This window comes from Puma concolor, chromosome B2 (genome assembly GCF_028749965.1).
Source record: "Puma concolor isolate L17-30 chromosome B2, mPumCon1.1.hap2, whole genome shotgun sequence".
NCBI classification, from domain to species: Eukaryota; Metazoa; Chordata; class Mammalia; order Carnivora; family Felidae; genus Puma; species Puma concolor.
Genome location: NC_141671.1, coordinates 21305166 through 21367291, shown reverse-complemented (window position 1 = coordinate 21367291; position 62126 = coordinate 21305166). Strand labels below are relative to the sequence as shown.

General features: G+C 41.4%; 1 protein-coding gene, 1 long non-coding RNA gene and 1 pseudogene across 7 annotated transcripts; all 3 read left to right on the top strand.

The window, feature by feature from the left end:
* Positions 1-1442: 1442 nt before the first annotated feature.
* SNRNP48 (small nuclear ribonucleoprotein U11/U12 subunit 48) lies at positions 1443-34379 on the top strand. Of its 6 annotated transcripts, XM_086706331.1 has the most exons (11): positions 1443-1660; positions 5481-5594; positions 5846-5906; positions 7180-7254; positions 12335-12523; positions 12969-13090; positions 16539-16627; positions 17463-17627; positions 20111-20164; positions 21481-21521; positions 22252-25169. In XM_086706331.1, exons 1-9 carry the CDS (start codon positions 1505-1507, stop codon positions 20157-20159), a joined length of 1020 nt encoding a protein of 339 aa, XP_086562457.1. In that variant the 5' UTR covers positions 1443-1504; the 3' UTR covers positions 20160-20164; positions 21481-21521; positions 22252-25169. The 6 variants fall into 6 exon arrangements, with proteins under 6 accessions (XP_086562457.1, XP_086562458.1, XP_086562456.1 ...); XM_086706332.1 differs by lacking the exons at positions 21481-21521; positions 22252-25169 and adding an exon at positions 34005-34379; XM_086706330.1 differs by lacking the exons at positions 21481-21521; positions 22252-25169 and adding an exon at positions 33725-34379.
* LOC112853817 (U6 spliceosomal RNA) lies at positions 22014-22137 on the top strand (annotated as a pseudogene).
* A 24433-nt stretch (positions 34380-58812) lies between the features above and the next one.
* Positions 58813-59587, top strand: LOC147580784 (uncharacterized). Its single transcript, XR_015250781.1, has 2 exons — positions 58813-59026; positions 59333-59587. It is a non-coding gene; the product is annotated as an uncharacterized LOC147580784 (long non-coding RNA).
* Positions 59588-62126: the final 2539 nt, after the last annotated feature.

Below are 62126 nucleotides of genomic sequence, written 5' to 3'. Positions count from 1 at the left end.
TGTGCTGACAGCTTAGAGCCTGGAGCCTGCTTCAGATTCTCCCCCTCTCCCCTCCTCTCACTCTCAAAAATAAATATATGTTAAAAAATTTTTAAAAAGGAGGGTGGGGAGACATTCCAGGTTAAAAGAGACAAGAGCCGATTACAGTTCATGGGTTGAAAAAACTAATCAAATGGCTGTGAAAGGAATTTTGGAGACAATTGGGGAAATTTGAATATAAACTGAACATTAGATGGTTTTACGAAATTATTATTTTTAAAAAAAAATTTTTTTTCAACGTTTATTTATTTTTGGGACAGAGAGAGACAGAGCATGAACGGGGGAGGGGCAGAGAGAGAGGGAGACACAGAATTGGAAACAGGCTCCAGGCTCTGAGCCATCAGCCCAGAGCCTGACGCGGGGCTCGAACTCACGGACCGCGAGATCGTGACCTGGCTGAAGTCGGAGGCTCAACCGACTGCGCCACCCAGGCGCCCCACGAAATTATTATTTATCTGAGGTTTAATCATGTATGGTGGTTATGCAGGACAATATCCTTATTCTTAGGAGATGCATACAGACCTATTTGGGGGTTGAAACAGCTGCACCTGACCCTTAAATAATTCTGCAAAATAAGTATGTGAGGTTGTGTGTGTCTGGAGAGAGCGAGAGAAAGCAAACGTGGGCAAATGTTAACCAGCTGGAGGACGGCTTTGCAAATTCTCCTTGTACTACTCTTTAAACTTTCTGTAGTTATAAGCCATTAAAAAAAAAAGTTCAGTTTTTTATTGAACATGTTGAAAGAGGTTTAGTGAAAAAGACCCAAAGCTCATGCATGCCATCATCAGACTCCTCTGATTCTTTTATTTGCTCCCACTTTCTTCTTCTTAGAGGGATAGAGTGGTGGACGGGGCAGCACTTTTGCTGGTGCAGCGCCAGCCGCTGGGGCAGGTACACCAGCCCCTACGTTGAGATGAGGTTCCTGATGGTGACACTGGCCAGAAAGGTTCAACATTTAATGAGGGCATCGATCCTATCCTCCGTGACTGCCATCTCATCGTCGTGCAGGATGAGGGCTGAGTAGACGCAGGCGAGTTCCGAGACAGAGGCCAAGCTTCGGGCAAGTGTCCAGTGGGAGCTGCCAGGGGCCTGTACTAGTGGCCAGATTAAGTGAAGGCCTCATCCCAACATGGCCTGGCTTCGTCGGAAGGACGGAGCATCTTAGAGGCAACTGAGGAAAGGGCGACATAAAGTTTTTTTTTTTTTTTTTTTTTACAATTGTGGGGTCAGGCTGGAATGCAGTTCAGAGAAGCCCCGTCGCAAACGCATCCGGGAGCAATTACCAAGTTGCAACACCGGGAAGAGACCGGGGAACACTTCTCTAAATGACAGCTCTGCTCCTTCCGGGGCCTTTTCCTATAGGCGGTTCCAGTCACGTGGCGGCATGGCCCCGCCCACACCTCCCAGAGGCCCGCGCGCGAGGCCGGCTGTTCTGCCGCTTCTTTCTGGTGGGCCGGGTGCGGCCATGGAGGGCGAGCCGCCTCCTGTGGAGGAGCGGCGGCGGCTGCAGCAGGAGCTTAGCGAGTTCGTGGAGAGCTGCTGCCGGACGCTGGAGGAGGTGACGGCGTCCCTGGGCTGGAGCCTGGATCGGCTGGACCCCGGGGAGGAGGGGGCGGCAGAGGTGAGGGCGGCTTGCGCGCAGGGTCCTTTTGGGGGCTCTCCGCCTGCGGTCTTTTCTGGCGGGGGAGGACTCCTCGTGGGAGCCCCCGCCCGTCTGCAGCGCCGTGGTGGGCGCCCGGGACCCGGCCTGATGCGCCTTGTCGCCGGCGGGCCTCGGGTGGGGCGCGCGGGAGCCGCCGGAACTACGCGCACCCGCCACCTGTGCGGCGCTCCTAGCGCGGAGCTTGGGTTTGAGGAGGTGAAAATGCGGTGGGTGGGGAGGGGTGGCAGGTGTGGGGTTAGAAAATAGGGGAGTCGGAGTGCTGCTAGCAGACGTGTTGGCCGTTTGCTTTGTCATCTGTCACATGGATGCCGCAGTTGCACCAGATTCGGCGTCGGGAGAGAGCTTGGGAGTTCAGCTGTCTCTGCCTTAAAGTTGTACGCTTCCGCCTGGGACAGCACCGATTCTAGGATTATTAGAGGATGTCACTAAGAGATGGTGACTAGCAACTCTTTTGAACGTTAAAATTGCTTTTAAAAATGTAGGCACGTGTATGAGAGTGAACAGTCCTGATTTTTGGTTATTTTTCATGAGATGGGAGGAACGGAAGCGCTTCACTCGGATAATTCATGATCTCTAATACTCTTTCTGGGTTTACCGAGCTCTAATAATTTCTCCCAGGTTTAAATTACATGACTGACTCCCCAAAGGCAGTTAGAGTATATTTAGTTTACACACAATTCACGTTTCTTTTTTTTTTTTTCTTTTTTTTTTTTTATTTTTATTTTTCAACGTTTATTTATTTTTAGGACAGGGAGAGACAGAGCATGAACGGGGGAGGGTCAGAGAGAGAGGGAGACAGAGAATCGGAAACAGGCTCCAGGCTCTGAGCCATCAGCCCAGAGCCTGACGCGGGGCTCGAACTCACGGACTGCAAGATCGTGACCTGGCTGAAGTCGGACGCTTAACCGACTGCGCCACCCAGGCGCCCCACAATTCACGTTTCTTAAAGTCCTGGTGGAAATTTTTAAAAGATTTTTTTTTAAAGTTTATATAATTGAGAGAGAGACAGCGCGAGTGGGGGAGGGGCAGAGAGGGAGAAAGAGAATCCCAAGCAAGCTCCCTTCTGCCAGTGCAGAGCCCTAAGTGGGGTTAGAACTCACCAAACTGTGAGATCATGACCTGAGCGGAAACCAGTTGGATGCTTAACTGTCTGAGCCACCCAGGTGCCCCTAAAAAGATCTTTGTTGTTTGTTTAGAGGGGTGTTTGAAGCTGTGAATTCCATTGAGTGGATCCTACCATGCCTTTCCTTACCACTGAAAATTCTAATAACACCTAAATAGCACTTTGCTTATGCTATTTATTATATAGGTTAGTTACCTCGTTTAATGCTTCTAATTACCCTATGAGGTAGGTACTATTAGCCACATGTTATAGATGAGAAAACAAAGCGAGAGAGGTGGTAATTTGTTGCCTAGGACACACTGCTAGTAAAGGGCGATTGGGATTTTGAACCCAGGCATTCTGGCTCCCGAGAGTCTGTGTGTTTAATTGCCATGCTGCCTCTCTAAAACTTCTTTGTAAAATTCCAAAATTATGACAATTAGCTGTGAGTGTACATCTAAATTTTACCGAGCCAAGGTCTGCTATTCAAGACAGTGACTGGTTTAAAAATCCTGGTACGGGGCGCCTGGGTGGCTCAGTTGGTTGAGTGTCCGACTTCAGCTCAGGTCACGATCTCACAGTCTGTGAGTTCGAGCCCCGTGTCGGGCTCGGGGCTGATGGCCCAGAGCCTGGAGCCTGCTTCCGATTCTGTGTCTCCCTGTCTCTCTGCTCCTCCCCCGTTCATGTTCTGTCTCTCTCTGTCTCAAAAATAAATAAACGTTAAAAAAAAAATGAAAAAAAAAAAATAAAAAAAAATAAAAATCCTGGTACGTGATAGTCATCATTCCTGGAATAGGTGCAGTCCAGATAGTTAATGAAGCCTCACTTTTCTGCAGGAGTGTTTTAATGCTGAAGTACAGTGAACAGTAGTCACAGGTCCTGTTGCAGAGCTTACTGTCTGGGTGTGGTGACGGGGAGTGCAGAGAAATCAGCCTACATTATAATGTGACTCAGTCTGTGACTAGCTGTAGTACAGGTTATTGGAGGCTGTCGTAGGACTGTGGAGGTTTCCTGGATAAGGTGAATTCTCAGCTGATAAAGTATGCTAAATTAGCTGGGTGAAGCACAGGGGAAGCATCAACAGCAGGGGAAAAGGATGTGACCAGATCAGGAAACCTAAGGTGGTTAAGGATAGGTAAGTGTAGGCTATAGAGAAAGAGGGGGATGATGGTGGGAAGGGTCCAGATCTTAAAGGTCCTTGTGTCAGCCATAGTAAAGAATCTGGATTTTTTTTTTTTATGAGCTATGGAAGTATTTTAAGCCATACTATATCATCATATTTGCCATTTAATAAAATAATAATTGCTTACATTTATTGACACTTGCTATGTTCCAGGCTCTGTTTGAATTGTTTTATGTGTATAAACTCGTGTATAACTTATTTAATCTTCACAATAGATCTGTGACAGAAGTCCCGTTTTACCCATTTTTTAGATGAGGAAACTTAGGCAAAGAAAGGTTAAGTACCTGAACCAAGTTCATGTAATCAGTAAGTAGCAGACCTGGAATTCAAAGTAGCTGCATTGTGGAGAGTGGAAGGGACAACAGATCTGGAAGCAGAGCAGTTAGGCAATGGCTGTTGTAATCCAGAAGAGAGATGATGATGTCCTGAAGTGGGGAAGTGGCAGAGAGGATGGATTATGTGGTAGGATTTCAGAGTTATTTAGTGAAAAGGACTAGGTGATTGATTAGATGTGAGTGATGAGGGAGAAGAGACGGTTTTCTACTTGAGAAAGTGGGACCTTTCACTGAAACTGGGAAACCCAAGAGGAATAGGTTTGGGGGTGAGGAGACCATGAATATAATGAATTTATTTTTGTTATAGTGGATTGTTAGTGTTTTTAGTATAATGTACTCAGGAGAGAATCCAGGTCTAAAGATTTAGATTTTGGGAGTCCTTACTATATAGTAGAAATTGAAGCCATGAGATCTTCTAGTAAGTGTATATCAAATGGCACAAAGTCACTGGTTTAACTTATATAAAACGTCAGCATTTATAGGGGTACAGGTAGAACAAGGAAGGCATCTTTTTTTTTTTTTTTTAATATTTTAATGTTTATTTATTTTTGAGAGAGAGAGGGAGGGAGGGAGGGAGACATAGAATCTGAAGCAGGCTCCAGGCTCTGAGCTGTCAGCACAGAGCCCAATGCAGGGCTCAAACCCAAGAACTGTGAGATCCTGACCTGAGCCGAAGTCGGATGTTTAACCGACTGGAGCCACCCAGGTGCCCCAAGGAAGACGTCTTTAGAGGAGACCAAGTAGAAGGAACCAGAGAGGTAGGACATGAAGACTGTATGAGGATGACAGAAATGAACAGTTGGATTGTCACCTTCTAAGAGTTCACATATTTTAAAGAGTCTGACATGTGCTTTGGCTATAGTAGTAAGATGATTGTTAGTAACCTCCTGACTGGTAGTTTGTCTGTAAACAAATCTTTCAAAGGGTTGGGCTTTGAAGGAGTGGAGAGGGGGCTATAAAGGAGAGAGAGATTGAAGGAGGGAGGTTTTTGTTTTTGTTTTTAATGGGCACATACATCACACAGGGGGTTGGGAAAGAGGCCTCCAGAAGAGATGAATGGATAGTACCACTTAATCGAGTAGTAAACTTTTAATGGTATAATCATTTATTTAAATATTATGTACCCCTTTTTTTTTTGCTTCTATTTCTTTTTTATAGGATGACGTTGTGATATGCCCCTATGATTCCAATCATCACATGCCTAAATCATCTTTAGGAAAGCACATGGTATCTTGTAGATTGAGGAAACTGGGCTATACCAAAGAAGAAGAGGTACCCTATATTTATTATGTATATATGTCATGTAATTCCCACATTAATAAATTTACAGTATTCGGAAGATATAGTGTGAGGTTTTCTGTCAAAATAATAGTTATTTGTGGGGTGGAATGGTACTTGCCTAATTTCGCAAACTTTATTAAGAAATATTTAAATGATATAATCTTTTGTTCATGTCAAATCTTAAAATAGTCAATTATCTGTTACTCAAGAATACTAACTTTTTTTTTGTTTTTACCATTTAGGATAAAATGTATAATTCTGATTTTTTCTATGAGAATGTGAAGATACCTTCAATTACTTTGAGTAAGTATTAATTTAATTATAATTAAAATGTTTTTTTTTTTTAACGTTTATTTATTTTTGAGACAGAGAGAGACACAGCATGAACGGGGGAGGGGCAGAGAGAGAGGGAGACACAGAATTGGAAGCAGGCTCCAGGCTCTGAGCCATCAGCCCAGAGCCTGACGCGGGGCTCGAACTCGCGGACAGCGAGATCGTGACCTGAGCTGAAGTGAGCCACCCAGGTGCCCCAAATTTAATTATAATTTAAAAATATCTTACTATAGGCATTGATATTTCATTTTTGAATTATCAAAAGGATCGACTTTTTAGTATGCTTGTGATTAAGAAGGACATTTTGTACCTTGAGAGAATGTAGGATTAATTAATGTACTGTGAAAGTAGTTTGCTTAATCTGAAATTTAGAGATGAGGCTTTTATTAATAGGTCATGGAAAGCTTTGTACAGTAAGACAGATACTTTCTTTCTTGGTTATAACAAAAATCTGGCCACAACACAGTTTGCAGAGTGAGTATGGAAGTGTGTTCCAGGTGTTAACAGCATAGACAGAGGTTAAAATTTCAGGCTGTAGAATCAGAATGCCCTGATTCAACTCCTGGTTTTGTCACTAATAGATTTGTGACTTTCAGAAAGGTAATTTAACATTTTTGTTACCTAAATTTCTTCATAAAATGGGGGATGATGATAATAGCACCTTTGTGAGGATTAAATGATATATATGTAAAATGCTTAGAAGAGTGCTTGACGCTTAGCTAGAGTCAAGAAATGGTAGCTATTATTGGTTGCTAAAATTTGCAACAACTACTGCAGTATGCTTGATGGTAATGTTTTCTGAACCACTTGAAGTCTTGTTACTTACTGGGTTCTAGCTAGATCTGAAAGAATTCTGTGTTCAGATTATGTGGGGAGTGATGTGGGTGTTTTGTTCTTAAGATTCTGGGGGCGCCTGGGTGGCTCAGTCGGTTGGGCGGCCGACTTCGGCTCAGGTCATGATCTCACGGTCCGTGGGTTCGAGCCCCGCGTCGGGCTCTGTGCTGACAGCTCAGAGCCTGGAGCCTGTTTCAGATTCTGTGTCTCCCTCTCTCTGACCCTCCCCCGTTCATGCTCTGTCTCTCTCTCTGTCTCAAAAATAAATAAATGTTAAAAAAAAAAAAAAAAAAAAAGATTCTGGAAGATTTGTCAATGTGCCCAAAGAGCTTGGATTAGAAACCAATTAGTTAATTTAGTTGTGGACACTGATGATTCATTCTGTGTTTATGGGTGCTTTTTTTGACAGATAAGGACTCACAATTCCAGATAATTAAACAAGCTAGAACTGCAGTTGGAAAAGAGGGTGATTGTTATAATCAAAGTAAGTAGCATCATAATTTGAGCTAATTAATAATTCAAACTATTTTTTAAGTACATGTTACTAATTTTTAAGAAAAATCTTGTGCAAACAGTTACATGGGAAAAATTAAGTTTTACATTTAACATTAGGCCAATGTGTTTGGTGTCAGCTTCATTTGTTAGATATTTTCTGCTCAAATATAGCAGAATCTCACTGGGCTGCTGTCTTAGCTAGGGTTTCATGGCTTGGAATCACCTAATAGGTGAGATTATCTTGTAGATCATTTTTATTCTAGTTATTTGGTAACTAAATCCCACTGAGATTGTCTAACCCTGAGATTTCTTTCCTTTCTTGAGAATTAGCCCATTGTTAAATGTAAGGATATTGAAACACAATGTAAAAGGAAAGGCTTAGGCTGAAAGAGAATTTGAGAATAAAGCCCAAACACAAGGTTTTCCATACAGGTTCAGAAAGTTTGTGGACCCCTTCATGCCCAGTCCCTTCTTCCAGGGACTTACTTTAGTAGAGACTAGGTTAGAATTTTTAAGTATGAGCTTTTAGGAAATGAAAAGAAAACGAAATCCATCCAAAACATAGAAGTAAATGAGTAGATAGAGTTAATAGATTTCTGAACCTAGATATAACATGTAGCCAAAGCATTACTGTCTCCTTCTTATAAGGGTTTCTGAGTTGTCTTTGAACCTTCTAAAGATAGATTTCTCTGGGCATCTTACCTTTTTTTTCCGTCCCCTCATTTTTCTTTCTAGCTCAATTATATTCATTAGCCCGTAGTTAGGATTTGTTTCTCCCTTGCTGAAGTTCAGTCTTTACCCTTTGTTCTAAGCCAATATTTGGACTTGATTTTTTCTTAAGCTGCACTGTGGCTTCAGGAGGAGGAACTCTCTTACCGGTGGTGTATATTACATTGGTTCCATGCAACAGCCAGAAGCACATTTCTTGTATTTCCTGTTTTAAAGCTCCCATTTTTATGTACTTTTTGCCAAATTCTAGAGTTTTTTTTCTTTGAGGGAGACATTTGACTCTTACTTGAAGAGATTACTGAGCTCTGATCAATCAAGCCTTTTTTTGGCCCTTATTATTGATTCTGTCTCTTACCCCCAGTTTAGTTAACAAACCAATAAAAATGTAGAGGATTTTGCTATTGTCTTTTTGGAGGGGTTAATAGTTAAAGGCCTTTTTGACTTTAACTAGTCAGATAGATTTGCTGAATTTATTTTAGAATTGAAAGAGAACTGGAAAATCATCTAATCTGGCATCTGATTTACAGATAAGGAAACAAACCCTATCTGAGAGAAATGATAAGGTTCTGGTGTGTTTGTTCTGAAGGCTCTCAATATTTTATTTTTTTTTAAAGGGATTCTTTTTTAAAGCTGTTTTATATATTTTGTTTCTCTTTCATAACTAACTTGAGATAATCTGGACAAATATTTTCCCCTCCATATCAGGTGAAGAAATTAGAGACACACAGAAATGGGTTAACACTCCTTCGTTAGATAATAGCAAGTCTTGGTAATAGCAAAGCTGGATTGAGGGCCAAGTTCTGAATTTTGGTACACACTCTGAACTGAGTTATTCTGTTTTCTGTTAGAAAATTTCATTTAGTGAAATTTGTGGACTAAGATTCTAGCTGTTGCTCATATATTCATTATTTATTATGTCTATTATAAATAAGTACAAGGTAATCACAGACTTCAAATCTGTACCTACTCACTGCTATTAGTAATGTTCATTGTTTGTTCTAGTTTGTAAGCCTATTTTAAGGAAAGAAACTAGTTGCTTGGCCTGGTACAAATGACAGTTTTCCTGAGGTTTTGTTTCCTTTTCTGTAGTATAAAACTATCTTACAATGTTGTTTAAAGCAATGGAGATAATGAATGCTAAACTAGCACTAGCTCTAATATATGGTAATTTCTATTGTCTAAGCAATTTAATTTCTAAGCACATTAATGTATAGAAAGCCATATTAAGATAATAAAATGGGTGAGAATTTTATATATGTGGGTAATTTAATGTTCTCAAGTTTTTTAATTTATATTAACTAAGTAATAAGGTGGATTAGACATTGAATTTAGTTCTTTTCAGAAGCAAAGAATTACTTTGAATAGTTCTTTCAGTAGAAAAGTTAAGAGGAACTTTTATTTTGTTTTCACACTCTATTAAATTAAACTGTTAAGAATTTTTTCTTAAATGATCTGTAACCCTCTTTTTAAAACTTTTTTTCATCTTGTGTAGAGCTCTGCAGTTTCTCAATAGACATTATTTTTGTGACCCACTTATGTCTTAGACATTTTTAAATCTTACAGCCTAGAACAAGAATCTTTTTTAATATGTTACTGATTTATTTACTTTGAAGGAAGAATGACTAACATAAGCAAATTTACATTTTCCCATTTAATTAATATTTTGTGTGTCTTGTACTAAGTTGTAAGTTTTTGATAAGTTATATTTATGTTTCCATTTTGTCAGTCATACCAGGTCTCCACTCAGTGTACAGAATTCTCAATTCATGAACTTGTGAAAGCTTGATGCAACCATGAGATGTACTTACCTATTATCAACCATGAGATGTTAATTTTATAACCAAGATGCTAATTTTAATCATAAACAATCATTTTACATTTAGTGGCGTATCTTTTTCTTTCAGTATTATTTGCTGTATTTCAATTTCATGACTATATTTGAATCATGGCCATGATTTGAAGATCAGTGTATTATACTAAACCCTTGAGAGACCCTAGTAGATTGGTTCTAGGCCTAATCTGTTCTTACCACTTGTGTGACTTGGGCAAGTCATTTTACCTCTATGGGCCTTAATTTCTTTATCTCTGATGTTGGAAATTGACTCTGTATGTATTCTTCCTAAAATTCTGAATTTGTATCTTTGAGCCAGTACCTTCTATTAATGTTTAATATTATATATGTCATACGTTTAAGATGCTCTGTGATGGCAAAAGTGACTAAAAAGAAAGAATTAGAGTTACTAAAAAGGTAGATTAGAGTTTCAGTTTGGGTGAAGAAAAACTTCTGGAGACGGACAGAAGTTATGGTTGCAAAACAATGTAATATACTTAATGCCTCTAAGCTGTACACTTAAAAATGGTTAGATGGTAAATTTTATGTTATATATATATTGCTACAGCTTTTAAAAGGCTACTACAAAAAAAAGTAGAGGATCGTGGAATTTAATATGATTACAGCACGTCTAGGTGTATTTCTAAATCGTGTAGAAGCTTGTGTTTGAAAAGTTACATTTTATGGAAATGTAAGCTTATTTGTGTTTATCCTTTTTTTTTTTTGTCAGAAATATCTATGTTCTGAATTATTTGAATGCAGTTTGTTGTTTAACTTTTCCTGTACTTTTTCTTTTTCAGTAATTGGGGTGAGTATAAAGAGGAATTAGGAACCTGAATGTACTCCTTATTTAAAGATATGCAGTATCCTTTTTGCAAATGATATCCTTTTAAAAGTATCACTCAAATTTCTAAACTTGGTCTTAACCACTGTCACAGTATTAGAATCTTTAGAATTTTTGTTGAATTTCAAGGAATTTAAGTATCCATCATCACCATACAGAAATTTAAGATGAATGAAGACAACTCAGAATAATTTAAGGAGGAAATTATATTTCTTTGTCTAAAAATAATAGGCAAAGGTTTATGTGGATCTTGTTTGTAATATATCAGTGTTTTCTAATCTTTGTATTTTTCTCCCAGATTTTTATAAAAGCCTATATTCAAAGGAATTGGGCTTATCAAAGCTAATTCATTTTTATGGTACAAAATTAAATGTTTTCACATCTGCCTTCATAAAAAAGCTTTTCATAGTGTCTACGACAATTATAGTAAAATTGATTGACTTGAAAGGAAACCCTTCTCTACTAATTCAAAACCCTTCGACTAATACAAATGACCCTGTATTGTTATCCGCATCTATTCATGGACTCCTATTCAGTGTAGCCTTCCTCCTAATGTAGACAAATGTAAAGTCATCTCTTTTTTTGTGTTGTAGTACTTAGTTGGTAGTTTGCTCTTACTTGAATTTTTCTTTTGCCTCTTTACCTGGGAAGTTAAGGCTAGACTTTATCAAATAAAAGTATCTGGGAAGAGCTACTGATCTTACTTGTTCTGTGAACCAAAGTTATTACTTTAGGGTAGTAGCTCCTATTTATTGTTTGCATCAGTAAATAATGAAGGCTAGAAAGAATTGTGTTAAAACAATTGCTTTATTTACAGTTACCATAAATTTTTATTTCTTTGAGAAAATTTGAATCTCAAAACAAAAATTTTCTTCAATGTTTAATACATCATATCAAGGTATTGTATTTACTTTCTTTCATTAATAAGCAGATTTTAGAAAGTTCTGTGACTGTTGGGGGGGGCAGTGCTCTTAACTCTTTTAAATTAATTTGGTTGTGTCAATATGCTTCCTCTTCCGAAAATTAAAACAAATTTAGTCTCAGTTTTACCTGTCTTTCTCTGGTCTGAGGAAGTTTGGGATTTCTGCTACCTAATTAATTGTGTTTTGGTCCCTGGCTCTAAGTCATTGCAAAAGTGGGGTATATTTTGAATATGGAGCATCTAACTTGATGTCTCATATAAAAAAAGACATTTTTTACACATTTTTCATATTTCTATAATATATTTTCAGAGGGACTACAACGTGTATTACCTATTAAAAGCATTTTTTCCCAAGCTCTTATGGGAAAAAGCATATAAACAGAAAGAAAGTTACTATTTTTATCATATGGGTAGCCTTTTAAAAATTGTTACCCAGAAGGTTTCCTTATGAGCAAATTATGTCATGGTTATTATTGCTTGCCTTCATGGGATGTGTCTTAACATTCATTGTTGGAGAGAATAGCAAACATCCACAGTACATGCTTTCTGTGGGTATGGCTTTGAGGATAAAGTCACTGTTTATTATTTATCACACAGACGGATATTTTTTATATTTTAGGGATTACTGTGAAAACAATTGTGTTAATGTTGCATTATTACAGCGCATGTTTAAAGATAAAGAGTAAATTTTAAGTCCACAATGCTTCATGTATTGTTTATTCTTGTGGTTTTATTTTTACTAGGGATTTATTCTTCATTACCTGTTGAAGTTCCTCTGAATCACAAACGGTTTGTTTGTGATCTAACACAAGCTGATCGTCTTGCCCTCTATGATTTTGTAATGGAGGAGACGAAGAAAAAGCGCTCGGATTCTCAAATTATTGAAAATGACAGTGATCTCTTTGTAGACTTGGCTGCCAAAGTCAATCAAGGTTTGAGATGAATATAATAGTTTTATATTTCTTAATTGTCATTTCGCTCTTTGAGTGTTAACAAAGATTTAGTTGTTAGGCCACTTTGAGTTGAAAGAGGATGATTTTGCATTATCCGATATTCACATATATGTTAAGATATTTACTCAGGGCATGAAATTTTGCTCTCTGTCCTTTGTATTAAGCATATTTTCCTTCTATAAGAATGTCACTTATAGCTGTGCTGGTCTTTTAATCTTTATACCTTAACAATCTTAGGTTCAACTAATGGAGAAAAGGAATGATATAAAACTTAGTCTATTTGTATAATATGGAGTTTTTAGGATGTTTTTGTATGCATGGAAACATGTTGAAATATTGGATGATTGCGGTCTTTCTTCCTGCTAATTAGTAAGAATCTAAAAGCTTCCAAGGATATAATAATTTTGTTTTATTCTTTTATTAGATAATAGTCGAAAAAGTCCAAAGTCTTACCTTGAAATCCTAGCAGAAGTGAGAGATTATAAAAGAAGACGCCAGTCCTATAGAGCTAAGAATGTTCACATAACCAAGAAATCATATACTGAGGTAAGCTTTACATAATCTCTTAGAGCTTTGTTGAGAACAGAATGTCCCTTTGATAGTTTTCTAAGTCTGTTCTATGGATTTCCACAGTTCATAGAGGTTTTTTGAAAGAAAATAGCTTCAAGGTGGCCACCTTGAAATACAAATACCTGATTTGTATTTGCTCCATTACTTTCAGATCCACTGTACCAGGCAAATAAGGCCTTTTCAAGGTACAAAAATCTTATGTAAAGAGGTTGTACAATCTTAAAAAATACCTACTTTTGAGAAAGCATTGTGTCATGATAAGTGCATAGATTTTGGCCTTAGACCTGGGTTTGAGTGTTGATTGTACTCTTTATCATTCGCTATTTGACTTGCACAAATTCTTTGAGCTTTTTAAGTTGCAACTTTTTTCATTTTATATATTTTATGTAGATTTTGTGGGGATGTTATAAGAATTGATTGAGGTAATGCATGTAGACACAGAAGTTGGCCAACAAACAACCGTTGTCTTTTCCTTACAGAAATTTTAGCATGCTTTTAGGTACTCTTCTAAATGTTTGGGCTTAAGAAATGTCTCGTATAAATTATTTATGTATTAATCTCTTGATGTATATCCAAAGTTATTTTCAGATGTCCTTTAGTGGATGGTCAGAGTTGATGAATTTTTTGGTACATGAATTACCTTGCCCAGACTCTACAAATAATCTCCTTATTGAATCTCTGAATTCTTCCCACATTATTTCTTACTTCTCTCTATGATTTCTAAGACCTTCCATAATCTGACCTTATTTTACCAAGCATTTTCTTTTGCTTTAGTCAAGCATGTCTCTTAAACTGTGTCTGATTACACACATTTATTCTTATCTACATGTCCAAATAACATGTTTTCTCACCTGAAATGCTCTTTGTTGTTATTTTAAATCTTGATATAAATTTTAAGGCCTGTTGTTTCCATGAGGTGCTAGTTGACTCAGTCATTTGTTGATTTATTGTTTTAATGCTCTCTGTACCACATAGCTTAGCATTTAATCTTATGCTGTTCTTTGTATAATTAAAGTATATGTTTCAGTCTTATCTCTTCCAGTAGAGGTCTGGGACCTCATCATATTACCTAAGTATTCGTACAGTCCCTCAAATACTTGGTGGTTCGTCAGTTGTTTCTTCTCTGGTCTCAGTACCTTGTAACCAAGTGTAAGTGTTGCTGCTAGTGTTCTTCACAATTTTATGGTTAACCTTTTTGTTTTGTTTTGTTTAAAGTTTATTTATATAAGTAATCTCTGTACCCAACATGGCCCTCAAACTTACGACCCAGAGACCAAGAGCCAGCCACACACTTTTGGGACTAAGCTAGATAGGCGCCCCTGTGGTTAACTTTTTATTATGGAAATATTCAAGCATATGCTAAAGTGGGTGGAATAGTCTAATGAACTCTTTTGTCCCTGTCACTCAGCTTCAACAATTATCAACATTATGGCCTTGTCATTTTCTTTATATCCTCACTTGCTACCTCCTTCCTCCACATTGGTAATTTTGGAAGCAGATCCTAAATACCTTTCATCTGTAAAAACTTCAGTGTTTACAAATCTTTCAGTGATTTATCATATTCCTGGTCATGACTTTTCCAACATTTTATCTATTTCTAGCTTCATTCATGTCCTCTATAATTTTTGTTTGGACTAAACCTGAACTTTGTCAAATTTCAGAAAAAAGTTACCTACTGTAGTTACTGTGCATAACACACTGCTGTTGGGTAGGTAAAGATAAATGGCACACAGACACCACCCTTAAGGAGCTTAGAATAGTTTATACAAGTGGAACAGAGCTTTCAAAATACAGCTTGCATTCAGTACTAAAAGTGAGATCAAAGTATATGGGAGAAAAGAGCGATTATTTTTAAAAGATAAGATTGGTATGGGCTTCATAGAGAAGATAGCATTTGAAGGAAAGGGAGAAGCAGGAAGGATAAAGAATGTCTGTTCATCAGCTCTTTCCTATGGCGAATCTATGCAAGGTTAGGTCTGTGGAAACTGTGTCCAGTAATACTTGGGCTTCACAGAGTTCATGTAGAGCTAGTCAGGGAGTCATGGAGGGCTACTCGGGAAGTGCTGGAGCTAGAATTGGAATTCAGGTGTCTGTGACTCATGTCACTCTCTGGATTGTACTTGGACACATCTAAGATTTTCTCAGGAGAATATGGTGGAGGAGGGGAAGTGGTGGATGAGGATATTCCAGGTGGAAGGGTTAGTGTTCCTAAAAATAAATAGAGGTATAGTTTTTGAGATACCCATTAGTAGTCCAAGATGGCTAGCATTTAGGGTTTCTGAACCTCCAGTAGGAGATAAGGCTGGTTTCTGCTATGTAATGTAGTAAAATCATGAAAGGCTTCAAAGGCTCTATTAAGGAATTTGGACACTGTTCCATTTTACTTTGGGAGCCATTGAAAGTTTCCTTGAAGTAGGGAGAAACTCAGTACTGAACTTTTTAGTGTTTGTCTTTGAGATTGCCCCTTGTCCCCTGTACCTTCTTAAAACATTTGCTAATTAGGCATGAGGGAAATGTAACCTTCTATTTTAGTTTCATCTGTGCTTCTCAGTTCACTAGCCCTGTGCTTGATGGCATGGATAAATAGGAACGAAAGAAACTTCCAAATGGTTCTTACAGGTAACGGGTTTATATTAATCTTACAGGAAAGTATCTGTGAAGTGACTATAATGTTTCGTATTTTGTCTCTCATCTTAATTACAAGATTTTTAAAAAGCTTTATTTGTAAATAATCTCAAACATACAAATAAGTTGCAAAACCAAAAATAGTACAAAGAACTCCTAAATATCCTTTACCCTGATCACCTGTTAACATTTTGTCCCATTTGCTTGTCATTTGCACTCTCTCTTAATTTGTATATTTTTCTCTCTCTTGATCTCTGTCTATGCGTTATTTTTTTTCTAAACTATTTAAGTTTCATAACCCATGATTTTTTTGTCACTAAATACTTAGTATGTATTTCTTAAAAATAGGGATATTTTTCTTAATCATAAAATAGCAATTAACTAGCAAGTTTAGCAACGATTATAGTACTTTCCTTTTTCTTTTTTAACATTTATTTTTGAGAGAGAGAGTGGGGGAAGGGCAAAGAGACAGGGAGACACAGAATCTGAATCAGGCTCTAGGCTCTGAGCTATCAGTACAGAGCCCGATATGGGGCTTGAACTCACGAACAGTGAGATCATGACCTGAGCCAAAGCCAGCCGCTTAACCGACTGAGCCACCCAGGTGCCCTTATAGTATTTTCATTTACCATTCATGTTGTAATTTGGCCACAGAATTTTTAATATTCTCTAAACTCATATCCCACAGTTCATTCTGTCATAACTCTTAATAAATATTTGGATGATTGTTAGCAGTGAGTTTTCTAGCTTAACTTTTTGAAAAAACTTTATCTGAGACTAGGTGCTTATCTTTCCTAAGGTGATTCGGGATGTCATAAATGTGCACATGGAAGAACTCAGTAGTCATTGGCAGGAAGAACAGGAAAGACCAGAGGATGATGCTGAAAAGTATGTCATGGTGTTTACTGGTGAAAATATTCTCTTTTTAATCTGTTACTTTATAATCATTTGACTAAATTTTAGCATTTCCAAGACCATTAATAACACACTGTAGTTAACTAATATGCTTAAGTTGTTCCATGTTGTCCTTCCTCAAGATTATTATACCAGGGTTTCTCTGTGACATTGCCCTTTGACAGTTTTGGAGAAACAAATATATTGATGAAATATTAAAACAGTAAAATATTTAAGAGCTATATTTCTTTAACTGTCTTCTCATATGGAATATAAGGTTATACCTATTTTTTTTTAATGTTTGTTTATTATTTGAGAGAGAGAGTGAGAACGAGCAGGGGAGGGGCAGAGATCAAAGGAGAATCTGAAGCAGGCTCCAGGCTCTGAGCTGTCAGCATAGAACCCAATGTGGGGCTCAAACTCACAAACCGTGAGGTCATGACCTGAGCCAAAGTTGGATGCTTAACCCACTGAGCCATCCAGGTGCCCCAGCTTATACCTATTTATATTGATTCTATCGTTGTTCTGATATAGAATATTCAACTTTAAGCTGGTGTGTCTGTGTGTGTTTGGTGGAGACCAGTGTTTAACTGTTCTGGGGCACCTGGGTGGCTCAGTTGGTTAAGCATCCAACTTTGGCTCAGATCATGATCCCAAGGGTCATGAGTTTGAGCCCCGTGTCAGGCTCTGTCAGAGCCTGGAGCCTGCTTCAGATTCTATCTCCCTCTCTTTTGTACCCCCCATACTCATGCTCTGTCTCTGTCTCTCTCAAAAATAAACATTAAAAAAAATTAAAGAATAAAACTGAACTATTCTTTCTGTTTTTCAGGAATGAAGAAAGGCGATCGGCTTCAGTAGATTCACGGCAGTCTGGTGGAAGCTATTTGGATGCTGAGTGTTCACGACATAGAAGGGATCGGAGTAGGAGTCCACATAAAAGAAAAAGAAATAAAGATAAGGATAAAAACTGGGACTCAAGAAGAAGGAAAGAGAGGTGAGTCTAACACTGCATCATCTGATGTTGAACTGTTTACTTTTGAAAAGTAAATAGATCTGTCTGTTGTAGAGTATGTTGAGAAAATGGATTATAAGAGTAAATTACAGTACAGAGAGTAAGTAATTGATGAGAATTCATATCATTTGTCTTACGTTAGTTCAAATAACCACAGCTCTGGTGGCATAGTTCTCTATATGACTGATTGGATGTGGGTTTCCCTCTTTTACTCCTAGTCAGTTTCCTAGTCATGACATATGGAAGTAATGTCTAGGTAGGAGGTTAACTGTCAACAAGGTGTTTGCCTAGATCTCTTTTTTTCTGCTCCATCCTCCCTCCTTTTTCTTATTATTTCTTTCTCCTGCTAATTCTTGAGTTAAAGGGTATATAGGGTCAGAGAGAAGATCCAAACTTTAATGTCAAGTCAATTTTGCCCTTGTTAATAACTCTCATAGAATTTGATGGCTAGAAAAATATGAACTAATACTAAAATAATAAATGTAAGTCATTTGTGGTCTATTCCTGTAGTCCAGCTGCCTCTGGGCATCTGCCTGGATCTCACTTTCATCAGGTCTCTAATTGAACATACTTTTTCTCATTCTGCCCCTCTTTTCCCAGCATTCCATATTCTGATTAATGGGATGACCATCATCTATTCACCTAAGCAGAAGTCAAGGATTTATTTTAGTGGCTTCTATTTTATTCCTACCATTTAGTTCCTAATTGCTGTCAGTTTTACCTGAAGATGCTTTACATGCACCTCCTTGTCTCTGTCCTTACTGCTGTCCATCTGGAAAATGATAGTTTTTCCTAATTGTTCTATCTGCTTGTAAGCTTGTCTCATATGGAGACATCCCTACTCTACTGCCAGAGTGAACTTTCACTCTTAAAACTTTTCAGTGTCAAAATTCACATTGTTTAGAATGGCTCTTAAACCCTCCAGGATAAGGGCTCTGCCTACCCATCCTTGTATTTTGCCAAAACCCCATGAAATGCCAAAATTATGCTATAGCCAGCCTGAATTACTTAGAGTTCCTCATCTATACTGTGCCACATTTGTGCCTTTCTCTGTCAGGTTCTGCTGCCTAATTTTTATTTTTAAAGCCTGCTTGGTGAGCCCTTCCTTGTCCTTTAAGACCCAGCTTAGTCATTTCCATGAAACCTATTCTCACTGAGGCAGAGCTGATCTCTCCCATCGTGTCAGCACTCTGCTTAGCATGTTCTTTTTATTGAACTTATGTTATTACTCTCCCTACTAGACTGAGCTCCTTGAAGGCGGGTCGATGTCTTACTTAGTAACATATGCCCAGTGTTTGTCTAATAATGGCCTCTCAAATGATATCTTTTCTCTCTTCAGGGCCAATAGTGATCAGGAATTAGTAATGCTTATTGGTTCAATAATTTTGCTCATCTCACTGTCATTCATTTCATAGGTTTCAAGCTAGCTGTGATTTTATCCTATTCTTATAAATAAGAAGTATTTGCTTAGTAATCCCTTTTTTTTTTTAATTTTTTTTTTTCACGTTTATTCATTTTTGGGATAGAGAGAGACAGAGCATGAACGGGGGAGGGGCAGAGAGAGAGGGAGACACAGAATTGGAAACAGGCTCCAGGCTCTGAGCCATTAGCCCAGAGCCTGACGCGGGGCTCGAACTCACGGACCGTGAGATCGTGACCTGGCTGAAGTCGGACGCTTAACCGACTGCGCCACCCAGGCGCCCCTAGTAATCCCTTTTGATTCACATAATGAATGGTATTTTATAATAATTATACACAAATTAACTCTTAGTTATCAGAGTTATTCTTTTACTTCCTTATGGTTTGTTCATGCTTCTTCCATTTGAGTAATTCTTAGCATTTCTGGTCAGTTTTTATTGACTTAAATACATTAGCCTCAAATATAAACATGAAATAATTTTCCTTTAGAGAGGATATATTTAGAGTTTAAATATAAACTGAGTATCAGTAGGAAATACATCCTTCTCAGTAGTGTAGGACTTATCTTTGATATCCACACTTGAGGTGGAATGAATTGTAGGGAGCTGAGATAGGAGCTAGCATAAAGATATCAGACCATTTCTGACTTCAATATTTTATTTGAAATGAATTCTCCCCTTCTCATGAGTGTATATTCAAAATCACCTTTAAAGTGGAACTCCAAAATGCAACTTAAAAAAATCTCATTTTGCTTGTCCCCATGTCAATTTTGTCCCTTGGTTTTAACGTTTAATTTTCTACATTTACTCTTAAACAACTGTTTAGGGGCATCTTGCTGGCTCAGTTGGTAAAACATGTGAGTCTAGATCTCAGGATCATGAGTTCAAGTTATGTTGAGTGTACAGCTTACTTAAAAACAGTGACTGTTTAGTTCTGAATGCATGTTATAACTTGTTCTGAAGTATACTAGTGAGTTATCGTTTTAACATTGATATTAAAATGTCCATCATTTGTAATATTTTTTTTTTCCACTCCTGTCATTTCAGGGATGGGGAAAGACACCATAGTCATAAAAGAAGAAAGCAAAAAATATAAATGAGGTATTTGTGCATGTATTAATTATGCTTATGCCATGATAACCAATATGCCAATATTTTAATTACAATTGCTTTGAGTAAAAGAATGTGTTTCTATGACTTGTTTAGTGCTCAGATTATTGATTTTCAGTAAGTACTTATGTTTCTAACCATGAGTACACTATCATGCCCTATAATTTTGTTTCACTTATATTTTAATAGATGATTGCTTCCTATTACTGATTTTGTTTCATTCTTTGTTATAGTTTATGTATCAGAAAATTCTTTAATTAAAGTCAGTACTTAAGCTATATAAATAATACACAAATACATTTGCATTAAAAAAAAATTAAACCTTTCAGTTAGGTTAATGTCCCCTTGGAACACCACCTATAATCCCTGTGGCCACCCCAGGAACTACTATTTACCACTATACTGGTAAATTGTAATAGGGAAAGACGACTTACATATCTGTCAGAAGGGAAATAGCCTGGTTAAATAAAATATGGAATAGTCGTGGGATTACTATATTGGACCTAAAAGAAATAAACTTTATCTAGATTAATGTGGATAGATCTCAGAAATATAATGCTGAGTGAAAATAACAAGCTGAAGAAAGATAGATACAAGTTATATTTATGTACAATATAATACTATACATTTTCTGTGACCATATATGTATGTAAATACATCTTTAAGGGTTTAGAAGAACCCATACCAAATTCATAATAGTGATTATTTGGGGGAGGAGTTATAGATGGGAGAGGTTAGGAGTGAAAACCAGGATTGAGAAAGTGGTCGAAGAAGATTTTAGCTTTATCCATAATACATTAATTTTCAAGAATCAGATGCTTATGTTTCACTTGTTAATTAAAATTAGATTTTAATTAAAACTAAAAATACACTGTATTTTCTTTCATGTAAATCATTTTTATTGAGGTTTACTGCTTCTATAAAATAAAATACATCCGTTTTAAGTGTAAGTTTCATTGACTTTTGACAAACTTTTACCCCTGCCAACAAAATCACCTTAATCAAGATAGAGAACATTTCCATCATCCCCAAAAGTTACCATATGCCCCTTTTACCAGGCAGTTTCTCTGCCCCCCCTCTAGGCAACCACAGACTGGTTCTTGTTGCTGTTGATTAGATGTATTTTTTTTAGAAGTCATATAAACAGAATCCTACAATACGTACCTTCTTCTACTCCACGTGTTTTTAGATCAATCCATGTTGTATGCATCAGTCGTCCCTTTCTTTTTCTTAGTATATTCTGTTGTTATGATGGATCACCCAGGTGAGACTTAAGCATTAAATGTTAATCATCTCATGTCTAATAGCAACATCGTGATTCTTGGATACCCAGGATAAGGACTCCAAGGTGGGTTCCAAATAGAAATGAAACTTTAATTATTTCAATAAGTGACTGATAATGACACAAAGGTTGACTGGATTTAGATCAGATTGGCTGTTAGGCTTCAGGTATGAGAAACAACTCTCAGATTTATAAGTTGGAAATCAACTGTTCACTTGCCAATTTGAAGTCTTACTACTGCTGTTGTACTTCGTTTCTAAATATATAAAATTCAGATTTAAAAATCTTAAGGATTTTGGCATTATAATGTTGAACCATGTAAAATTGCTGCTTTTGTGGGTCAAAACCATTTGAATTACCAGCAATTTTATATATTGTAACTTAATTTATCATTTTGTTTTTCAATATGATTTCATTGATTTTGCTGAGTGGAAGAAACCGAAGAGTAAGATAGAAAGGCATACTTGGGTTTCTGGTAGAAGAGAGAAATAAGTGGAAAGGAGAAGTGGGGTGGTGGGATTGGGGAAAAGTAGGATAGTATGGAAAAATGTAACCAGAGTGCCCGTTTTAGCAGCACATATGCTAAAATTGAAATAATACAGAGAATAATACAGAGAAGATTAGTATGGTTTCTGGGCAAGAATGACACGTAAAATGTAACCAGGGTTCTTTACAGATTTTTAAGTATAATATCAACTACTGCGAACTATCCATTAAAATATAGATGTAGATGATAAGAGGCTTTGTTTGATCCTTGCATGTTTTAATTTTCCATGCTTGCCTCTTTGTGTTTCAGACTCCTTCACTGGATTATGGCTCCTTGAGAGCAGGTTTTACATTTTTATCAATATAACCCCCCACAGTGGTTGTCAATTTATTATCTTAAATTTTGACAAAAGCATTTGCAAGCCCCTGTCATTTAATATCTAATTTTTGATTCATAAAGTACTGATATTAATAATTACTATAACTGTTACCCATTTTACCTGTTTAATCCTATTTCTGATGGTACCTTTTTGCCTACATTTATGATCTACTGGCTATCACAATATTCTCTCCTGAAGTCTTTTAAAAGCACTAAGGATAGCTAACATTTATTGAGCACTCACTATGTAGCAGACTCTGTTTTGCACATACACAAACACACACACACACACACACATGGTGTACGTAACATAAAATTGACCATTTTAGCCAATTTTTTGTTTGTTTATTTTGAGAGAGAGAGAGAGAGAGAGTGTGTGTGTGTGTGTGTGTGTGTGTGTATGAGTGGAAAGAGAGTGTGTGTATGTGTGTGTGTGTGTGTGTGTGTGTGTGTGTGTGTGTGTGTGTGTGTGTGAGTGGAGGAGAGGCAGAGGGAGAATCCCAAGCAGTCTCTGACAGCCTGTGCGAATGGACCCCACGAACTGTGAGACCATGACTTGAGGCAAAATCAAAGGTCTGACGCTTAACCAACTAAGCCACCCAGTCTCCTCTACCATTTTAGCCATTTTCAAGTGTATAGTTCAGTGGCATTAACATTCATGTTGTTGTACAACTGTCACTGCCATACGTTTCCAGAATGTTTTCATCATCCCAAACTGAAAATCTCTACTCATTAAACAGCAACTCTCCGTTTACCTCTTCTCCCAGCCCTTGGTAACCACCACACCACTTTCTGTCTCTAGGAATTTGACTATTCTAGGGAAGTCATGTAAGTGGAATAATAGACTATTTGTTTTTCTGGTGTCTGGCTTATTTTACTTAGTGTTTTCAGGGTTCATCCATGTTGTAGCATGTATCAGCATTTCATTTCTTTCAAGGCTAACTAATATTCCATTGCGTGTATATTCCATATTTGTTCGTCATTCATCTGTTGGTGGATGTTTGGGTTATTTCCAACTTTTGGGTACTGTGAATAATGCTGCTGTGAACATGGCTGTACAAAGATCTGTTTGACTCCCTGCTTTCACTTCTTGTAAATGTGTACCTAGAATTAGAATTGCTGGGTCATAAGGTAACTGTGTTTAATTTTTTGAGAAACCACTACACTGTTTTCCACAGGGTCTGTGCATTTTACATTCTGACCAGCAATGCCCCAGAGATCCAGTTTCTCCACATCTTTGGCAACACTTGGTATTTTCTGGTGGTTTTTTGTTTTTTGGTAATAGCCATTCCAGTGGGTGTGAAGTGGTATTTCATTGTGGTTTTGATGAGCTCTTTATATTAAACATATTTAGTTCTCAGAAAACACTCTGACACACCACTAAATACTGACATTATCACCATTTTAGAAATGAGGAAACTGAAGCTGAAGGAACTCAGTAACTTTCTCTCATTCTCAAAGACAGTGGTGGAGCTGGAGTTCTAGTCTAGGCAGTCTTGCCCCAGGGTCCGTGCTCTTTCAGTATTTCTCTCTCATAATTACTCATGCACTGCTTCCATCTCCGACTAGGTTTTAAAATTTTTTGAAAGTAAAATACATAATGCTTATCTTTGAATCCCCAAAGTGCTTCGTATGATTCCTTGAATAATGTAGGTAATAAATGTTTGTGGATGAGAAAATTTAGGCATAGAGATGCTTAATTATTTTCCCAACATCATACAAACAACACAACAAAGACTGGAACTAGAGCCCCTGCTCTTAACCACTATACAAACTTTTATTTATTTATTTTTTTGATTTTTATTTTTTAAGTAATCTCTACACTCAACATGGGGCCCAAACTCACAACCCCAAGATCAAGAGTTGCATGTTCCATCAACCGAGCCATCCAGGCACCCCTATACAAACTTTTATTAACTGTGGATGCTTTTTAATGGATTCCCATTATGTTAATGTCTGCCATTTCATAGCAGTCTCTGTATATCCACCAAGTTCTCTGAACTCCTTTATGAAATCCAAAAAAAAATGAACATTTTGCCGCCTGCCATTTTGTTAAATTCAAGCTGATCCATAAATGAACTTGCTTTGTATCTTGATACCCTTTAATTGTGCACCAAAGTTCATTGCATCAATCAGCTTTACATTTCACATGAACTCATAAAAATCAAAATCTCACAACACCTCCCCAAATTAAGACTGCTTGATAGTTAAATGATAGATTCTTAGAGAAATCTTAGCCAACATAAGGAAATTGGAAACAACTGAGGAAAAACTCAGACCTGCTTAATCCCCTGTCTGCTGCTTCCCATTTCCTGCTTATCTTGAGGAGGAGGATGTGGGTATGGTTTTTCAATCTATCATAGGATAATAGTGCTAATGCTGAAACTCAAGAGAGAAGGGATCTGTGAGCAGAAAGAAATTAAGGAAGCTTCTCAAATATTTAGTCTTGGTTGCTTTAATGTATTTGTTGTCAAGGTGGCTGCTGTGCAGAGCCCAGGACACTGATTACATTCAATAGGAAACTTAACTCATCACTCAGAATTTAATTAGATCAATGATCTCCAGGTATTGGCCACTTTTGAGTAAGGCTGATTGGATAATCTCAGGCCTTTTAGTGAAAATTAGTTGTCAAATGGTAAATTTTACATAAGATGTTTTAAATTGGCTTTGAAAAATATTTTCTAATCACCTATATATTCTATCACAGAAATATTAATACTATAAAAGTGTGTGTAGGGTTTTTACCCATGTCTTTGAGGATGCTTTCTTTTAATGTTTAGTGAGTTCATAAAGGTCCAAGAGGTCTGATGTAAAGCTTTGTTGCGTTGAGTATAAAAAAACAAAATCTACTTGTAGTTGTTTGAGTATATTTATAAGGCTAATTTCTTTTTATGTAGCTTGCTTTTGAGTTGTTATAATTGAGCCAGCAGGTGTGTTAATTACTAAACTAAACCTCACTTATTTGTTACATTAATGATTGTACTTCCTACTCTGGTCACAAATTTGGGAATTTGGTGTAATGGAAAGTCTTCACAGCTTTTGGATATTTAGATTGGGACCAGGATTTGTATTTCTGTCTTTCAGGAAAGAAAAAAGTAAGATTTGTCGGATGTAAGGGGCTGCATGCTAGATTCATCTTTACTGAGTAAGTTGAGTCAGTTTCCCATTCAAAAAACCAGTATGGCCACCTAAGAGAAAGGATGCTGCCATAAAATAGAATGTAAACTTCTAAGCTTATTTTTAGTTCTTTGGTTTAGTAATAAAAGGCAGGAGGCACTTCCAATTTAAAAAGTTGCTGCTCATAACATCTGGACACTATTAAATTAAGGAAGGCTGCAGGCTCCAGAGAGTCCTGCCTTCTGAGGATCATACCTTGTGGCACCAATTAAGGGATTTGGGGTTGGGTTGCTTGAGTACTGTGTTTATGAGGCTCGTTTCCCATAATCATGGCGCTTTGGTAACCCAAGTTGTTCTTCCAGTTCGAAGTCATGATTCCTCTTTTAGAATGAGAAAGCTAATTAAGGGGAGATTTAGGGAATACAGAGAGATGGGCTTTATTTGCTGTTGCTGACACTAATATAAATGAAACACTTTTAAATAACAAATTCTTCACATAATGGAAGGAATACCCTATCAAAGGGACCACTGTGACGAGTCAGATGGATACAGTATAGGTCTGCCTCTTTCTTCACTGTGACCGTGGGTGAATTAATCTTTCCATGCCTCCTATTCCTCATCTGTAGATTGAGAGTAACAGTATGCTCTCAAGGGTAGCTCAGAGGTTTCAAGATAATGAATATGATTTGCTTCACCTGGTATCTGATAGATGTTAAGTACTAAGTACCTGCCATTATTATTGCCATTATTATTTGTAGCATACTTGTGAATATTTTCTTTCTGCTCTGCCTCATATGTCTTGCTTGGCTTAGAGACCAACCTCTCTTAGGCCTTCAGAATTCTGTCTGACTATAATATTGGCACATAAGCCAATACATCATTGAAGACTCTGTAAAGAAGTGTATATAGGGAGGTGCTTCACATTACCTACCTCCAGGGTATATATACAGCTGGTACGCACCTGAATGGCTGACCAGTGTAAAAATACTGAAATGCTTCTAAACTGCCTAGTAAATAACTGCTGTCTCCCATTTCCCCCTCTTGCCATAGAGTTTCCTGACTCTCTCCTAGGCACCGCCATGATCCAACAAATAAGGGCTGATGTCTAGCACAGCTGTCGGCTTCAGCGTACCCTGCTCCAGAGCTAAAGCTGGTTGGTGGCTGTTCTGATTAATTGGTGACTATTCAGTCAGCCTCTCCCCCAAATAGAGATACCATTGTTAGCATGGAATGTATTATTCCATTTCTCAATTTTCCCTATATAGTATGCTCTGTATGTAGGTTGTGGTATTGTGGGAATACCGATCATGGACATGGTTACACATACTTAAATCAGCCACAGCTGTCTGTAGACAACAGTAGCACAAGTGTGGAAGGGGGAATTGGAAGTATATTGTTGTAAGGGTTTCACACTGTACATGTATAATAGTATTTGAATACAGACTGTGGTAAGTAAATATATATAATAAACCCCAGAGAAGCTGCTAAATAAATAAAACACAGAGGAATAGCTAATAAGCCATAGTAGGGAGGAAACAGAATAATTAAAAACAATCTAAAAGAAGATACAAGGAGGAAGAAGAAAAGAACAAATAAGACAAATAGAAAACAAATAGCAAGAGGGTAGATTTAAACCCACTCATACTGACCTTATTAAACATTAAGTGTAAATATTCTAAATACTCAAAAGACAGAGATTGTCAAATTAGATAAAAAGGCGAGACCTAGCTATATGTTGTCTATAAGAAACCCATTTTAAATATAAGGATACAAGTAGGTTAAAAATAAAAAGATAGGGAAAATGTGTCCTGCTAACACTAATCAAAAGAAAGTATATTACAATCAAAGTAGACTCAGAATAATGAATGCTACCAGAGATGAATAGGAACATTTCAAAATGTCAAAGAATTCAGCTCATCAAGAGTATGTCACAATCCTAAATATATGTGCACCTCATAAGAGAGTTTCAAAATACGTGCAACAAAGATTGGCAGGACTGAGGGAGAACCAGGCAAATTCACAATTACAGTGGAGATTTCGACTCTCCTCCCTCAGTAATTCATAGCACGGGCAGACAGCACATGAGTGAAGAGCAGAAGAGAAGAGTTGCACAACACTGTCAACCATCCTGACCTGACATTTGTAGAACACTCCATCTGGACAACCAGCAGAATATTCTTTTCAGACACACTTGTGATAGTGACCAAGATCACATTCTGGGCCATAAAACAACTCTCAGTACATTTGAAAGGATTGAAATCATACAAAATATGTGCTCACATATGACCACAACAGAATTAAACTAGAAATCCATAACAGATATCTGAAGAATCCTCAAATATCTAGAAACGAAACAGCCTACTTCTAAGTAACTAATGGGTCAAAAATTATAAGGCAAATCAGAATATATTTTAAACTGAATCAGAATAAAAACAACATCGAAGTTTGTGGGAAGGACATTTGTGGCATTAAATGCTTAACTAAGAAAAGATGAAATCTCACATTAATGATCTAAACTTCCACCCGGAAACAGTAGAAAAAGATCAAATTAAACAGAAGGAAGGAGACAATAAAGAACAGATGTCAATGAACTAGAAAACTGAAAAGCAGTAAGGAAAGTAAATGAAACCAAAAGCAGATTTCAAGAAAATGTTGAAAAAAATTGACAAGCCTCTAGACAGATGTATCTAACCAGATTGTAGCCAAGAGGAAAAAAAAAAAAAAGACACAAATTACTGATACCAAGAGTGAACATGGAAATGTTGCTATAGATTCTATAGACTTTAAAATGATAAAAAGGAAGGGGTACCTGGGTGGCTCAGTTGGTTAAGTGTCCGACTCGATCTTCGCTCAGGTCATGATCTCACAGTTTGGTTTATGAGATCAAGCCCTGTGTTGTGCTTTGCTCTGACAGCACAGAGCCTGCTTGGGATTTTCTCCTTCCCTCTCTCTCTACTTCTCCCCCACTTGAACTCTCTCTGAAAATAAACACTTAAAAAATGATAAAAAAAAGTATTATGAATAATATGCTAATAAATTCAATACCTTAGATGAAATGGATAAATTCCTTGAAATATACAAATCACTTAGGCCCACTTGAGAAGAAACATCATTTGAAATCATCTTATATCTATTCAGTAACTACATTGAATTCAGTTAAAAACTTTCCAACAAAGAAAACTTTAGTCCCAACTTTCCAACAAAGAAAACTTCAGTCCCAGGTGGCTTCACTGGTAAATCCTACCAAATATCTGAGGAGGAATAATATCAGTTCTTCACAAACCCAGATAATTGAAGAAGGAAACTCCCAGCTGTCCCCCTGATAGCAAAATCAGACAAAGATCTTACAGGTAAACTGTCGACCAACAGATCTCATGAGCTTAGACACCTTAACAAAAAGTTGGCAAAGTTTTGCAAACAAATGAATGCAGCAACACATTAAAAAAATAAATAAATAAATAAATAAAAGCAACAACAGTGTATGATCAAGTGAGTTTTATTCCAGGAATTTAAGGATGGTATATTGAATATCATTGAACATAAAGGTAATTCACTATATTGACAGACTAAAAAAGGAAAATCCTATTATCCTCTCTAGATGCAGGAAAAGCAGATGATAAAATTCAGTACCTATTCATGGTTTTAAAAAACAAAACATTGTCAGCAAACTAGAAATAGAGGAGAACCTCCTCAACCTGATAAGGGACATCTACAAAAACCCTGGATTTAACATCATAATTAATGGTTAAAGAATGAATAATCTCTTAAGATTGGGAGCGAGATAAAGGCATCTGCTCTGCCCTTTCTGCTCAATGTTGTACCAAGGTCCTAATTGGTGCAATAATGCAGTAAAAAGAAAAAGTGTATAGATTAGAAAAGATGAAGTAATGTTGTATTTATTCACAGGTGACATAATCCTCTATGTAGAGTCCTGTAAGGAATTTATTAAAAAAAATCTAGATCTTATTTAGCAAGGCTATGTAGTCAATATACAAAAATCTTATAATTTTTGTATGCTAGTAATGAAAATTAGAAATAGCATAAAAAAACATAAAATATATGTAGAGAGGTAAAATGTGTGTAAGACCTGTACACTGAAAACTATAAATCTTGCTTAGAGAAATTAAAGAAAATTTAAATAAATGAAGAGAGATGCCATGCTCATAAATCAGAACACTCTAAATGTTACATACCAATTCTCATTAGATTGAACAATAGATTCAATGCAAGTGCAATGAATTCCCAGCAGGCCCTTTTTAGAAAAAGCATAATGTATTTTTTATTATAAAGTATACATAACATTTACCATTCTAGCCATTTTTATTTTATATGTTTATTTGAGAGAGAGCACATGCACATGCAAGCAGGAGAGGGGCAGAGAGAGAGAGAACCTCAAGTAGGCTCCGCCCTGTGAGCGCCAAGCCCAAAGTGGGGTTCCATCTCAGGAACCTGTGAGATCATGACCTGAGCCGAAATCATGAGTCAGACACATAACCAACTGAGCCACCCAGTCACCCCAAACCACTTTTAAATATACAGTTCAGTGGCATTAAGTACATTTACATTGCTGTGCCACCATTATCGCCAAACGTCTCCAGAACTTTTTCATTTTCCCACACCAAAATTCTTGTACCATTAAATAGCTCCCTAATTCCCCTCCCCCAGCCTCTGGCAACCACCATTTCACTTTACGTCTCTGACTTTGCTACTCTAGGAATCTCATTTATGTAGAATCATGGAATATTTGTCCTTTTGTGTTTGGCTTATTGCACTTAGCATAATGCCCTGAATGTTCATCTATGTTGTAGCATGCTAGCAGACTGGCTGGCCTGCTTTGTTTCTTTGTTCCTTTCCTTTTCTCATTCTTCCTTTCCCTCCATTCTTTCTTTCCATTCTTTCATTGAAAGACTGATTTAAAAATTACATGGAAGGGGTTCTTTCCATTCTTTCATTTGAAAGACTGATTTCAAAATTATATGGAAGGGGTTCATGGGTGACTCAGTCGATTAAGCATTCAGCTCTTGATTTCAGCCCAGGTCATGATCTCACAGTTTGTGAGATCGAGCCTTGCATTGGGCTCTGTGCTGATAGCATGGAGCCTCCTTGGGATTCTCTCTCCCTCTCTCTCTGACTCTCCCCCTGTTCACTCTCTCTTAAAAAAAAAAAAAAACAAATGTGTGTGTGTGTTTGTGTGTGTGTATGGAAATGCAGTGGACCTAAAAGAATCAGAACATTTTAGAAGGAAAAAGGATAAAGTTGGAAGACTTATACTACCCAGTTTCAAGATTTATTATGAAGTTACAGTAACTAAGACAGAGTGGTATTGGCATAAGGATAGACATGAGTAGAACAGAAGAACAAATCCAGAATTAGATGCACAGAGATGTGACCAGTTGATTTTTCATAACCTACTGAGATTCAGTGAGGAAAGGATAATACTTTCACCAAAATATGCTGGAACAACATGATATCCATATGAAATGTAATGAACCTCAATTTTTATCTCATACCACATCAACCTGAAGTTTATCATAAACTTACATATAAGAGCTGAAATATAAAACTAAAAGGAAACATAGCAGAAGTTATTTGTGACCTTGGGTTAGGCAAAGATTTCTTAAATAGGACACATAAAAGAAGATAGAGAAAGCCATTAAGTTGGATTTCATCAAATTAAACGTTTGCACTTGAAAAGGCAAACTATAGAATGGGACTAAGCATTCACAAAACATGTAGCAGACAAAGGACATAGCTAGAATTATGTAAAGAACTCTTTTGAAACAACCTCCCAAAAATGGACAAAAGATTTGAGTAGACCCTTGACAAAGGAAGATACATGAAAAATAAGCACATGAAAAGATGCTGAACGTCATTACTAAGGGAAATGCAAACTAAAACCACAATAAAATAACACTACACACCCAAGAATGGCTGAAATTAAAAGACTGATAATATCAAGTGTTGCTGAGAATGTGGAACAACTACAATTCTCGTTTAATGCTGGCAGGACTGTATAATTGTACAGTCATTTTAGAAAACTTAGAGTGTTTTTTTCTTCTTTTTAAAAGTTAAATGTACATTTACCATACAGTCCGGCAGTCTTTTTCCTAGACTACTCCTAGAGTGTTTCTGTGTTACCAAGGATGAAACATACCACACTCAGACTTGTTCACAGATATTCATAGCATCTTTATTTACAGTAGCTCCAAAGTGGAAACAACTGAAATGTCCATCCACTGGCAAATGGATAGGCAAATTATCTGTCCATTCAATAGAATACTACTCAGCCATAAAAAGGAGTGAACTACTGATACAGCAATGGATGAATCTCAGAAGCATGTTAAGTGAAAGAAGCCACACGTAAGAGTATATATACTATATGATTCCCCTTATATACAGTTCTAGAAAAGGTAAAACAGTGATAAATCAGTGGTTGCTAGGGGTTGGCGGGAGGAGGAGACTATAAAATAGCACAAAGAAGCTTTTAGGATGATGGAAATATTCTGTGTCACTATTGTGTTGGTTATAAGACTGAATACATTTGTTAAAACTTTCCAAATCACACACTTAAAATTGGTGAATTTTATTTTATTGAAGCTATGCCTCAGCAATGGGAAGAGAAGAAAAAAAGGAAAGAAAGAATATGATAGCATCCCCCCCTCCAGGAGCTCCCAGTCTATGTAGGGAGTCAAGATAGTCTGGAAGAAACTTAAGACAACGAATGATTAGGAGTCAGGTATAGTTCAGTTAAACATGTTCTATCACGCCTAGGACTGGTAGCTGTAACCCCATGCCCTGGGATGGTTATCAGTAATGCTCGGTTATGCCATGAGGGAAGCAAGTCCAGCTTCCTTCGAGGAAGGAATTTAAGAGACTTTCTTCTTAACAAGTCAGCCTGTCTTACTTTTATCAATCTGGAAGGACTCTGGACTCTTCCCTGGGTAAGGCACCTTGAAGCAACTGTACTTCAACTGGAATATGTACAGTGTATCCAGCCTGGTGCTGGGAATTTGAAAGAAACACACTTTAGGACAATCACTGGGAGAATAGAAACCAACAGTTGAGAAGTTACTGGGAAGTTAACAGTATAGGTGAAGACACAGACTACATGTGGAAAATGGTGTTATTCTACATGAAGAGTATTTGTGGGCATATGCCTGTGGGTCATGGGTTTCGTGTAGCAGCCTATTGGAGATGAAGTACCAAACTTAGTGGTTCTAGTAATAACCCTGAAGCAGAAAGAAACTAACTCTGAGGCCGCAAAGAGAAAGGGATCTAATTTGAGATGGATGCTGAGACTTAAAGAGGTGGAAGGAAAAGAAAGAATTTTCTCCCCGTTACAGGAGATATATGTGGACAACCCACTTGAGAAAATAGCCCCATCTCCTAAAAAATATTACAGGTGTAAAGAGTTTGATTTCTTCAGAGAAAAAGTAGAATTTGGAGCCAAGGAGGCAAAACTGATAGCTTTGTTGAATCATGGTTTTATCAAGAATAGATACATTTCCCATTATTTTTTGCCAGGTTAGAGTGTGACTAGTATATACAAGGCAAGTTATTCCAGGAGATTCATGAAAAAAGGTCTGCAGCTTTAGATTGTTTTATTAGAGGTGATCATCAAAGACAATGATTGGGGAGGATGTTGACAGTGAGGGATGCTGTGCATGTGGGGGTCAGGATGTATGGGAGCTCTATACCTTTGCTCAATTTTGTTGTGAACCAAAAGTGTTCTAAAAAATAAAATCTATTTTTAAAAACAATTATTTGTAAATGTGGCTTTGTTTGACAGGGTAAGAATTGAGTTTGGAAATTTTCAAAAACTTCTTGGAGGTCAGTTTTCTGAGTAATATATAAACATAAAAGGAACAGTGTGCCATGTTTTTCTGGCTCCAGACCCACTTCTTTTAATTGAAGCACATTAAAAGTCAAAATGAAAGAGCAAGTCTTGATTTCAGAGCATTGGGCTTTCTGAGTTAGGAAAAGCTGGTGAGCTGGTCTCTGATGAAGGGAATAGCTGCTCCCAGGAGGCTCTCCCGCCATCTCACCCTTCCTTACCTGTCTCACTCGTCAGTGTAGGGCCTGTGGCCCAGCCCCTGTACTGTCTAAGGAGAGGGGTTGAGCAGCACTGGGTATCATCCGGGTGCCTGAGGGAATTGATGGAGGGAGTGGGGCACAGGTGAGCAGACAGCAGCTAACTGCCTCTCAGAGCTCAGGCGGGACAGGCAGGCCTCCGGATTTGGCATCTCTTAGAGGGTCATGGAAGTGTTAACCATTGTTCTTTTACCAGGAAGCTGCAATGAAAAGTGTCAGGACTTCTGGCCTCCTCTTCAGTTACCCGAAAATTCTCTAGCTATGGGAACATTCCAGAAACTGTCAGGAACATCACTGAGACACACATCTAGACCGGAAGTGGAGGCTGGTAATAACAGCAGTAGCAACAACAGCAATGATGACGGCTGTCATTGGGCACTTGTTCCATCCGAGTACCGTGCACCTAACATGCATTACTTCACTTAATCCCCACAACACCATACAAGATAGGAACTGCTATCATTCCCACTTAACAGATAAGGACCCAGACTTAGAGCTCCAGGGACATGTCCAAGACTGCGCAGCCACCACAAATCAAAGAAGTGACCCCAACTCAGAAGTGTTTACCTTTGGAACATCTGCCCCTAACAGCCGTACTTACTGTTGCAGTCATCTGAAAGTGATCGCTTGCTTTGCTTTGGTCCGGAGTCAAGGTAGATCGTGCCTGATCCAAGGGGACTGGACCAGAGAGAGGGGCTCAGGAGTGTGGAAGGATTCAATGCCCTTGACCATGGATGTGGGCTGGATGTGACAAATCAGAGGTATTCTCTTATCTCCAGATGTGTCTGCCTCGCCCAAATTCCCATCTTCCCAGCATGACCTGCAAGCAAATAAATGTCTAATGTCTCATATCAGAACTCAGAGTGCAGTTGATTTACACGTTTTTAAATAGTATGTGTGGAAGTAGGCAATGACCATACTGTGCTTCTTGTACCCTGTTCAAAGCCTTGCCCGTGTGGAACAGCCTTCTCTGGTGATCTGTGAGTGTGGCAAATCCTGCTACAGAAGGAAGAACGATTTACAGTAATGATGCTAGAGTCTGCTAGAATGCAAGCTGTATGTGAGCAGGGATTTTATTTGTAAAAAGTTGTATCTCCAGGATCTAAAACATGTAGGAAGTGTTCAATACATATACGTTTAATAATAATTACTAACTCTTCAAAGTTAGTTCATCTACTAACTATATAGTAGTATAGTTCATCTACTATAATACTTGAGTAGGAAGGATAGTTTCTTTTTTTCTTTTTTAATTTTTTTGTTCCCCTCGCATTGTTGAGAAGGTGTGAGGAAATTGAGCCTTAGGAAAGTTAAGTGAATTATCTTGGTTCCAATAGCTAATTAGGAGAAATAGACTGGGGCCGTGGCTTCCCATTTCCTATTCTGAGTTCTTTCCTACCATTATCAGTCTCAGTGGAATATGTTATTTCTGCCCATAGTGGGTTATGCTTTTATTTCTGTGATTTCTGCTTTGGGTCTACTGGCTCCAGGGTTCAGAGGAAACATGGTCATTTCCTGTGGCCAGTTTTGACTGTGGTGAGCTACATGGGCAATGTTCAGAGTGACCACCATGGCATAGTGACAGCTGGGCATGCTCACATCTTTCTGAACAGAATAGTGCTGTACTTCATTGATTCTAATATAAATACCTCTCTTACTTATTTTATTTTATTTTATTTATTTATTTTTTTTTTAATTTTTTTTTTTCAACGTTTATTTATTTTGGGGACAGAGAATGAACGGGGGAGGGGCAGAGAGAGAGGGAGACACAGAATCGGAAACAGGCTCCAGGCTCTGAGCCATCAGCCCAGAGCCTGACGTGGGGCTCGAACTCACGGACCGCGAGATCGTGACCTGGCTGAAGTCGGACGCTTAACCGACTGCGCCACCCAGGCGCCCCTTTCTTACTTATTTTAACATCTCTGAAACCTGGGGCGTCTGGGTGGCTCCGTCAGTTAAGTGTCCGACTTCAGGTCATGATCTCGTGGCTTCTGAGTTCGTGCCCCACGTTGAGCTCTGTGCTGACAGCTCAGAGCCTGGAGCCTGTTTCGGATTCTGTGTCTCCCTCTCTCTCTGCCCCTCCCCTGCTTGCACTCTGTCTCTGTATCTCTCTCAAAAATAAACAAACGTTAAAAAAAATTTGTTTAACATCTCTGAAACCTGAACAGGTTTGCGATCACTGTTGTCACGAAAAGACATTGAGTTTTTCTAGAGAGGATATGTGTCTGCTTCTGCCAGTGCCCTAGAGGTGCTATCACCCTGAGGTCCTTCAGATTCAATTCTTTGCTTGAAGAGAGCTCAATGCAGACCGTCAGGGCGATTTTTCCCCCTTCCTTCATCCAGTACTGTGGCTGAGCCTTGCTGTCCTGTTCTGCGGGAGGAACACTCTTTGGTTGGTGTTTGAGTTCTGTCTACGTGGGTGTCACCTATTATTAGACTTGCCATTTGGGATACTTTTCTTTCTTAATGGTACATAAAATAATGGGCCTCTTGTGATTGATGACTCTTAGACTTGATGACATATGGAGCTTCCCTTTACTGAATTCTTCCTATTCATGAGACACTTTGCATACATGTCTGAGGTTCCTTGGGAACGGTGTCTGAGACTGAGATTTGATGCTGAGCGTGCTCTCAGGATCTGCATCTGTGGGATGGGGAAGGAAGCCTGACTGGCCAGAAGGGGAAATTTAACTCCAATGCAGTCAGGACAAAGGCCTTACCTGATCCTAGAGGGAGTAGGGATTCTGAGACTGGGGTGATCCTTCAGAGCTGTCTCTAGCTGGGGCAAGCAGCAAGCAGACCTTTATACTCCCACATCCACCATTCACTGGGTGCAAGCTCCACCTTCTACCCAACACCCTGGATGGTCTGTAACTTTGGACGCAGTCTCCCTTGGACCAAAGGCAATTTGGGGGAGTATGTCAGATAGTGGCTATCATCTGGTGGCTGGGGAAAACTGCCTCCATTCATAGGGGAGATCTGGGTGGCACACCACAGCCAGCAGCACATATATCATCTCATTCACTCTTCACCCTATGGGAATTACTGTCATCGTCAGTATCCAGTATGCAGATGAGGACACTGAGGCTTGGAGAGATTGAGCGGCTAATGTAAATTGCAGAAGATTCATATCCGGTCCTGACATTAAGACTCAGCTCTTGACCATGAAGCTTGAGGGCTGCACTCTTGGCATCTCATAGTACATTCATTGGTAGAAAAGAAGGAGGGAAATCTGCATGTCTGGCCATAGTAAGAATTTCTCTGTTGGAATGAAAAAAACAGTACGGCTAGGTTTTACACAGAAGTGCACAGGAGGTAGCAGGGACTCACTATGGTGATGAATGGGGGCGGGGGGGGGGTGGGCAGCCAGACTAGCTTATTGCTCTACACTCCATGCAGTCTATGCCTATGTTTTTTAATTTTTTTTTTACATTTATTTATTTCTGATAGAGACAGAGCACAAGTGGGGGAGGGGCAGAGAGAGAGGGAGACGCAGAATCCGAAGCAGGCTCCAGGCTCTGAGCTGACAGCTCAGAGTCCGACGCGGGGCTCGAACTCACAAACTGCAAGATCATGACCTGAGCCGAAGTCGGACGCTTAACCTACTGAGCCACCCAGGTGCCCCAGTCTATGGCGATGTTTTATCTCCTGCCCTCATATTCATGGAAGGTGCTAGAGAAAGTAGCTTAGTCCACACTTTAGAAGTGAAATCATTAAGGCCAGGGAAGATGGTAGTTTGCCCAGAATCATTCGAAGGGGTGACTTGATGACAAGGGCACAGATGTGTCACCTTGTCCCTGTGCTCCCCATGTGTATCCCAGTGGAGGCTTCTTTTTTTTCCCCCAAATATTCTATTTTTTTCTATATTTTTATCTATTTTTTTTGAGAAAGAGCGAGCAGGGGAGAGGGGCAGAGAGATAGACTGAATCACTAAGCAGGCCCCACACTCAGCGCAGACCCCAACACAGGGCTTGATCCCACCACCCTGGGATCATGACCTGAGCTGAAATCAAGAGTTGGATGCTCAACTGACTGAACCACCCAGGTACCCAAGAAAGATTTTTTTAAGTAATCTCTATACCCAATGTGGGACTTGAATTTACAACCCTGAGGTCATGCTCCACCCACTGAGCCAGCCAGGCACCCCCACCAGTGGAGGCTTCTTAACGGGAGGGTGAGATGTTGTCCCCTTCACCTTTGAGGTGAGCAGGGCAGATGATGGTTAGATGAAACTTTTGTCTCCTCACCCGCTTGGAGAAACCAATGTCACCAGTCTTGAAATTGTCCATGGGAAGCAAGAAGTAAAGCATTTCAGAGAATTTCTGAAATTTCTAGGGCTCTGTTGGCTTGCTTAATCATTAAGAAGGAGCAGTGTATTTGCAGGGAGGAAAAAATTTCAATGAATCTGATGTGAGAGCCATAAAAGACAACTCTTTTAGTTGAAAGGAGCGTTCTTTTACTCTATGTAGGAATTTCACTTCCTCAGCTGCTTTGCAAACCAGCTACTTCAAAAAGCCATCTGTGTTCTTGCTGGGTAGATAACAGTGGGAGACATTCCTGTTTGGGGACAAAAGTCACCTAGAAGAAAAGAAACAGGTTAGCTGTTCCCTTTTATTTGATTCTTCCCTATGCCAAGAGGGAAAACAGGTATCAGTTTTCATTGTTTGCTCTGGCTGGTTACAGGCCAGTGATGGGTTCTTTACCTAAGCTCCCTGGGTTGGGTGTGGGGGATTGGGGCTCATTCTACCCTCCTTCTCATTTGTCTTCCTGCACTGTAGAGGCTAAGAGCCATGCCTCTGGTTTGCAGCAAGGGTTAACGATGAGATTGCGGGCTTCCAGTCAGATGGGCCTGTGGGCCATCTGCAGGTAGGAGTGAATGCAGCATAAGCTGGCATCCCAGGCAGGAAGCAGGGCCTGTGTTCTGCAGGTTTGGTTCTTGGGGAGATTTCCTGGTGTTTTTTGAACCAAGGGCATTTCTCTCTGGAGAAAGCCACAGTAGCAGTGGCTTCCTTATCATTGAATCTCTGCTAAGCCGTGTGATCCTGGATCTTTGTCACTCAGCAGCTTCCTGATTCCCCAGCTCCTGGTTGTGGCCAAGGTGGCAATTCTCTTGGCGGGCCAGTTCTCAGGTGTTGTTCTGGGATTTATTCCTGAAAAGCCAGCCTGGGGCCTGTTCCTCCAGCCTTTTTCAGTAGTTTTGTAAGCACCTAACCCCTTAATTAATAGCATGCACTGTCTTAGGCCATTCAGGTTGCTGTAACAGAATGCCATAGACTGGCTGACTGAAATAACATTTAGTTCTCACAGTTCTGGAGGCTGGGAGGAACAAGATCACAGTGTCAGCACATTCAGTGTCTGGTGAGACCTGGCTCGCTGTGTCCTCACATGGTAGGAGGGGCAAGGACTCTCTGGGGTCTTTTTTATAAGGGCACTAACCCCGTTCATGAGGGCTCCACCCTTGTGACCTGATCACCTCCCAAAGACCCCAATGCAATTACCACAAACTGGGGATAAGGTTTCAACATACACATTTTGTGGCAGACACAAATGTTGTCTTTAGCATGCATCTTATGATTGATGCCTCTTAGACTTGAAATATGGTAGCTTCTTTCTTGAGTGCTTTCTACTAATGAGGCACTTTGCATAGATGTGTTGGGTTAGGTTCCCTAGGAGCAGAGTTTCTTCTGTGGGAATGCCGGTTGCAAGCCCAGGTACATTCCCTCCTTACTGCGTCACCCCATCCTGCCTTGCACGGACTACGTGGTCACCTGGTATTTGCTTATTCTGTTTCTGGTATAACATATTTGCGAGAGAAAAATGACAGCAAACTCATCTTCCAAAGTACTTCATTAAAAAAAATTTTTTTTTTAATGTTTGTTTATTTTTGAGACAGAGAGAGATAGAGCATGAATGGGGGAGGGTCAGAGAGAGAGGGAGACCCAGAATCCCAAGCAGGCTCCAGGCTCTGAGCTGTCAGCACAGAGCCAGACGCAGGGCTCAAACTCACGGACCACGAGATCATGACCTGAGCCGAAGTCGGACCCTTAACCAAATGAGCCACCCAGGCGCCCCCTGCAGAGTACTTCATTTTGTGTTGTTATTCGAAAAGTATCTTTGAAATGAAATTTCTTAGTTTTCTGCTATAAGCTTCTCCACAAATGTATAATACTCATTTCCTCCTGACTGCAATTACTTTTCTTGTCTTTCCTTTTAACAGAATCGGGCTCATTCCCTGAGTCCCACCCAGAAGGCTTCCCTCTCTCTTCACTGAAACATGAAAACAGCACCTCTATCATCTCATTAATCATTTAGTGTATATTTTCAGGGTTCTTTCCTAGATCATAAACCCTTTGAAAACAGGAACAATTGCACTAATATGACAGTAATAATATTAGCATCACTGTAGGGCACCTATTTGTGCCAAGCACTTGATGGGCATGACCTCTCCTCCTCCTCATTAGCACTGCACAGTGGACGTCGTCTTGTGACCTTGTCACTTGGAATTTTGAGTCTTACTGGAAGGGGGTGAGTGGGTTTTTGTCATGTGTCAACCCTATGGAAGCCTCCCTGATCACGTCTCCCTCCTCCCACCCTGCAGACATCCACACTCCTGCCTTGTGTGGTTTCCATGCCCTCGTTTCTCTACTGTTGTTCCAAACATGTGCCCTCAGACATTTTCAGTCTTGGCTTTGAGCTGTTCTGTGTGTCTTCTTCCACCACTTACTTCTTCGCTCAACGGTATGTGGGGTGCAGCCTCGCTCCTGTGCGGAGTGTGCTCACGGTCACTCTGGTCTGTGTCCCGCTGTGTGTGCGTCCACACTTCCTCCTGTTTGGGGACGTTTGGCACTCCTGGGGCTTGCTGCTGCAAACACTTTCCTGCGAGTATTCCCTGCTCATCTCCTGGAACACAGGTGAGCACTTCTCCGGAGCACAGACCTCTGGAACCGCTGGGTCTGCGTGATTCTTCCCAGTTCTGTTTGCTGGCAATTCAGATGCATCTGCACCCCCTCCCTGACCATCCTGAGGGGACAGGAGGCCTTGCTTGTGGCCTGAATGTCTGTGGTCAGGTGCCCTGGGGAAGGAGGAGGAGAGGAGGAGGAGAGGAGGTGTGGACGGTACTTCCTGCCGGCAGCCCAGGGAGGCAAAGCAGGGACAGCCTAGCAGGGCGGTGCCCTGGCACCTGCTCTCCGGGGACCTGGAGACCGGGGCCTCAGGCTGCAGCATGGCGACATCACAGAATCCACTGCGTGGTCACTGCTGGGCTGTGGGACACTAGAGGATGTTACATTCGGAGGCCCTTTGGCCTCGGTTCCTTCGTGGACCCGCACGCAGTAAGCAAAACCGTGTGGCTCTGGGGGCGTTGTCCAAAGCCTGGCTGCTACTGCGTGCTGCTCTGGCTCCTGCTGCAGGGTCCAAGGTCGTCGGATGTCTGTCCCCAGATGTCAGCCCCGGCCACCCTCTGCAGTCACCTCCCTGGCCTGTGTGCTCCCCCACGGCCTTAGACACTCGCCCAGCCCTCAAGCCCACGGTTGTCCCGTGACCCCTTTGCCCAGGGCTGGCTTTGACCTTCCTGGAAGAGGAGCCTGTGCCGCTGGCCTATCACCAGCAGGGCCCGGATGGGTGATGTCAGGGCCCCCCCCCCCCAACCCCCCACCCTCCAGCTAGGGAAGCTCCAGACTGGGAGGGGGGGCGCTGTGAGCAGAAGAGCCCTGGGGGCTGCCCCTGGGCTGCTCCAGCCTCTCCCTTTGTCATGGCTGGTGGGGCAGCCGGAGGATGGTCACGTGGGTGAGGGGAGCTCCCCCTCCTGGGATCCCCTTCTCCCCCATCTTCCCTCCTTGGCCTCGACTCCACGCTGAGACCAGGCTTCCCCCTCAGCTGCTCCTGTCGCCTCCCTCTGTGAAGGTGACATGAGGCTCCCATCTGGCCATCCACCTGCTGGCGTCTCTGCCCCTCTTGCAGTCCCATCGTGCAGCCCCTGTGGAGGGTCGCGCCGCCCCTGCAGCCCTTTAGGACCCCCAGGGGCCTGTGCCGCTGCTCCCGCGGCCGTTCTGCCTCCCCCCTTCCTGGGCCTGGGCGGCTGCTCCGTCCTGGGCTTGCAGATGTGGGGGCCTCTGTGCTCACGGCCTGGCTGTGGGGCCTGTGACCGCTCCTGCTGCTCCTCACAGCGGACCCTCCGCCACAGCTGTGCACTTGGTGACGGCGGGAGGGGTGGTCACGCTGGGCGTCCCATGAGCAGAGTCTGTGTGGGGACACGTGGATTCCCTCCCTTCTCCCAACTGTCCCCTTCCAGCCTAGCCAGAAGAGGTGGCCTCGGACAGCTCAGGGAGCATGTGGAATTCAACTTTACCTTTGTCTCCTCTCCATGGAGCCCTCGGCTTATCCTGAGAGGAGGAGAAAGAGATGAGGTCGAGAAGACAATGAGGCCAGAGCATCTCAGATGGAGAGCATATAAGGGAAGACCCTTCGAGGCTGTCGAGTCCGTTGTCCTGGGGAGTTCGGGGAGGGCTCCCTTCTGCGGCAGGCCCGAGGGGCAATCTTGGACAGCAGGAGAGCAAGACGGAAGGTTCTGCTTGTTCAGCAGGAGAGCGTGAAAGTTCCCCATGAAAATCGTTCACTGTTCTGTTTTGCACATTGTGCTCGTGTCTGTAGAACTGATTCCTACAAGTGAGACTGCTGGTCAGGGGGCGTGCTCATGCACACGTTACAGGTGCCCCCCCCCCCCACACGTGCTGGTGTGCAGTGTAGGGCAGTCTTGGGGAGACAGACTGCAGCTCAGACAAACCAAGGACTTTCTCCTGGTTAAAATGTCTCACAACCGCTGAGACCGTATGCGTCAGGGCAGGAAGTGTTCCAGAAGTGCACGGATGACCAGGGTGTTGTGGAGGGGATTACAACGTTGGGAAATGCAGCTTCGTGTCATGCTCTGGAGAACCCCTAGGACTCTCCAGTGTGGCATGTCCCCCAGGGGTGACTCTAGGCCCTGAGCCCTTTCAAATGCAATACATTTTCCTGGTGGGCCCAAGAGGGCTCAGGGGCTTCACAGCATCAGCTGTTGGCCGCATTCCCATCCTCCTGCACCTGCAGACTTACAGCTGAGCTCGGCTTACTCTTTGCCCCAACAGGCGTGCCTACTGTGTTCTCAGCTGGGCTGGCCTGGCCCTGATGCACCTCCCCTGTGGTCTCAGGTGAGACCTGACCTTGACCTGGCATGACCTTTCCCCATAGACCGTGAGGTCTTCCCTGGTGTCTGAAGCAGGGACACTATTGCAGGTAAGGTACAGCCAGTGACAGACTTCAGGTGTAGCTGCTGTCTCATGATTGTGGATGGAGATCTTGAGAAACCTCAAAGAAAGGAGGCTGGTTAGTGCTAAGGTCGTTGTGGAGCCCCTGCCCTGTGGCCTATCGTCTGCTCCTTCGTTGGGCCAGCAGCATGATGTCAGGTAGTGAGCAATGGGGCTGGTCATGTGATGCCCCTGCCGCCATTTATCGCACCCAAAAGTCATTTCTCTCCTGTTGGTCTGAACAAAGTCAAACGTTGGTGCACGTGTGAATACATCTGTCTTCCCTGCCTGGCTGCCTCTGCGGGTTCCTGGGGAGGTGCTGAGCATGTCCACTGCACAGCTGGGGGCTGTGTGATGCAGGGACATCCATCTGTTGCTCAGGACTATTGAGACAATTCTGCATCTGGCTTTCATTTCCCCACAGGGCCTGTTAGAGTTAACTCATTTTCCTCTGGGACCTCAATCCACTGACTGGCTGTGCTCATCTGCCACTGCCCTCTGTGACCTGCCCACCACACAGCCTTTCTCCTCGACCCCTGGCAACAACCTCTTCAGAGCAGGGCCATCACCTGCAAGGTGGTGGGGTGGCAGGCCTCGCCCCTCGGGGGATGCATGCAGGAATGGGGTACACATCTATTTATAATCTCTACTTCATTGATGAGAAAATCAAGGTGAAGAGCCACAATTCTGCCTATGTCTCATCATGTCTGAGATCTCTGGGTAGAACCAGAATTCCCTACAAGGGGCTGGAAGTGCCTGGCTATCATAGTTCTGATCCTACTGTGGGTCATTAGTAAATACTGGGTGAACGACCTTTGGTCATTATGTTTTTGTGACCCAGGATTTCAGTGTACAAGAAAGCCAGTGTGGCCTTAGGGTCCTGGTCACTGAACACTGGACCTGTGTGATTTGGTGCCACTTTCCAAACGTTGGCCGGGGAACCTGAACTGGGCTGGCTATATCAAGATCATAATGGGGGCTAATAAAAAATACAGATTTGGGGGCTCCGTCTCTGAAGATCACAATTTACATAAAGTCTGGGATAGGACCTTGAAATCTATATTTTAAGCAAATTTCCCAGATACTTCTGATGTCAGTTAAACTTATCAACTAACTGGATTGAGAAAGCACAGAGAACAAAAGTGGCTAAAGATTGGTAGGAGGGCGTCTGTAGATTATGACGATTTTTCTTGACTCTATGTTAGAGGTTTGCCGACAGAAAGGAAAAAGAGAAGCAGAATTTTATGGTGTCAGCCACACTGCTTGTGTGCTTTTGTTGGTGTTGTTTAATTAAAGTTCACTGACTCTGAAGGGACTGAATGCAAATTCTTAGATAGACTCCATCTTTCAAAAGCACTGCCTACTAGGGGCGCCTGGGTGGTGCAGTCGGTTAAGCTTCCGACTTCAGCCAGGTCACGATCTCGCGGTCCGTGAGTTCGAGCCCCGCGTCGGGCTCTGGGCTGATGGCTCAGAGCCTGGAGCCTGTTTCCGATTCTGTGTCTCCATCTCTCTCTGCCCCTCCCCCGTTCATGCTGTGTCTCTCTCTGTCCCAAAAATAAATAAAAGTTGAAAAAAAAATTAAAAAAAAAAAAAAAGCACTGCCTACTAAAGCTGTGGTTCACACACCTCCCTACCCCCTTCACATAGAATGTGTACCAAATGAACACAATTTAAGGAGGGAAAACTTTCTGATGAACAAGAAGAGGTCTTGGGTTTGCTTTTTGCAGGTGGAAACATAGAACCTTGCCCTGGGCTTAACCCTCAGGTATTTTTCTTGGAAAGGATGGATGAAATGAGTGTTTAAAAAAAAAAAAAAAAAAGTTTTAAAAGACTTAAATTTTTTTTTAATCTTTATTTATTTTTGAGAGAGAAAGAGAGTGTGAGCAGGGGAGGGACAGACAGAGAGGGAGACACAGAATCCAAACCAGGCTCCAGGCTCTGAGCTGTCAGCACCAAGCCTGACACGGGGCTCGAACTCACAGACTGCGAGATCATGACCTGAGCCGAGGTCAGACGCCCAACCGACCGAGCCACCAAGGCGTCCCTTAAAAGACTTTTTAAAAGGCTTTTTCATATCTTAGAATGTTTAGGGCTAGAAAAGCCTTTGGAGTTTATCTGATCATTTTCTCCCCCTCATTTTATAGGTGAGGAAACTGAGGTTGCCTCACATATTAGTCTCTCCTAATGCCGACACACAGACTTCAACGACAGAAATTTATGTTTGCACAGTTCCGGAGGCCAGGGAGTCCAAGACCAAGGTTTGGCTATGCGGTTCCTGGTGGGAGCCCTCTTCTTGGCTTGTTGACAGGCGCCTTCTCACTGTGGCCTCACAAGTCAGAGGGAGTGAACTCTGGTGTCTCTTCCTACAAGTGTACGAATCCTATCAGATCAGGGCCTCACTCTTATGACCTCATTGAACCGTAATTACCCCCTCACAGGCCCTAACTCCAAATGTAGTCACATTGAGGGTCAGGGCATCAACATTTAGATTTTGGAAGACATTATTAAATCCCTAGCATCCAGCTGGTGTGGAACAGGACCAGGCCTACAATCCAAGTTTCCTAACTTGAAGTCTCACTCTCTTCTGAATACTCATAAATATTACTTCTCTTGATCACACTATCGAAATGGCACCCTTAAAGATTTGAGGGAGTTAGTATAGGCTTCTTTAATCATCCATACTGAATCTACTTTGTTGCAAAGCAGGGGTTGGCAAGCCACTCCCCACAGTCCAAATCCAATTAGACACCTGCTGTTTGTGAGCTAATAATGGTTTTTACATTTTTAAATGGTTGGGGAAAAAGTCAAAAGAAAAATAATATTTCATGACATGAAAATCCTATAAAATTCAAATTTCAGTGTCCATAATGACTATTTCTTGGAACACCATTGTACCTAACTGTTTATATATTGTCTATGGCCATATGGGAGCTGTAAAAGCAGAGGTGAGTACTTGCAGCCAAGATAGTGTGCCCTCCAAAGCCTAAAATACTTATCATCTGCCCCTTTTTGGAGAAGGTTTGCCCACCCCTGATCAAAAAGGTTGGGTTTTGTTTCTAAAAGAATGACTAATTGTGTGTGTGGGTGTGTGGGTGTGTGTGTGTTTTAAAATAAGTAACAGCGTCTTCCAGCTTTTATTCTGACAATTTTCTGGGTGTCCTTTCTGGATGTCCATGTAGCATATCCCTATAATCCCAACGCTTTTGTGGGGCTAACCTCATAGATGTTACATTGAGCCCCGTGCTCAGGAAGAGAATCTGTGCTTGGGGTTCAATGCTCTGCCATTGTCGTTCTGAAATTCTTAATAGCTTTTATCATTGAATTTGTGTCTTGTTAGAGTAGTTCTATGGGGCACTGGGACTTAGAGCCCTGGTTCACTCTCACCTCCCACCTCACTGAGACAGCCCCTCATTCCCAACCCTGGCCCCATGAGAGCTTGGGCACCTTCACCCCAGTGTTCCTATGGGAGTCAACAGTTGACCAGTGACCATCCTCATGACTGAAAACAAATAAAACCCATTATGACGGGTCAAGAAAGAGATCATGAAAGACAGGAAAAATCTTTTTGGTTTGCCTGCTTTTTGCACAAGGGCTCTGCATTTTTATTTTTCCCATGGCCCTGCAAATTATGTAGCTGCTCTGTTCTTATGACTCATAGCCTAGTGGTTTTATTGAATATAAAGAGCTATTTGTCCAAATTAGAGAATGTTATAGCACATAAAAAGGGAGATAAATTACACTTGTCTTTGCTCTTTTATTTCCACTCCCAGTATTAGCATTTTAAAATAATCACTCTTTTGATTTACTAACATTCTTTAATATTTATTTGGCAATGAATCAAGGCATTTGTTTGGGAATTAAAGACTAACATCATCAAAAGTTATGAATTTTCCTCTTGGTGCAGAGTTTAGCCATATTACAGATAATTAATAAATGTTTCTTTTTATGGTCTTTCCATTTAATAATGATCAAGTGATACACGACTTTACTGTTTTGAGAAAAGAATGCAGAAGTTTTAAAAAACAAGTTACTTTTGATGAAATGAACTATGCATAACTTGAAGGACAACTGTTTTTTAATAACAACTTTGATATATTAGAGATCAAACTAAGTGCCTACAGCAGGAGCATAGCACATTTATACATTCATATAATAAGCTCTCAGAATCTCATTATCACACAGCTTCCCAGGCAATTCTGATGAAAAGGTCTGATAGTTGTTCACTGGCCAGCCTTGGAGAACCACTGCCTGATTCATCGATCCATTGGCTTAAAGGGATCATGTTTTAATACAATTCATCCTTCTTCAGGGGTCTTAAAAATTGTGATCTTTGAGGGGCACCTGTCTGGCTCAGGTAGTGGAACATGCAACCCTTGATCTCAGGGTTGTGAGTTTGAGCCCCACATAGCCTGTGGAGATTACTTAAAAAAATAAAATCTTTAGGGGCGCCTGGGTGGCTCAGTTGGTTAAGCGTCCGACTTCGGCTCAGGTCATGATCTCACAGTTTGTGAGTTTGAGCCCCGCGCTGGGCTCTGTGCTGATAGCTCAGAGTGTGGAGCCTGTTTCAGATTCTGTGTCTCCCATTCTGTCTGCTCTTCCCTGCTTGTGCTCTGTCTCTGTCTCTCAAAAATGAGTAAACGTTTAAAAATAATTTGAAAAAATAAATAAAATCTTAAAAAAAATTATGATCTTTGAGGCAATTGTTTGATTAGAGGTTGGGGGAAGAGGGAGAAAGAATTATCTAGAAAAAAACAGCTTGTTTCAATTATTCCTTAGAGGGGAAGGGATGTATAACAAGTAGAGATGATTTCTCTTCATAAAGGACCCAGATGAATAAACATGGTATGTTTATGCTTTTAACAAACATATGTTTAGATGAGTGAATTTTTAAATAATTTTGAGTTTTGGTGTGCCTGGGTGGCTCAGTTGGTTAAGCCTCTGATTTTGGCTCAGGTCATGATCTCACAGTCTGTGAGTTTGAGCCCTACATCGGGCTCTTGTGCTGACAGCTCAGAGCCCGGAGCTGCTTTGGATTTTGTGTCTCCTCTCTCTGCCCCTCTCCCACTTGTGCTCTGTCTCTCAAAAATAAATAAACATTTAAAAAGTTTTCTTTAACAATTTTGAGTTTTACTTTCATGTTAGAAACTCATATCTTTCTCTATTCATTGGTCTTCCAGGGAAGAAGGCAACAATTCATGAGGATTCTTGATTATTCTTGATTATTAAGCAATTGGGCAATGATTCTTGATTACGGGGCAATTGGGCAATGCTTTTTCATTATTAGACAGTTCAAGATTTTACTAGTCAATTTGTAGTTGATATACATTTCCTGCTTCTACTCCCATAGCGTACTTCACCCCCATCAACATCTCCATCATAAGCAGTGGCAAGGGATTAGAAATGAAATACAAGCACATTCAGTGCTGCTATGCTCAGCTTAGGGTATAATTTCAGGATGCACTTAATATAATCAGTGTCTTTGTGGTTGTTAATGCTCTCTGGCTTTAAAATGAAATGCAAAGCAAAACTCATAATCAGATAGCAGCCAATCACACTCTAGAGAGAGTTTGCATAAATGTATTCTCTCTGCTGGGTTTTGAAATTTCGGAACATATCCCTCATCATAAAATGAAAGGATTTGCTTACCTTAAAGGTCTTAGGTTTCAGAATGCAGATGATGGTATTGGAGTGGGTTCTGATAGCATAGTAATCATACTACCCTTGCTTAGGCTGGCTCTAAGCCTGCTCTGGTCATTCTGAGGTATGTAGGGGGAACTGGTTTCTTCTGTCTGTCATCTCTCTGCTTCTGTGAAAGGACCAGGGTAGAAGTAGGGGACAGACTTGGCTGCTGGAGCATCAGGAAGTAGAAGCCAGTTAAGGCTGGTACCAGCTGTGACCAAGAGCAATTTACCTTTGGCTGTGGGGTAGGTTCGTAGGGAACTCTGGATTGGAGGCGTTGGGCCTCTCCAAAAATATGTATTAGCCACATGGCATTAAGAGACACTGTAGTTTTGGGGGCACCTGAGTGGCTCAGTCAGTTAAGCGTACGACTTTTGGCTCAGGTCATGATCTCACAGTTCGTGGGTTCAAGCCCCGTGTCCGGCTCTGTGCTGACAGCTCAGAGCCTGGAGCCCGCTTTGGATTCTGTGTCTCCCTCTCTCTCTGCCCCTCCCCTGCTCACACTCTCTCTCTCAAAAATAAACATTAAAAAAAGAGAGAGAGAAAGAGAGATACTGTGGTTTTCTATAAAGTATGAAGGCCAAACAGAAGATTAGGATTTAATTCCAATTCTTTTACCAACTAGCTTGGCTTTAGGCAAGCAGTATGACTTCTATGAGTCTTACTTTCCTTATCTGTTAATAGGGGAATCTCTAAGATCCTTCCTGATGATATTAGTTTAGGTCTATTATCCTATTAGGAAAATGGCCATTATCATCACTGATCAGAAATACTGTAGGATTAACAGAGCATGAAAAGAAATACTGAAAACATGATTTGTTTGCAAGGTATAATAAAGAATACATCTGGTTTTTGTCCCCACTTCATGGCATAGAGCTTCAAACCCCTGGGAACTTCCAGAGTGACAGGAGTGTCTTTGTTATGCTAAGGAGACAGTTCTTGGTGGGTCCCAAGGTAGCTTCAGGACAGGATCTGGTCACCCGAAAAACCCACCACTTAAGAGTTGGAACTTTGGGCCAGCCTGTCCTCCACTGGACAGGAAGGGAACTGAAGATTGAGCTTAGTCATGTGGCCAATGATTTAATCAATCACGTATAATAATGAAGCCCCCTATAAAAACTCTGGACATTGAGATTCAGTAGAGCTTCCCAGTTGGTGAACATGTTGGTGTCCTGGGAAAGTGGCGTGGCTACATTCCATGAGGAGAAGGCATGGAAGTTCTGTGCCCTGTCCTGTCTTCTCTGTCTTCCTGCCCCCAGACCTTGCCCTATGCGTCCCTTCATTTGGCTGTTTTTGAGTGGCACCCTATATGCTAAACTGTAATCAGAAATGCATGTGGCCTGGGAACCCACCTTGTGGCTGGCATCTGAAGTGAGGGCAGTCTTGTGGAGCATGGAGCCTTTAAACCTGTGTTAGTGTGATATTAACTGCAGGTAGTTAGTATCAAAATTGTGTTGCAAGGCACCCACTTGGTGTTGGACAGTTGGTGTCAGTTTGCCTAGAATTAACATGAATTATAATATTTTATATGGACTTTCCACCTTTGTGCTTTATTTCAGTAGAGCCAAATAATGACTGTATTTGTAACTGCATATGATAATTTATATATTTAATATAAAATTATTTGATTACAGTCTTAGACTCTGTTCATGGATACCCAGCCTTTAGTTTATGTTCATTTATTTTGGTCATCTTCTTACATAGTATGTTCATGACTTAGAAAGGAATAAACAAATAAAACTGAGGGAGAGCTTTAAAAAAATTTTTTTGGCTTAAAAAAATAATGCATAAGTCCTCAGGTATAAATGCAAAATTATTAATTGATAATTCAGATGGTAGATGTCAGTGTAGAACTAGAAGATAGAAGTGTTTGGAGAAAGAGTCCAGGTTCTGATGATTTGAGAAGGAAAGTGTCTGTGATAGAGACTAGATGTGTTCATCAAACTCGATTTTTCTCTACTTCCTGGGCATGTGAGAAGATTTCCCAGATGTTTAATGGTGATGTTAGGACCATATGAGTAGTTTTGGCCAATGGGTTATGAGCAGAAGGAACAAGTGTCTCTCTGAACCAGAAGGCACTTAATGAGCAGGTGTGAATGCTCCATGTCACGTCAGACTCTGAAGCAATGTTACTATGGTGGCATCATGAGACGCAGATCGTCTGGCAGCCCAGATTGCTGAGTGACTACAGCACATGGGATGTGCAAATGAGGAAGAAATAAATCCTTGTTATGTGAAGCTACTAATAGTTCAGGATTAATTTGTTACCATAGCACACCCTAGGTTATCCTAACTAATGTAGTGGCTTTGGGTACGTACTTTTTTAGCATGGCTCTGAATACCTGTCCTGGGTTGGGCTCTTGAATGAATCGTGAGATTCTTGGTGGAAGATCTGAGCTGATGTAAAAGAACAAAGAGGCAAATGTTATGACGTGTGCATGTTAGAAACAAGGGGCACTATTTAGCCGGGGTTACATGTTGGTGTTTCACATAGTGACCAGATATTTGAGCTGCAAAGACCCTTAGGGATCATTCAGCTCACTAGCAGACATCACTGGTTGCATCCCTAAGTCCATTCCTCACCCTTGCTTTCCTGCTTACAGAGCCCATGTACTCAGGGAAGGGACTCCCTGGCTCCTTGGTCTAAGCTAGTCATGTGACCTAACACCCTCCCCCATTGATTTAGGAGTGGTCATGTCACTCTGTTCTGGCCAGTGTCACATAAGAGGCCGTTTCCTGGGGGCCTCCTGGGGAAGGCTTTTCTTGCTCTTAAAAAGTGATATGTTAGAAAAAGCATTCACTTTTGTACCTCAGCACATGGCTGTGTGAAGCCTGATGCTTGGGACATAAGAAGATGAACCCACATACTGAAGGCTGCAGTGTGGTGAGAGCTTTGGTTCTTGGTGACAGTGTTGAGACTCAGAATGAACCAGTCCTGGAAGAGCCCCGCATCTGGACTTCTCAGTAATCGAGATGTGGTGTCATTGTTTTTAAGTCATTGTCACTTGCATCCCCAAGCCTACTCTCTGGTGTGCCTACTCCCATCACCTGACATTTTACAGGTGGAATTCTGCCATGTGTGGACTTTAACTCTGTTTCACTATTTGTAAGTTCTAGAAGAAATCTGTATATAAAATGTTATCACTGCTCTCGGGCGGCTCAGTTCGTTAAACATCCGACTTCAGCTCAAGTCATGATCTCACAGCTTGTGGGTTCGAGCCTCGTGTCGGGCTCTGTGCTGATAGCTCAGAGCCTGAGCCTGCTTCAGATTCTGTCTCCACCTCTCTCTGTCCCTCCCCTGCTCATGCTCTCTCTCTCTCTCTCTCTCTCAAATATAAACATTAAAAAATTTTTTAATGTTATCAGTGCTTAAAAAAACAGCTTTATTGCTACAATTTACATACCATATATAATTCTCCCATTTAGAGTTTGATGGCTTTTGGTATATTCACAGAGCTGTGCGTCCGTCACCACAATCAGTTTTTGAACATTTTTATTACCCTGAAAAGAAACCCCTGTACCCATTGGTGGTCACTCACAGCTTGGGCTGTCCTAAAAAAATACCACAGACTGAGTGGCTTAAAAATAGAAATTTATGGGGGGCGCCTGGGTGGCTCAGTTGGTTGAATGTCTGACTTTGGCTCAGGTCGTGATCTCATGGTCCGTGGGTTCGAGCCCCCAGTTGGACTCTGTGCTGACAGCTCAGAGCCTGGAGCCTGCTTGGGATTCTGTGTCTCCCTCTCTCTGCCCCTCCCCTGCTCATGCTCTGTCTCTCTCTGTCTCAAAATAAATAAAAAACATTAAAAAAATTTATTTATTTTTTTTTTTAATTTTTTTTTTTCAACGTCTATTTTTATTTTTGGGACAGAGAGAGACAGAGCATGAACGGGGGAGGGGCAGAGAGAGAGGGAGACACAGAATCCGAAACAGGCTCCAGGCTCTGAGCCATCAGCCCAGAGCCTGACGCGGGGCTCGAACTCACGGACCGCGAGATCGTGACCTGGCTGAAGTCGGACGCTTAACTGACTGCGCCACCCAGGCGCCCCTAAAAAAATTTAAAAAAATAGAAATTTATTTCTCACAGTTCTGGAGCCTGAGAACTCCCAAGATCAAGGTGCTGGCAAAGTAGATTTCATTCTGAGGTTTCTTCTCTGGGCTTGTAGGCACTGCCTGTGTGCTCATGTGACCTGTTTGTGCATACTTTTTTCTCCCTGTGTGCTCATGTGACCTGTTTGTGCACGCTCAGAGAGAAAGAGAGCAAGCTCCCTGGTATCTCTTCATAGGAGAGCCCTAATCCTATTGTATCAGGGCCCCGCTCCCATGGCCCCATTTAATCTTAGTTACCCACATCCCAGTCCTAATCTTCAAATATAGTCACACCGGGAGTTAGCTTCCATCTACGAATTTTGGGGGAACACTGTTCAGTCCACGTAGTACTCCGCATTCCTTTCTCCCTGCCCCCGACCCCTGGCATCCACTAACTTGCTTTCTGTTTCCATAGAAACACTGGCCATCCATTGTTTCATAATTGGTTTGTTTTAGGATCCTGCTGCTCCCCACCCAAATTCAGAACAGGATGGACAGAGGGGCCAGATGGAACAGTAATGTTGGCTTTATTAATGCTGATACTCTAAGAAAACACAGCTGAAGTATGGGGGACCCCGATGGCATCCCACCCCCAGCTGTCCGCACAGCTGGGCAAATGCACACCCCTCCGTCAGGCCCTGTTCCTGTGCAGCAGACACCGGCCTTGTGCAGGCGGGGAATCCCCAGGTCCTCCTCCCAAGCTCACCCATCAGCCCGGCGTGTCCCCAGGAGGAGTGAAAGGGGCAGAAGGGGACAGAAGAATTTCCCATGGAGCCTTCACAAGAGCCACATCCCAGCAGCAGGGGCTATGACAATTTCACTTTTAGAACTTCCTTTGTGTCTTGATTTGTAGTCATTTAAAAACTCTCTCAATTCCATGTTGCAGTAACATTTGCTCCTCTGAGGTGTGTGAAATCCACATTCCTAAAGCTAAAGCTACAGGTCAGTCTGTGGCCAGGACCCCTTTCCTTTCTTGCCGTGGGCAAAGGGTACAGGCATGTCTTTCCCCTCACAACACCTTCAGCCAGTGGTTTGAATTCCATTCAGACGTGGATGCTCTTCCAAGGCCTCTCTATTCTCAGAGATGATACTGCCCGTGAGCGGGGCAGGGGCTTTCCACCCTCTGTCCTGTGAACGCTCGCTCCCAGCGGGCCTCTGAGTGCTTGGGTCCTCATCCCAGCTTTATCTTGTTCCTGAGTAAGTATCTGACCCGTGCTAGGAAAATACTGTCATGTGCTGATCTCAGATGGCTGCACGAAAATCCAGAACTAAAAGCAGACACTGTCATGCCTAACACAGCTTATCAGGGTTGATTTTCTGTACACGTATTTATCTATTTGCACATAGTTGTTACCCAGGTCAATCTTGTCCTGGTAGCAAGGCACTTAGGTTCCTCCAGAAGGACTGCTTTGATAAAGAAGAGCGAGGGAGATTAATGAAAAAGGCATTGATTTTCTCTCCTGAGGCAATAATCCCAAAGATTCTTTGTCTCTTGGGGGATGGAGTCATGGTGCTGGCCATAGAAGTGAGGCACAAGAGAGGAAGTCTGGTCTGTGTCTTACACCGCCCTTATTATCTCCACACTCACCCCTGTTGTCTCCACATCCACTTCGCCCACACTCACCTCTATTATCTCCACGCTCCCACTCCCGTTACCTCCACACTCACGCACCCCCACATCTTCTCACCGTGAATTCTGGAATTGCCAATCCTACAACACGAGCCAAAGAGACTCTGACTCTTCACGCAAATTTATTTTTTTTTTATTTTATTTTTTTTCAACGTTTTTTATTTATTTTTGGGACAGAGAGAGACAGAGCATGAACGGGGGAGGGGCAGAGAGAGAGGGAGACACAGAATCGGAAACAGGCTCCAGGCTCCGAGCCATCAGCCCAGAGCCTGACGCGGGGCTCGAACTCACGGACCGCGAGATCGTGACCTGGCTGAAGTCGGACGCTTAACCGACTGCGCCACCCAGGCGCCCCTCTTCACGCAAATTTAAAAATGCAAGAGGTGGTGGTAACTTTGACAATTTAACTTTTTCTGTGTGCAAGCCATCTTCTTCCTGCTTTCCTGGAGTTATTATGCAGGTCTTGAGGCAGCCTCACTTACACTGCAAGTTGCCTCCTGGCTCAGGGCTGTGGTTTGTCCTCTGCCTTTACGTCTTACGGTTACTGAGTTACTATCCTAAAAATCAGAATAGGTTCCACCTCTGTAATTGCTTGGTGTCGTTTAATATTTAATACACACATTACTCAAGATTAATGTGTGTATTATGACTCAATACGCTTAATGTGTGTGTTAATTACTCAAGATTAATGTGTGTATTAAATATTAAATGTTTCACCCTTACTTTCCGAGTTCATCTTCCTACTTAGTACAAGGGCACCATGTCAATGTGTGTGTGTGTGTGAATGTATACACACATATGCACACTCATATACACTGCTGTGGCAGATTTATTAAAATCTTACAGATGGGAGTTCAGATTGGATTCCTGTAAGGCACCGGGGCCATCATGATGAGGGAACAGACACTTCTGTTCTTCCTCTGACGACTGAATGTGTCACTTCTCTCCTTCTGCCTCTAGTCCTTTCCCTAAAACACCTTCATACCCACCATTCTCTGTATTCAGAATGTGCTGAGTACGACCAGAAGAAAATGATTCTCCGATCTCCCTCTGAATCTGGCTAGATAAAATTGTCTATCAGGGAACATCTCCAGTATTGAAATTTAACTCATCCCATAAGGGTCTTCTCAAATGACTCCCGACCTTTTTGGCCAGAGCCATTTCCTGGCGGTGTTGCTTTGTATTATACTCGCCAGAAATCAAAATGCCCCGAATGAGTCTTCATCCTCACGGTCGATGCCTCTTTGTCGAATGACGGCAGGGATGTCGTCCCCCCGGACAGAGTCAGTGCCTGGCTCTGTGTCTTGTTCCTTGATGATGCTCGGTTCAGATTTCTGCAAGAACGAGTAACTGTTGACGTGGCACCTGCCAATGTTCCAAGCCCTGGAATGAGGGAGAAGTCCCCGTTTGTGCCTCAAGGAGGCTGAGGACGTGAGAGGAGACACAGATACCAAGCAAGGCAACCAAACATGTGGGTGAAGCCTCTTTGCATGATTTCCTCCAAATTTTATTCTTGCGCTGGTTTCATTACGCCACAGAAGCCCTTATTCGTGCAAACTACCTCCTTCTGATTGCCTGATACAAAAAGAGTTTTATGTTACACAAACACCTTTTCCACATATTGTAGGAAAGGTGAGAAATACAAGCAAGGCCCCCCGAAATCACGTGTAGCCTAACTCTGCGTCTCAGAGATTCTACTGCTGTGTGTGGTGTGGTCTTTGTCGCTCCCCCTCTCCCTCCTCCAGCACACACAGCGAGCACCCACTGTGTCTGTGCCTTGTTCCACACACCATTCCGGGGACACCGCAGTGAACCAGAGAAGGTCCCTGCTGTCGTGGAACTCACAGTCCACAGACTGGACAAAGAAGAAAACTTTCAGAGATGCACAATCCTGTGCAGACAATCAGTGGGCCGTGATAGTGACAGACTGGGTGACGGCTGTGGTCGGGAAGTGAGGAAGGCCTCCCCCAGGAGGGGACATTTGAGCCATGGCCTGACTGACAAGGGGCTGCTAGCTATGGGCAGATGAGGTGCGGATGACGCATTCCAGGCAGAGACCCGCCAAGGCAGGGACCAGGCTGATGCAGCAGGAGTTCGCTGAGCGAGGGGAAAAGGAGCCAGTGGTGAAGGCTGAGCAGTCCTGAGGGGCCAGACCTTGAAAGGCAGACCGTGACCTTACAGGCTATGGCCCTGAGTTGGGACTGGATTTAGATATTTGAAACATTCTGGTCTCTGAATGGAGAATGAATGGAGGGCAGAGAGGGGTCAGAGAAAATCAGGAGAGGATTGCATTAGCCCAGGTGAGAAAGCAAGGACCACTGTTCTTCTGGTATTTGAAAGAAAAAATGGACATACTTTTATTCATTTATTTATTTTTATTTTTATTGAAAAAAACTTTTTAATGTTTAGTTTTGAGAGAGAGAGAACTAGTGGGAGAGGGGAAGAGAGAGAGGGAGACGCAGAAACCAAAGCAGGCTCCAGGCTCTGAGCTGTCAGTACAGAGCCTGACATGGGGCTCGAACCCACCAACTGTGAGATCATGACCTGACCTGAAGTCGGACTCTTAACTGACTGAGCCACCCAGGCGCCCCAAAAATGGACATACTTTTATAAAACATCTTTGTATAGACTTAATGTATTTTTGAATGACCTTATGCTGTTCGTATAACTTTTAATCCACCACTAAGCTTCCTATTCATATTATGAACACATTTCTTTGTCATTTGATGTTCTTCAAGACACCATTATAAATGGCTAGTCATTATATTGATATGTAACCATGATACGCCCCAGCCTCATGAACGGATTTGTGATGACAAAGAGAAGGTGTGCATTGGACTCTCAAGGTCCCATGAGACTAGTAGACTGGGAAAAGAACAAGTAGATTTAAAGTAGATTCTTAATCACAGTCATCATAATGGTAATAATAGTTACCATTTACTAAGTGATTACTATGTGCCTTGTTCTGTTCCAGTGCTTTACATGTATTAACTCAGCCAGTCCTCTTCAGTCCTAATCTCTAGGAGGAAGGCACTCTTATTCTCATTCTTTTAAAAAAAATTTTTTTTAATCTTTACTTATTTTTGAGAGGGAGAGACAGACAGACAGAATGCGAGCAGGGGAGGGGCAGAGAGAGAGAGGGAGACCCAGAATTCAGAGCAGGCTCCAGACTTTGAGCTGTCAGCACACAGCCTGATGCAGGGCTTGAACTCATGAAAGTGAGTGTGTGACCTGAGCTGAAGTCAGATGCTTACCGACTGAGCCACCCAGGGGCCCCCCATTCTTTTTTTTTTTTTTTAGTGTTTATTTATTTTGAGAAAGAGAGTGAGGGAGGGGTAGAGAGAATCCCAAGCAGATTCCCCACTTGGTGCAGAGCCCCATGCGGGGCTCAATCCCACAATGGTGAGATCTACCTGAGCAAAAATGAAGAGACCCTTAACTGACTGAGCCACCCAGGCACCCCTATTCTCATTCTTATTTTATTGATGAGAGCAAGAAAGCACAGAATAGTAAGTCTGTGTGAGGTATTTATCTTATCAGTCAATCCAAACAAAATTTCGTTTCTTTTTTAAAAAAGCACGACAGCCAGAACGTGAAAGCAACTCAAGCTCCTGCTGACAGATAAATGGATACAGAAAATGTGGCCTTACGTACAACGCAATATTATTCAGCTTTAAGGTTCTGACACATGTTACAACATGCATGAAACTTGAGGACATTTTGTTCAGCGAAATAAGCCAGCCACAAAAGGACGAACACTGTAGGACTCCACTTACATGAGGTCCCCAAGGAGTCAAATTCACAGAGACAGAAAGTAGAAGGGCAGTTGCCTGGGCTGGGGGCGGGGCTGGGGGCGGGGCTGGGGGCGGGGATGGAGAGTCAGCGTTGAATGGATGCAGAGTGTCAGTTTGGACAGATGAGAAAGTCCTGGTCGCAGTGATGGTTGTGTAACAGTGTGAATGTACTTTATGCCATTGAACTGCCCGTAAAAATGGTTAAAATGCTTAATTTTAAGTTATGTATATTTAGCCACAATAAAAAAAAAAAAATGCACACTTCTTTCTCCAAAGGAGTTCCTGGCATTTTCTGTCTGAAGCCTTCAAATTGAAACATCACCAAACTTAATAAGAGTGAAACAAATTTGTTTGGCTTAGAGGAGTATTCTTCAATCCTTCCAACATTACTTGGAATACCCTCAGACTGAATATTCTCCGCTTGGAAATGTTTATCTATAAAAGGAAATGTTTTCAGAGGGTGCAGTTTGAAATTAGGGGATGAAAATGAAACCTTTCCCAAACATAACGATGTCGTTTGTTAACTGCGAATGAAGTGGCAAATAGAGGCATTTTTAAAGAATCGACACCATGGGGCGCCTGGGTGGCGCAGTCGGTTAAGCGTCCGACTTTAGCCAAGTCACGATCTCGCGGTCCGTGAGTTCGAGCCCCGCGTCGGGCTCTGGGCTGATGGCTCAGAGCCTGGAGCCTGTTTCCGATTCTGTGTCTCCCTCTCTCTCTGCTCCTCGCCTGTTCATGCTCTGTCTCTCTCTGTCCCAAAAATAAATAAACGTTGAAAAAAAAATTAAAAAAAAAAAAAAAAAAAAAAAAAAAAGAATCGACACCAAAGCATTATGCTGCCCTTGTGTGAGGAAACAACAGAGCTGCTTGTCCTGCAACATGAATTTTGAGCTATTGGAACGCGGTGTGCCTGTAGCAGACACCGTTGGTGGCTGACCTACATCTCCATGGCCTATCCCTGGGGTTGCCTGCAGACAGTTCTTGTACCCATCCGTGGCCTGTGCACCTGTCTTTGCGTCTGCTGGCCTCTGGTGAGTGCTTTGCCTGGTACACGTGGGCTAGAAGGGTCAGAGAGTTAAATACTCCCAGAAAGCATGGGACTGCAGGTGGTGGGTAAAGACCCCAGCCCCCTCACTCTCAGGGGTCCCATGTGAGATGTGCTCTGCTCAGAGAAATTGAACCCAGTCGCCCACAGTGGAAACGCATTGATATACCCCATATTGAATTTTTTCTTCCTTCATGGTTCTTCCTGGGGTTTCCTCCCAAAGCAACTATTTGGATCCATATTCTTTGTATTTAAAAAAATTTTTTTTAACGTTTATTTATTTTTGAGATAGAGAAAGACGGAGCATGAACGGGGGAAGATCAGAGAGAGAGGGAGACACAGGCTCTGAAACAGTCTCCAGGCTCTGAGCTGTCAGCAAGAGCCCGATGCGGGGCTCGAACCCACAGACCACGAGATCATGACCTGAGCTGAAGTCGGACGCTTAAACGACTGAGCCACCCAGGTGCCCCCGTATTCTTTGCATTTTTGATAAATGTTTCTATTGTGGTAAGATATGCATAACATTAAATTAAACATTTTTACCATTTTTACGTGTACAGTTCTGTGGTATTAAACTTATGCATACCATGTTCTGACACCACTTGAAATGCTGTCCCATTAAACAGTAACTCCCCATTCTCCCTCCCCAGACCCTGGCCCCTGGCAAGCACACTTCTACTTTCTGTCTCCATGAAGTTGACCACTCTGGGCACCACATCTAAGTGGAATCATATAGTACTTGTCCTTTTGTGGCTGGCTGAGTTCACTAAGCATAATGTCCTCAAGTTTCATCATGTTGCAGTATATGACAAGATTTTCCTTCCTTTTTAAGGATGGAGAATATTCCATTGTATGTGGACGTCACATTTTGTTTATCGATCCATCATCCAGGGACACTTGGGTTGCTTTGGATCCCCATTCTTATTTCAAGAATATGGAGTGAAACTGAGATGTTTTGAATTCTGTCCAGGAGGGAATGTGACAGTTATTGGAAATTGGAATCAGCTAGTTAAATGGAAGGATCCCAGAAGTCCTTGTGATGTAGACCCCTCATCTCAGTCTGAAAAGGCGTCTACACTGTCAATATGTGGACTGTGGGAGCAGAAGTTAAGGAACATGGGTGATGTGCAGAGAAAAACGAGTTCAGTCTTAAATATTGGACCCCTTGCATATGACCTTGCAGTGTGTCCAATATTTAAGCAAGGTTATGTGTTAAACTCTGTCAAATGTCAGATGGCTTGTGACTATTTAAGTCCTGAGCTACAGAAGAGGTGTATATGCAAATATCACAGACTCAAAGAATGTAATACCAAGTAGATTTATCCAGTCAGTGCGATTTTCTTTCACAATATCTAGGATACACTTCTACAAGTGGTTCTCATGGATTTGTAACTATTTGGGACCCAATTACCAGTTCACCTGCATGCCCTTCATCATGGTGTCACTTGCCTTCTGCAAAGGGGGGACCACACTTATAATTCATATGGAGGAAATATGACATTTCCGGGACATCCTGAAGGTGGTGTTTGCATGCACTAGGAAGCACTGCAGAAGCAGAACCACTTTCACCTACTTCTCTGGTGAAAGTAGAAATTACCTTTGCAGAAAGCTGTGCTTGTTTCCTGCAAACATGTGCATATCCCAGAGAGGATACTTTATGGTGAATACAGACACATTGTGTGCTTGGATTCTCTCTCTTTTGTATCTTACAAGGAACTTGTTTAGAGTGAGGAGTACTTGTGTTCCTGTGCTAGAACCTGAAATAAAACTTCTCTTTGGAAATTTTTTCCCCAGAAAGTGTAGTTGTTACATACAGACAGTTTGTGCTCACATGCCCTTATTTTATTGTTTTTTTTCTACATATCTCATTTTAAACTATTATATCTATACTGTCTTCCAAATCAGAGATTTACAACTTTAAAAAAAAGTGTTTTAAAACTATTGGCTCTGCCCTGGAAATACCAGTCCCTGTGCACAAGTGGGTGGGAAGGAGGTTACTCACTATGTCAAAAACTAGGAAACAGGAGGAAAAGCTATAGTATCAGAAAGAGGGTTCCCTCTGTGGGTCTTCATACTGGGGAATTCTATGTGGTATTTGGAAAGGACCTGAAATAAAGTAAACTCTAGTAGAACCAGAACTTTTTACCTTCAAAGCTGGACTATTTTTAATTTTTTTAAAAATAAACTTTAAAAAATGATTTCCAGATTAACTGGGATATAGTTGACATATAACATTGTGTAAGTCGATACATTTCTATATTGCAAAGTGATTGCCGCCATAGCATTAGCTCCATCCTGTCACATAATTACCGTTTCTTTCTTGTGCTGAAAATATTTGAGATTTACTCTTAGCAACTTTCAGGTATTATAGTACAGTGGAAGTGTATTGTAACACAGTACTATGTACAGTATTATACAGTATTGTAATGCTCTCCATTAGATCACCAAGAACTTTAATCTTATAACTGGACGTTTGTACCCCTTGGCCACTATCTCCCCGTCTCCCCTCCCCCCAGCCCCTGCGACACCCCACTCTATTTCATTTTTCTATGTAAAGCCAAACTATTTCCCTAATTGTACATTGCCTTTTGTCTGACCTTATTTTATATACATATATACTATATAATTATATGGTATATTATTATATATTGATATATATTATATTATCATCTTTTAAGGATTTCTTACCAGCCTGCCTCACTTTTGCTAAGCATAAGCATAAGCCTGGGTGGTCCAGCAGCAGCAGGAGCCCAGGTGGTGGAGGCAGGGTTAGTTGAAAGGAGAAATCTCCAAGGAGCAGCTGAAACTCACAGGGCTTGGAGCTGCTCCATCACTGGACCCATGGTATCTTCCTTTCAGGACTTCCTGGGTTATTAGAAGAGTGGAACCAGCCATATGATCTGGTAAAAGCATCTGTTAAAAACAATGGGCTTCAGGGGCTCCTGGGTGGCTCAGTTGGTTAAGCATCCAACTCTTGATTTCAGCTCAAGTCCTGATCTGGTGGGTTCGTGAGTTAGAGCCCTGCGTCAGGCTCTGCACTGGCAGCATGGAGTCCTGCTTGGGATTCCCTCTCTTCCTCTCTCTCT

Excerpts from the sequence above, each read along its gene's own strand:
- SNRNP48 (XM_086706332.1), top strand. The coding sequence starts at position 1,505 with ATGGAGGGCGAGCCGCCTCCTGTGGAGGAGCGGCGGCGGCTGCAGCAG. Across the intron at positions 1,661-5,480 it reads GGGAGGAGGGGGCGGCAGAG|GATGACGTTGTGATATGCCC; the intron begins GTGAGGGCGGCT and ends TCTTTTTTATAG. Across the intron at positions 16,628-17,462 it reads CCAGAGGATGATGCTGAAAA|GAATGAAGAAAGGCGATCGG; the intron begins GTATGTCATGGT and ends TCTGTTTTTCAG.